The 69,953-nt window shown below is 41.5% G+C and overlaps 5 non-coding genes across 5 annotated transcripts; 1 reads left to right on the top strand and 4 right to left on the bottom strand.

Annotated features, from left to right (window-relative positions):
* Nucleotides 1-20,494: 20,494 nt before the first annotated feature.
* Nucleotides 20,495-20,602, bottom strand: LOC112083231. The gene has a single exon (XR_002897523.1). It is a non-coding gene; the product is annotated as a small nucleolar RNA R71 (small nucleolar RNA).
* A 14,105-nt stretch (nucleotides 20,603-34,707) lies between these two features.
* LOC112083206 lies at nucleotides 34,708-34,814 on the top strand. Its single transcript, XR_002897503.1, has one exon. It is a non-coding gene; the product is annotated as a small nucleolar RNA R71 (small nucleolar RNA).
* Nucleotides 34,815-39,699: 4,885 nt separating this feature from the next.
* On the bottom strand, nucleotides 39,700-39,806 carry LOC112083191. Its single transcript, XR_002897490.1, has one exon. It is a non-coding gene; the product is annotated as a small nucleolar RNA R71 (small nucleolar RNA).
* Nucleotides 39,807-52,572: 12,766 nt separating this feature from the next.
* On the bottom strand, nucleotides 52,573-52,679 carry LOC112083297. The gene has a single exon (XR_002897585.1). It is a non-coding gene; the product is annotated as a small nucleolar RNA R71 (small nucleolar RNA).
* A 10,509-nt stretch (nucleotides 52,680-63,188) lies between these two features.
* LOC112083263 lies at nucleotides 63,189-63,293 on the bottom strand. Its single transcript, XR_002897552.1, has one exon. It is a non-coding gene; the product is annotated as a small nucleolar RNA R71 (small nucleolar RNA).
* Between the last annotated feature and the right edge of the window lie 6,660 nt (nucleotides 63,294-69,953).

Genomic DNA, 69,953 nt, shown 5'->3' with positions numbered 1-69,953 from the left:
TTAGGAGATTGCATTAGGTCCAAGAGAGTTTTGCATGTTTTGGAGTGTTAAACAGGTGCTTTTGGAGTTTATTTGGAGTGGAGGATGTGATTCAGATGAAGAAATGGAGTTGAACTTATCAAAAATGGTGAAAAGGAGCAATTTTGGGTTTCTCGGCAAAATGATGTACTGATGGCCGAAGATTCTCGGCCAAAATCCTTCCCGGGGGTAGCTTTCTCGGCCAAAAACACGTACCGCGGTCAAGTCTCTCGGCCAAAAATCCCGGGTGCAGATACATTTCCGAAATCGCGTCACCGGAAGCTCTTGCCGGCCGATTCAGCTTACAGGGTCTTCAGAAAGGTTGGCGATAATTGAGTCAAGAACCCAGGACAGGTTGAATAAAGGCATTTGGAGCACTGAGCTGAAAGATACGGTCACCGGAAGACAGACCTCTCTCGCATCCATTCCGGAGCAATCCGATACTTCTGAATGATCGCCTGTCCGGGGAACCTTCCGTTCCGATTCAGTTGTCGGGGGCTTCATCAAAGTTTTCGAGGGTTAGATCACGGTTCCATATCAAGTGGAATCACTCAATTCGGACGCGTGAGCAGAAAGTTAAGCTCGGCGGAAGAAACTCCTGTCTCGCTGCCTTTTTGGACCAAACCGATGAACTCCGAAGAATGCGAAGGACGGTGCACTTCCAGGCCGACTCAGTTTCCGGGGCCTTCATGAGAATCTGAGAACGTCCACGAGTATTCAATTCGGAGCTATGAGAAGGAAGATACAATCTCCGGAATGGACACATGTCTAGACGCCTCTCTCTGATCGTGTAAATGTACTGCAAAGATGAGCCCTCCAGGAAGCCTTCCACTTCCCAAGCACCAAAGCTTCCTTCACCAAAGTTGGAAATATATGAGTCCTCTGTCCTCTTCAACCGGAATCACTCAATTCGGACAATTATCTTAGACGTTACACTCTCCGGAATGCGAAGTGGTCCAAGCTGCTCTGAATGCTGCGAGAAAGCCTTGCGACTTGGTTAACTCGCAGGCCTGAAGACGAATGCCTGGAAATTGATGCTGCGAGTTGAGAAGTGCGGGTAAGCTATCAATGGATGAGGTCTGAGGCTCCTGATCAAGAAAATTGCTAAGTCCACAATACTGCGACTTGGGCATGCTACCTGGGAGACGCTGGAACCAAGCCGCATGATCACTCGCAATCTACTCTGACTTGGGCGTGCTGGATGGGAGCAAGGAGACCAACCCGCACGGTTTGTACATTCCCCAGAAACCGCCTTGGTCCTGCGAGTTGAAGAAGAAGAAGATTAAGCCGCAGCAAGACTCGCAAAACACTCCTACTTGGGCGTGCAGCTAAGACAAAGCAATTTAAGTCTCACAAGACAAGTTCTTCATCTACTACGACTTGGGCATGCTACCTGGGAGACACTGGACCAACCCGCAGTAATTCCACTTTGCCCACTAAAGCCAGGTCAGGACCCGGTTTGTTCCGGGCTGACCCGGTTCATTAGCACTTAGTATATATAGCTTTTTGGAGAAAAACCCTAGACATGTTATCTTCTACTTAGTTTTCTCTCTAGTTTTCTTTCCTTTTTAGTGTAAAACGTTTTTGATTAAGAGATATCTGAAGGGATTTGATCATTCCTAGTCTGTTTCTTATCATCTCATCATCTCATTTCTGCTTCTAATAATGATTAACATCATCTCTTGCAAAAGATTAGATGTGTTCTTCATGATTAGTGAGTAGTCATCTTTTGATTTGTGATGTTTAGGGTCTAGATTAGGGTGCTTAGATGTTTGATTTGTGATGTTTAGGGTCTAGATTCTCATTTCATTTCCTTAGTTAGCTGCTCCTAATGCCAGATTTCCTTGGGAAAGTGAAATCTGGGTTCATAGGCATTTCATGCACGAAAAGTGTTTGATGAAATGCCTGAATGAAAGCTAACTAAGGGTTTATGCATTAATGACATGGGAACGTTTGTGAATTGCATAAATGACATATTATAACTGTTGCTTAATGCTCATTAGTTCATATTTCACAAATGGGAATTTTTTTTGAAAGTGGATTAGTGTAGAGATTAATGCCTTCATGAGAGGATTAGTCTAAATTAGAGTTCTAAGTTGAAATATTTGAGATCATGTGATTGCTTGCTATGTCTTTCTGTGTAAGATTCAGTCTTCTTGGTTGAGAGATTGTTTGGTCACTTATTAGGCTTGATGCATTATGCTTGTTGATTGCTTGATTATATCTAATGGTTGTTAGACTTGATTAAGTGATTAGCAAAGGGATTATTGTCATGGGAATGAATTAATCTGATTAAAAAGCCTAGACTAAAGAGTAGTAAGTGTTGCATTGTGTTCTTAGCATCATGAATTGATATCTAAAGCACCCTAATCAATGATCACATCTAGAGGTTTAGCTTTTATCATTTGCTTTGTCATCATTTTGTTTGCTTGCTTGTTTAGTAGTTCATTAATCATTGCTTGTTGTTTCTTATTTATGCTTTCTTGTTGCTGGTTTCACCAAACTCATCTTTTATCCAGCTTGACTTAAGAACTTATCACATAAACTAGTGCCTAACTACCACACATATGGATTGACACCCCTTATACTACTTTGACAAGGGGATTGATAACCCTTCTTAAGGCCTTAAAAACCTTAGTTATCAATAGCACGTTTTTAAACATTTCTCCTCTAATAGAACAAGAAGATAAGAAACTGACCTACACCTTCGATTTTTTGAAGTGTTCGAACAGGTTTACCTTTTCTGGCATGATTGAACAAGTCTTCTATCTCAGGGATTGATTCTTTGCTCTCACAGAAGTAGTGGCCTATCATGAAGTCCTTGCAAGCTTTGGCAAACGTGATTCCTTCAGGTAAATTTCGAACCACATCATTAAATTCGTCGAGCTTTTCTTTGCTGATTTTGTTGGTGTAGTGGCTGCACTCTTCCGGATTCTTGAGGTGAATCGCATAGACGGCTGCTTCTGGTGTTGTCATGTATCGAGCTCTCATAAAGTATCTATGGATATCCTCTTTATACTCCTTGCAGTACCTGAAAAAGACTTGCAAACGACCAAGTTTCCAGATTTCATCAAAGCTTAAATGAGCAGGGAATGACCTGACTACGTTGTTGAACTCCCTTAGCTTCTCTCTACTGATGTTGTTGGTGATCCATTGGATTTCTCCTGAGCCATCTTCTGATGAGTATCCTGCGTTTGGATCTTCTACAAACAATCCATACTCTTCATCTTCAGAGTATTGTTCTTCATACTCATCTTCACAAGACAAAGCCATGTTGCAAGGCCATGACTTGTCCTCTTCTTCAGATCCTTGGGTGCTTATGGAGCAAACCAGTTGTTGATGGAGTGGTTTAGTCATCCCAGGAGGTGTACCAGACGTACAGATGCTTGTATGAGCTGAACGGGAGTGTTTTGGGACGTTTTTACGGTTGGCCTTGACTACAGGTGACGTGACCGCGGGGAAGCGACCATGGGCCGTGGGCAGACCCATCACGACCGCGGGAGAACGCTTGTTGGCCGTGGTCGGAGCCAACGCGACCGCGGGAGTTTGCCTCCGAGCTGCTCTGCTGCTGTTGCTTCCTCCTTTGCTTCCTGAATGGTCTCCTGGGTCTTCTGGCTTGATGTACTTCCTCTCTGGGGTTGAGTCTTTAGTTTTGGTTGCTGGAATCTGCTCTCCAAGTCCTTGCATGATCTCTTCAACCTTTTCTTCAACTTCATCAAGAGCATAGACTACTTTGTCCATGGTTGAGTTAAGCTCTTCGGTTTTGTCGATGACTTTGTAATCCTTCTCTGAAACTTCGACTGTAAAGTCATAAGACTCATTCTTAGCTTCGTTTAGGGCTTTGTCCACGTCATTAAGTTTGAAATCCAGGTCCATGACTTTGTTTTTGGTGTCGCGAAGCTCATAGTTGTGCTTTGCTTGCTCTTCCTCCATGCTGCTGAACCTGTTAGCAATCATAGCTGCATCCTTGGTTGCACGTTCTTCTATTGAATTGACTTGAGAGGCTAGGTTATCGATTTTTCCATTGAAAAGTTTCGATATCCCATCAATCCTTTCGTTTAGAGCAGTTGTGGCGGTTGCTTGAGCTTCTATGAACTGTCCGATCACGCCTTCGAGCTGACTTAGTCTGTTGCTGAGCTGGACGTTCTCATCTTTCTGGAGAACTTGGTGCGGTAGGCGATACATAGAGTATCTACGGTTTGCCATTTGAGGTGGGTAGGGCTCCTTCTGGAACGTTCTGTAGTCTTCGGGTTGAATTTCTTCGTAGAGATCGCGTAGATGCTTCTCTCTGCGTCTGGTGGCTTGAGGAGTGCTATAGAAACCTTCCTCATTTTGTATATTTCGATTTATAGGATCCATATCTTCTGAAATGGAAAAAAAATAACCGAAAAATGGAAAGTTGCAGAAAAGGGGGTTCTAGAGTCGATTTACTAACCTTTCTCGGGGTTTTGCAGAAAAGAAAACGCGTGCCTTCCCCGGCAACGGCGTCAAAAACTTGATTGTGGTTGGTTGTGGGTGTCAAGTTTTACCCTAATTGAAATCAATAGCCGCAAGTGCACAACTGATCAATTGTAGTACTTAGGGATCGAATCCACAGGGAAGGAGGATCTTTTTCCTGCAAAAAGCCTTTGAAATAAGTATAACGTAAGGAAGTCTAGAACAAAAACGGTTTAGTGGAGGTTTGGTAGTGTGTTTAAAATGTAAAAACGAAATATTAAAAGAAAATACGGGAATTAAATTGCGTAATAACTAAACTTAACGAAAATGACTAAAAACGATAAAAAACGGATATTCTAATGCTTAAATGAAAATGAACTAAAAAGGAAAGACAATATTGAACTAAGGCTGAAAGAAAATCGGTGTAAATCAATAAGGAAGAAGGCGTTGGGGTTCAGGGAAGTTTTCTCAGGGGTACGAACGATTCAAAACATTGCTAGAGAGGAAATTTTGTAAGATCTTAGCTTAAACTTTTCGAACTGGAGTCACGGACGTATGAATACGCCACTGTCGTCATCATAGACAACTATCTCTCTCAACCCTGACCAGTAGGTTTCCACTCTGGCCCTGGAAGAGAAGAGATGCATTATGTTTAAGACTCGTCCTAATTCACAAATCGCCCATAGGTAGGTTTCCACTCCTATGTTTGTTTTGCTCTCCCAAACTAGATCTGATACCTGATCAACACTTTCGTGTCACCAAGCATCTGGATAAGATTGTAGTTCATGACGTTACCTTCATGCAGTAAAAACGAATTCAGAATAAAAAGTTCTAAGATTCGGCTCAAAAGCTCATGAAATCCTCATCGAACATATAAATCCCCATCGAAAATCCCTTAATCCCAACAATAAAACTACTCAGACATAATGAACGAAATCAAAAGCATAATATTAACTAATAGAATAGAAACCGAAATTGAAAAAGAAAGAACAAGGGTTCAAGAGAACAAATCTCTCTCTCCCTAAAAGATAAAGCAAAAACAATAAAAGTATGAAGTAAATAATTCGGTTGTGATGATCTCCTAGGGTTCCTAAGACATGTATTTATAGTGCTCAAAACCTCTCTGGACGTCACTTAGGGTTTCTCCAAATGTGGGCTTCAGAAATGTGCTTTTTGGGCTCGGAGGTTGATGGCCGCGGTCGGGACAAGTGTGACCGCGGGGGACGAGTGTTTTGCCGTGGCCGAGGGTGGAAGTGCTGGCCGGCTGGTTTACGGGACATCTTGCTCTTCGCGTATGTTTTGATTGAACCGTTGGATTTCCAAGCTGTAAAGTGCACTGGAAAGCTGATACTTCCATCTTTAAGGTCTCCAAATTTGAGCTGGATCAGACGGTGAGAAGGCCTTCAATCAGGGGTGAACTTCTGACGGTTTGACTCTGAGCTGAAAGCTGGTTTTCTATCCATTTTGTTAAGCTTTTCCCTAAGTTTCCTGAAAAGAGTCTTGGAACTACAAATACTAGAAAAACGTAATAAAAGTACTTAAAAGCAATTAAAAACATAGAAAAAGTATTTCAAAACGATCCATAAAAGTGGTCAAAATACGGTGTTATCAATCTCGTCTAGAATTGGAATGTCTCCTGCAGCTCTACGCCTGGTATTCATGCAATTCAGAGAAAAACAAAAGAAGGGAAAGATAGTTCAGAAAAACTTTAAGAAAGAACTAGAGATCAGGTGTCTAGAACAGAAGTTAAAACAAGAAAAATAGCAAAAGGCAGAGAAACAAATCCCCGGCAGCGGCGCCAAAAACTTGATGTCGTGTCAACTGCGTGACGGAACAAGTTTTACCCTTAACAAAACAAATGAAAGCCGCAAGTGCACAGCTAATCAGTTGTAGTATTTAGGGATCGAATCCACAGAGATTTGTGTGCCTGGTATTCTTCTACGGTTTTTAACTTTATGTCTAGTCTAAATTGGTTTTAAAGGTTGGTGGTCTTCCTCGAATTAAACTAAACGAAAAGAAAGCAAATAAATCTATCCTAAAAAGCAAGTAAGAAAATCGAATGAAATGCAATTAAAATAAGCAAATATCGAATGAAAGACTAATAAGGCAAGTAAAATATCGCATGAAAGTTAAATAAAGCAAGTAAATAACGAACTAAGGAAATTGAAATGCAGGTCTAAGAAAGCAATAAAATCGATGGAGTTGTAAACTATGGCTAAAAACGCTGAGCTTTTGGGAACTCTAAGGGATCATAATCGGTTTTAACATTAAGGTAGATAGATTAGGATTGACAGATAACGATATATGGGTTCTAGAGCTAGAGTACGGCGGTATGACTACGTCACTGTCGTGATCATAACCATCTGTTTCTCGGAACCCTGACCAGTAGGTTTCCACTCTGGCCCTGGAAGGGAGAGAATGCAAGAGCTGCACAAGACTCGTCAATACTCACGATCTCGCCGCAGGTAGGTTTCCACTCCTACGGAAAAATCACCTGTTTCATTCTAGGGCTGATACTTAATGAAAACTTTCGCAACACTAACTATCTAGATCAGATACTAGGTGATCAATCAAGCATACATGCAATAAGAACAAGAATAAACAGAGAACAGGTCGAAATCCCAGATCTATAAACCTAGATGTCTTAATCGATTATGGGAGCCCCTTTCGGGAACCCTAAGCCCAACTCGGGATCTACTCAGACATGGCTGAGTTCGACATCATCATTGGTTTTAATAAAAGTAATGAAAAACAGTAAAGAAATGAGATAAAGAAAGCTTCTCTATTGAAGAACTCGAACTTGAACAATCTTCTACAAAAATCTCATAGAAACGGCTAAAGGAAAAGGGTTTCTGTAAAGTATGAAGGGTGGTGTCTAAAAACGACCTAAATGACATTTATTTATAATCTCCAATACTCCATGGTCTCTAGGGTTCCGGAATTGACGCTGAGAATGACTTTGGGCTTCAGATAAGTGGGCTTCAACTTGGAGATTGATTGCCGCGGTCGGGAGTGTTGTGACCGCGGCAAATAGCTTGTTGGCCGCGGTCGGGAAGCTTCTGACCGTGGCAAATAGCTTGTTGGCGGCGGTCGCATGAGCTGCTGGCCGACTTCGAGTGGCTTCGGGGCTAATGAAATATCTTGAGATCCAACCGTTGGAATGTCTCCAAACCAAGTGCATTTGAAAGCTGGTTGATTCTTCTATAAGTTGTCCAATTTTGAGGGTGATCAGACGGTGACAAGGTCTTCTTCTCTCCATGAGAGTTCTGACAGTCTGCATTTATCCAAAAGAGTCTTTTTGTTCCCTTTTGTGCCTCTTTATCCCAAATTAACTGAAAAGTCTTTTAAAATCCGGAAACATAGAAACCCTTTGAAAACCTTTGAAAATGGAGTAAAAACACCTGTAAAAGATATTAAAATGATCCATAAAAATGGTCAAAATCCGGTGTTATCAATGTCCCACCACCTCCATACCAACCCAAGCTCCCATTTCCAGGGAGATTAAAGAAGCAGCTTGTAGACAAGGCCAGAGCTGCTCTCAATGAGACACCATTCACAATGCCTCTTATTTATGCATTTTTAATGATGCCAAAGATGGGTAAGTTTTTGAAAGATGCCATTCTGAACAAGACTAAAGAACTTCAAGGCATGGTGGTATTGAGTCATGAATCCAGTCCCATCATTCAGAAAAAATTCCATTCCAAAAAAGTTAACTGATCCAGGGAGTTTCACACTCCCTTGTGCCATAGGGCCTCTGCTATTTTCTGGATGCCTTTGTGATCTGGGAGTATCTGTCAGCTTGATGCCATTCTCCATAGCAAAGAAGCTTGGGGTTAGAGTCTTCAAACCTGCTGGGATCTTCCTTGTCCTTGCAGACAGATCAATTAGGTTACCTTTTGGGATGTGGGAAGATCTACCTGTCAAGATAGGTGGTTTTGAGGTTCAAATTGATTTTGTTGTGCTAGAGATGGATGAAGAACCAGTTGATCCTCTTATTCTGGGCAGGCCATTCTTAGCCATAGCAGGAGCTATTATTGATGTGAGCGTGGCATCATAGAGCTTCAACTTGGGTCTGAGAAGCTTAAGTTTGATGTTAATGAGGTGATAAAGAAGCCCACCATAGAAGGACAATGCTTCTATGTGGAGACAATGGATCAGCTGGCTGATGAGTTGCTTGAGAAACTGAATACTGATGACCCTCTTCAATTTGCTTTAACCCAATACCAAGGAGACTATGGGTTCTTAGCAGAAGAAAGTGAAGGGTACAAGCTGTATTTGAACAATGCAAGAGAACTTGGTCCTGAGACAAGGTTTTTGGAACTGGAACAAGGAGGCCCTGAGGTCTTGGATATCAGAAGCTCAGACACAAGCCAAGGAGCAGTCCAAGCAGTCATGGCCGTGAGTTCAAAGGTTAAGGAGCATGCTGGGCCGTTTGAGCAAGACAACTTCAGTACTAATTGGGATGAGTCTAAGGCACCTCAGCTGGAACTCAAACCTCTTCCCAAGGGGCTCAGGTATGCTTTCTTAGGTCTCAATGAGTCTTATCCTGTCATTATCAATGATATGCTGTTAGAGGACCAAGAACATAGGTTGTTAGTAGAGTTGAGGAAACATAGGGGAGCCATTAGCTACTCTCTAGATGACATTAAGGGTATCTTACCCTCCATATGCACTCATAGGATTCACTTAGAATAAGAGTCAATGTCATCTATAATGCCACTTCATGGTGCATGAAGGGATTGTACTTGGGCATAAGATCTCTGAGAAAGGCATAGAGGTTGACAGAGAAAAGTTGGAAGTGATGGTGAATCTGCAAGCTCCCACTTCAGTCAAAGGGATAAGGAGCTTCCTTTGGGCATGCAGGGTTTAACAGAAGATTCATCAAAGATTTCTCAAGAATAGCCAGACCTTTGACAAGGCTATTGTGTAAAGAAGTTGACTTTGTCTTTGATGTTGAGTGTGAAGAAGCCTTCAAGATGATCAAGGATGCATTAGTCAGTGCACCTATTGTCCAGGCTCCAGACTGGTCCCTTCCTTTTGAAGTTATGACTGATGCATCAGATTATGCAGTTGGAGTTGTGCTTGGCCAGAGGAATGACGGGAAGTTTCATGTCATCTACTATGCCAGCAGAACCCTTAATTCTTCCCAAGAGAAGTATGCTACCAGAGAGAAGGAAATGTTGGCAATAGTCTTTTCTTTTGATAAATTCAGAAGATTCCTGGTAGGATCAAAAGTCATTGTATATACTGATCATGCAGCCCTCAGGTATCTAATAACCAAGAAGGATACTAAGCCTAGACTATTGAGATGGGTCCTCTTACTTTAGGAGTTTGATATGAAAGTACAAGACAAGAAAGGTAAAGAGAATGGAGCTGCAGACCATCTCTCTAGATTAAGAGTGGACTCTGAAGTCCCTCTTAATGACAGTCCCCCTGAGGAATCAATGATGGGGCTCAACTCTTATTTGGAGTTTGAAGAAGCGGATAGCATCCAAAATAAGAGAATGCCCTGAGTTTGCCGATATTGTGAACTTTCTTGCTTGTGGGGTGGAACCACCTGAACTTGATGCTTACCACAGAAATAAGTTCTTCAGAGATGTCCAAAGATACCATTGGGGTGAACCCTACCTGTATGTCCTGAACAAATATCAGCTGTATAGAAGGTGTCTTGCGGAAGAGGAGATGCAACCTGTGTTGCAAGAGTGCCATGGATCAGCTTTTGGGGGTCAAATGGGTGCATTCAAGACTGTGGCCAAGGTTCTTCAGAGTGGGTTTTAGTGGCCCACAATGTTCAAGGATGCTCAGATGGTTGTTTCAGCATGTGATGCCTGCCAGAGGCATGGGAACATTTCAAAGAGGAGTGAGATGCCTCAAAATCTAATACTAGAGGTTGAAATCTTTGATTTTTGGGGAGTGGACTGATATGTTCATAATTTGCATCATTTAGGTTGTATATTTCATTCCAAATCATATCTTATTTCATACATTCTAGGTCTTTAGGGTTTGTTTTAGGACTTAGGAGTTGCACTAGGTCCCAATGAGTCTTTGCATGTTTGGGGTGTTTATCAGGTGTATTTGGAGCTATTTGGAGTTGAAAAGGTTAATCCAGGACGAGAAATGGCAATCAGGGCTTGAAAGATGGTGAAAATGGGTTTTGGAGGTTCTCGGCGATTCTCACGTACCGCAGGCAACTTTTATCGGAGATTTTCATATACTGCGAGTGAGCCCTCGGCCAAAACGCATACCGCTGCTAAGGTTTCTCGGCCAAAATTTCCGGGAAAAGACACATCTCAGAAATCGCGTTACCCGAAGGTCTTGCCGGTCGATTCAAGATATATTCATAAATTACATCTTTTAGTGTACATATTTTAGTCCAAATCATGTCTTATCTCATCCATTTTAGGTCTTTACGCATTGTTGTATGACTTAGGAGATTGCATTAGGTCCAAAAGAATTTTGCATGGTTTGGAGTGTTAAACAGGTGCTTTTGGAGCCTATTTGGAGTGGAGGATGTGATTCATATGAAGAAATGGAGTTGAAATGGTAAAAAATGGTGAAAAGGAGCAATTTTTGGTTTGTCAGCAAAATGATGTACTGATGGCCGAAGATTCTCGGCCAAAATCCTTCCCGCGGGTAGACCTCTCGGCCCAAAACACGTACCAGCGGTCAAGTCTCTCGGCCAAAAATCCCGGATACAGATACGTTTCCGAAAAATGCGTCACCGGAAGATCTTTCCGGCCAATTCAGCTTACAGATTCTTCAGCAAAGTTGGAGATAATTGAGTCAAGAACCTAGGACAGGTTGAATCAGGGCATTTGGAGCACTGAGCTGAAAGATACGGTCACCGGAAGAGAGACCTCTCTCGCATCCATTCCGGAGCAATCCGATACTCCTAAATGACCGGCGGTCTGAGGAACCTTCCGGTCCGATTCAGTTGTCGGGTGCTTCATAAAAATTGGAGAATATTGGATCAATTTTCCACACCAGGTGGAATCATAGGGGTTTGGAGGCGTGAGTAGAGAGTTAAGCTCACCGGAAGGCACGCCTGTCTCACTGCCGTTTTTGACCGACCCAATGAGCTCCGAAGAATGCGAAGGACGGTGCACTTCCAGACCGATTCAGTTTACAGGGCCTTCATCAAAATCCGAGATATTTGAGTCCTATTTCCAGAACGTCTGAGATCATTCAATTCGGAGCTATGAGAATGAAGATAACGTTTCCGGAATGGACGCATGTCTAGAAGCCTCTTTCTGATCGTGTCAATGCACTGCGAAGATGAACCCTCCAGAAAACCTTCCACTTCCCAAGCACCGAAGGTTCCTTCACCAAAGTTAAAGATGTCTGAGTCTTATATCCACTGAAACTGGAATCACACCATTAGGACCAGTACCCTAGAAGTTACGCTCCCCTGAATGTGAATTGGTCTGAGGAGCCCTGAACGCTGCGGTGGTCCGAGGAGTCTTGAAATTATGCTAAGAGAAAGATGGCACGGTGGAATGCCACGATCCACATCTGACCGTGGCACTTGATTGCAGTTCTTCGGGGTTTGACACGGTCTCCACACCACGGCTTTAGACTTGGCCATGGCAACCTCCGAAGCATTCTAACAGATGAATGGTCCAAGTCACGATGAACTGCCATGGTCCACATCTGACCGTGGCACTTGATGCAATCATTCGGCATTTGACACGGTCACCATATCAAGGTCTACACTTGACCATGGCAAGACAACACTTGGGATCTTTCAGAGCTTCGGGACTTGACACGGCCATGCATCACGACCAGAGGGAACCCATGGCACCAAGATTCATCCAAGAACAGAAGCTTGGGCACTTAACACTGTCATTTGCCACGGCTTGACCAAGAACTGGTAGACCGTGGCAAACCTCATCTTTACCCACCAAAGCCAGGTCAGTACCCGGTTTGTTCCAGGTTGACCCGGTCTATAACACTTAGTAGAAATACTTTTTTGGGGAAAAAACCCTGAAAAGAGCTTATCTTCTATCTTAGTTTCTCTCTTATTTTCTTTCATTTTTAGTGTAAAAACGTTTTTGATTAAGAGATATTGATAACTGAGGTTTTTAAGGCCTTAAGAAGGGTTATCAATCCCCTTGTCAAAGTAGTATAAGGGGTGTCAATCCATATGTGTGGTAGTTAGGCACTAGTTTATAAGACAAGTTCTTAAGTCAAGCTGAATAAAAGATGAGTTTGGTGAAACCAGCAACAAGAAAGCATAAAACAAGAAACAAATGAGCTATGATTAATGAACCAACCAAGCAAACAAAACAAGATGATGGTGATTAAGCAAATGATAAAAGCTAAACCTCTAGATGTGATCATTGATTCGGGTGCTTTAGATATCAATTCATGATGCTAAGAACATAATGCAACACTTACTACTCTTTAGTCTAGGCTTCTTAATCAGATTAATTCATTCCCATGACAATAATCCCTTTGCTAATCACTTAATCAAGTCTAACAACCATTAGATATAATCAAGCAATCAACAAGCATAATGCATCAAGCCTAATAAGTGACCAAACAATCTCTCAACCAAGAAGACTGAATCTTACACAGAAAGACATAGCAACCAATCACATGATCTCAAATATTTCAACTTAGAACTCTAATCTAGACTAATCTTCTCATGAAGGCATTAATCTCTACACTAATCCACTTTCAAACAAAATTCCCATTTGTGAAATATGAACTAATGAGGATTAAGAAACAGTTCTAATATGTCATTTATGCAATTAACAAACATTCCCATGGTATTAATGCATAAACCCTTAGTTAGCTTTCATTCAGGCATTTCATCAAACACTTTTGGTGCATGAAATGCCTATGAACCCAGATTTCACTTTCCCAAGGAAATCTGGCATTAGGAGCAGCTAATTAAGGAAATGAAATGAGAATCTAGACCCTAAACATCACAAATAATACATCTAAGCACCCTAATCTACACACCTAGAAGTTTAAAAGATGACTACTCACTAATCATGAAGAACACATCTAATCATTTGCAATAATCATGATTAGAAGCAGAAATGAGATGATGAGATGATAGGAAACAGACTTGGAATGATCAAATCCTTCAGATATCTCTTAATCAAAAACGTTTTTACACTAAAAAGGAAAGAAAACTAGAGAGAAGATAAGATGTCTAGGATTTTTCTCCAAAAAGCTATATATACTAAGTGCTAATGAACCGGGTCAGCCCGGAAAAAACTGGGTCCTGACCCGGCATTAGTGGGTAAAGTGGAAATCCTGCGGGTTGGTCCAGTGTCTCCAAGGTAGCATGCCCAAGTCGCAGTAGATGAAGAGCTTGTCTTGTGAGACTTAAATCGCTTTGTCTTAGCCGCACGCCCAAGTAGGAGTGTTTTGCGAGTCTCGCTGCGGCTTAATCTGCTTCTTCTTCCACTCGCAGGACCAAGGCGGTTTCTGGGGAATGTACAAACCGTGCGGGTTGGTCTCCATTACACTCAGGTCGCAGGCTCAAGTCGGAGTAGATTGCGAGTGATCATGCGGCTTGGTTCCATTGTCTCCCAGGTAGCATGCCCAAGTCGCAGTATTTTGGACTTAGCAATTTTCTTGCTCGGGAGCTTCGGTTCTTGGGAAGTGGAAGGCTTCCTGGAGGGCTCATCTTTGCAGTGCATTTACACGATCAGAGAGAGGAGTCTAGACATGTGTACATTCCGGAGACCGTATCTTCCTGCTCATAGTTCCGAATTGAATGATCTCGGACGTTCTGGAAAGAGGACTCAAATGTCTCTAATTCTCATGAAGGCCCCGGAAACTGAATCGGCCTGGAAGTGCACCGTCCTTCGCATTCTTCAGAGCTCATCGGCTTGGTCCAAAACAGCAGCGAGACAGGGATTTCTTCCGACAAGCTTAACTTTCTGCTCACGCGTCCGAATTCCATGATTCCACTTGCTATGGAACCAGGATCCAATCCTTTCCAACGTTGATGAAACACCCGACAGCTGAATCGGACCGGAAGGTTCCCCGGACAGGCGATTTTGGAAACGTGTCTGCATCCGGAGATTTTGGCCGAGAGATTCAATAGCCGGTACGCGTTTTGGCCGATAAAGTCTACCCGCGGTACGCGAAAATGGCCGATAACCTTCAAAGACCCAATTTCACAATTTTTCAAGCTTTGATCACCATTCCACTTCCTGGATTCATCTTTTCAGCTCCAAATGGCTCCATTTACACCTGATAAACACTCAAAACATGCAAAGACTCATTGGGACCTAATGCATCTCCTAAGTCCTAAAACAATGCCTAAAGACCTAAAATATATGCAAATGAGACATAATTTGGACTTAAATATGTACATTAAATGATGCAATTTATGAATATATCAACTCCCCCACACTTATCCTTTGCTTGTCCTCAAGCAAAAAGAACAAATGAGAGAGAGAGGTTGAATGCATTGGGAGTTCATATTTCCTTTGAAAGAGAAAAGTGACCACTAAGAGAATTCAAGATCATGCTCAATATGCAATGCAGGACCATACTCTGATGTATCAACTCAACAGTAATCTCCACAAGTTCTCTTATTCCTCAACTCTTTAACATTCATTAAGCTCTTTACCAAGTGGATCAAATGATGCAATGTTCAAACAAGAAAAGTTTGGCTAGGGTGAGGTAATGAGACTAAAATGATCTCATCAGCGCCTGAGTGGGATCAATGCAGCAAGGGGATCTCTCTATGAATGATCAAACTTTGGCAGAATGCTAAAGGTAAAAAGAAACCTATGCATACAAGGGCAAGGACTCATCCCACCCCACACTCTACTCAAAGCTTTCTCACTTGCTCAACCTCTCAAGAACCTCACTTTCCACACTCATTTTCCTCTCACTAGGGGACTCACTTTTCATTTTCACACTCAAGTCTTGGAGTTCAAACTTTACATAGCTCTTTTTCACTTTCTTTTGTAACTTCTAGCCTTTTTTCTTTCTTTTTAAAACATTTGAGCTCTTGGGCTTCTTTTCTTTTCTTTTCACTTAGCTTCCTTGTGTTTCAAAGATGAATCCAGGAACTGAAAATGGCCGATAACCTCCAAAGACCCAATTTCACTTAGCTTCCTTGTGTTTCCCTATTCGGAGTAATTTGCGAGTCTTCATGCGGGTTAGCTTCCTTGTGTTTCAGGTAGCAGCACCAGCCCGCCCAAGCCAGGGTAATTTGCGAGTTGGGCTGCGACCTGGCTCTCTTTGTTCCTAGGTAGCACGACCATCTCGCAGGATTTGTCACTTAAACACCTCGGCCTTACTTCCCATGCTGCGGCCTAGCCTCCATGCTTCCTAGGTAGCACGCCCAATTCGGAGTAATTTGCGAGTCTTCATGCGGGTTAGCTTCCTTGTGTTTCAGGTAGCAGCACCAGGTCGCAGGTTTTTGGACTTAAACACCTCAGCCACTTTTCTGGTTTTGTGCGGCTTGGTTTCTCTTTTCCCAGCCAGCACGCCCAAGCCGGGGTAAATTGCGAGTTGGGCTGTGACCTGGGCTCTTCTTGCACCAAGCCGCACATCTAGGTAGCACTCAGGCGCCCTCCAAGCTTTTCAAACCTTAGACACTTCTCTAAGCCCTTTCACATGATCCATTCCATTCATCACTGAGCAATGTCCTCGAAAAATCACCTAGAACCTGAGACCAACTCACAAAACCCATCAAAAGATCCTAAAACATAAAAAGAAATGAGAGAAAAGAATAAAAAGATTATATACAAGGATAAGCTTGGGGTGTATCCCAATAGCACTTTGTTTAAAGTCACTAAGTTTGACTTTGAAAAACCTGTTTTTAGTTGGGGTGAGGTTGAGCACTGATGCTCTTCAGCACTTCAATGGTCCTGAGCAAGAAAGCTGAGTTGGTTTGCTGCCTTTGGGAACCATTAGACCCTTGTCCTTGAGATCCCACCTTGAGACCTTTGTCCACCAGCTCTTGAATACCATCTGGGTCTTTATTAAAGATGGCCCTTGTGAGACATGCCCTCACTTCAGCAAACAGACCTGGCTTCCCATTGCAATCCAGCTTATACTTCAGAGAACCATCATCATCAACCCAAGGAGTGAGATCAAAGTCTTGAGAAGAAATATCAGGTTTAATACTCTTGTCTTCTGATACTGAGCCATCACTTTTGGTGTTAATCATCCTTAGATCACTAAGTGTAGGAGACCATGAGAGCAAGATGTCTTCTTCTCTGATCAAGGGCTGTTCAGTCCCATCCTTGTAAACAGGGTTGGTGTGAGGTTCTTTTTCCATTTCCACAGCTGAGAGAGATTGGGATCCACCTAAAATCCCAGCACTTCCTACATACTTCATCTCAAGTACCTTAGGGGGTTCTATCTCTTGAACAACTGATCCACAAAATTCAGCTAAAGGTGGTTGAACAGGGTAAAAGGCATCCTTATCCACCTTTGTAAGCACCACTCTTTGAGTATCAAAGTCAATCATTGCACCAGTGGTGTTGAGAAATGCAGTTCCAAGCAATAGGGGGAGCTCTTTGGTCTTCTTCATCTTCATGATGACAAAATCAGTGGGGATTACACATTCACCAACTTGAAGTGGATAGTCTTCTAAAAATCCATATGGTTTCTTGGAGTAGGAATCACCAAAGGTGATAGAAGAGGGGTAGGACGTTATAGACTTGACCTTTAGCTTCTCTATCATATCTTTAGACATTATACTCACACTTGAGCCTGAATCACACAAAGCATTCTCAACTCTAAATTTTCCAAGAGTGCAAGAGATGGTAAACTTCCCTGGGTTGCCTAGCTTTGGGAGGGAGGTGGGCTTCATCTGAGTTGATTTAGAGCTGGAGGCAGAATCTGTTAGCTTTGCTTGACCAGTTGGCAGCTCCTTTGTTTCAATAGACACTGAATCATTCCCTTGCTGAACAGAAAGAACTGAACCGGCTGCCCCCACACTTTTGTTCTCAATGTCCTCATTGAGTTCATGTAAGAAGCCCATGAAATCATCTATAACGGTGTCCTCATCCACTTGAGTGTGTGCATTCTCAGTACAAACTTGACCATAAAGGAGGTTTTCAATCTCTTGCACAGCAGCTGAATGGTCATCATTGGAGTAGGTGGCATTGCAATAATCTTTTGAGTTTTGAAGAGCTTTACCAGGAAGAGAGACTTGTGGTTCATAAGTGCAGATGCCCTTGTTCTTTTTAATAGACTTTAGTTCAGCGCCCAATGTCTCCAGGTCAGATACCATCTTTTGTTGTCCTATTAAGAGCTGTTGGAGAGCAACATTGAAATCAGGACATTGTTGAACAGGTGGTGGGGCAAAACCAGGAGGTGGTGGCCTTTGTTGTAGGCTGACTTGATTTGTGAAGCTATTCCCTTGATTCTGAACCTCTTGTTGCTGAAAACCCTGTTGAACTTGGGAGTTACCTTGGTACTGATTCTGTTGAACAAAGCTTTGAGGAGGGTATATTTGGGCTTGGGGGTTGGCCACATTGTTGCTCCTATAGGACAAGTTCTGGTGTTTATTGAAGTTGTTGTAACCATTGAACTTGTGAAGCATTTGTGAAGCATCTCTTTTCCTTACTCACATAGTTTATAGGCTTTTGAGTGGCAGCTAGGGCTTTTTCAAGCTTGATATTCAGCACTTTGATCTTCTCTTCCAGCTCTTGGTGTCTACCAGAATCTTCTCCTCTATAGCTTCTACCATAATCTTCCCCATAAGTGTCTTGGCTCATGGCTAAGTTCTCAACAAGTTCCATAGCTGCATTGATTTCTTTTGCCAAGAAATTTCCATTTGATGCTGTGTCCAACTGAATCCTGATCTTAGGAACAGCTTGATAACACCGTATTTTGACCACTTTTATGGATCATAATTATGTCATATGCAGGTGTTTTAACTCTGTTTTCAATGTTTTTAAAGTGTTTTCAATGTTTCAGAGTTTCAAAAGACTTTATAGGAAACTAGGGCAAAAGATATGCAATTTGGAACAAATGAGCAATTTTGGATAAATGCAGACCGTCAGAAGTATGACAAGCGATGAAGACCTTCTCACCGTCTGATCACCCCCCCCAAAATTTGAGACAACATAGAGGATCCAACCAGATTTCTAATGCACTTGGTTCGGAGACAATCCAACGGTTAGATCTTCATATACTCCCGATGCAAGAATGACAGAAAATGCAGTTCCGGAAGAGAGCAGGTGCCGAGACCGCGGCCAACACCCATTTTCCCGCGGGTAGAGCCACCGCGACCGCGGACTTTGGTCGTTCACTTTCCCGAAGACTTAATTAAAGCCCAGATCAATTCCTTTCGTTATTTTTGAAGCCTTAAGTGTCCAGAACCACCTCAGAAGCTATAAATACCCCCTTTAGGTCATTCTAAAGGTCAGAGACCGAAACTAATAGACAAAGAGGAGAGAGAGAGATTTTCGTGCAACCCCCAGGAGGAGCCGCCGCCGCTTGAAGAAGGAGGAGCCGCCACTAGAGTGCAATCATCATGCCTCCGTCCGCTTCTCCGTTCTTCGTTTCTCTTCCTTCTTTTCTTTAATTTCCTGCAACTTTCAATACTCTGTGATGATTGTTTACAATATGTTTGAGTAGTTACCCAGTTGGGTTTAAAGGGATTTTTCAAAGGAAATTTCATGTGTCTTTGCTTATGAATCGATAGATTTAGGATTTATAATCCTCTAGATGTTCTTCGTTTGCCTTTGATCTTACTGCATGATTCTTTGCTGGCCACTTAGAAACTGATCTGATATGATATGTTGCGAAATCTTTCATTGATTTTCTGAACTAGGGTGAAACGAGCAATTCTTCTATAGGAGTGGAAACCTACCTGTAGTTGAGTTGTGAATATTGATGAGTCTTGTTCTTCTATTGCATCTTCTCCCTTCCAGAATCAGAGTGGAAACCTACTGATTAGGGTTGCGAGAGATAGTTGTTTAGTGCTGCGAAAGTAGGCTATTCATACTTCCGTGCCTCGAGTTCTAGAACATATGTAGTTGATTACCTTTATCACTTATTTAAAATCGACATAGCTTAGTCCATGAACCCCTGCGAAACCCCTTGAGCCCCAACGTTTGTCTTTCATTGCTTACAACCTTTGCTTCTTATTTGATTTTTACTGCTTTCAATTTGTCTTTGATTTATTCGCTTATTACCTGCTTTCATTAGCCTTTGTTTAATCGATTTTTAGTTGCTTTACTTGCTTTCATTTTTGTCAATTGCTTTTTAGTTTTTAATTGCTTTCTAGTTTAGATTTAGTGACAACAAAAACCCAAAACCAAAACCCAAACCTTTTAGTTCTAATCTGATTTAAGCGTTACAGTGAATTCGTACTGAAACAACTAAGTCTCTGTGGATCGATACCCTAAGTACTACAGCGCACATCTGTGCACTTGCAGACATTTAGGGGTTATAAATTTAAAACCTGAAGCTTAGTAAAACGTAAACAACCGACCAACCCCGTTTACAAACCCGCATCAAGTTTTTGGCGCCGTTGCCGGGGACTTTAATTTGTTTCGTTGCGAATCCCAGCTTATATCCATTAGAACACTTGTTTATTTTTACATTTTCTTTTGAATTTTTCAGGTTTCTCTGCAATGAGAGATCGGGAACATGTTCCCGGGACTCTTGGTGATCCACCAAATCGTGTGGATGGTGATCCAAGCGATGATGACCTGACTGATGATGAGTTTGAAGAACCGATTTATGATGACAATGAGCTAATCGGATCGGTCAAACACAAAGATGATGATGAACTGATTGGAAGTTTCGATTCACTTGAGAAGTTCATGGGAGATCGAAGAGCTATTCAACCAGCCTTACCTGAGGATGGCAAAACCGAAATTAAGGTACCCCATATCCATTTAGTTCAACAAAATCAATTCTCTGGTTATTCATTCGAAAACCCGATAGACCATATCGAGACGTTCGAAGAATTATGTGCAACCATTACAGCAAATGGGGATTACCACAAGTGTAGTCTTTTCCCATTCTCTCTTAAAGATAATGCAGCGTGTAGAACTGCTTTCCTAAATCGTTTTTACACGATAAATCTTTCAAATCTCTTAAGAAAGAAGATAAGAACTTTTAAACAAAAAGAAGATGAAGATCTTTTAGATACTTGGGAAAGATTTAGGGAATACCAAAGAGATTGTCCACACCATGGATATGCTGAGGAATACTTGCTAAGTATCTTCTATCGCGGTATAACTCCAGAGTTGCGACACTCTTTTGATATAGCAAGTAATGGAGATTTCACAACTAGATCTGTAGAAGATGCTCACGTCTTCATTAAAAATTTAGGAAACAGCATCCGAAATCAAGTAACCTTTGGTAATTCTGCACTTCCTGAGAAGAAAGAAGAAATTTCGGAAGTTATAAAGTGTCTCCGTCACATAATGAGTCATCTTGGATTGTAACAACCAAATAGGGTACACAATACGTGTAACTTTGATGGTTGGGACAACCCAATGGATTCTTATGGTCAAGGGATGGTTAACACTGCAGAAGTCTATCAAATTCAAGATTTTCCATTCGTTTCTGCTCACCGCGGGTCCATTCATCCCGACCGCGGCCAAGCAACCTTTCATTGCGGTCGTGGCTGCTCTGACCGCGGCCAAGACATGATTCACCGCGGTCGTGAGCCACCTGACCGCGGGAAATTGTCTTCTGAGCTTAACTGGAAACCACCTTCCGAACCAATCTTGGGTATTCAATCTAATCCTGTTTCATATCCTAGTTTTCCCTCTTCTGAAGCTGAAAACCTAAACAAGAGATTAGTGATTTTGGATCTGAACTAAAAGAGATGCAGAAAGATTTCGATACCCTCCTTAGCATAGTGGTCAAAACCAATTCTAAAAACTTAGATAAACCTGAGGAGGAACCAAGTGAAAATTCTTTCGAAAGCTCAAGTGAAGCAGATCCCTCCGATCATGTGAAAGCTATCACACTTAGGAGTGGATTAGCTTACAAAGAGCCTGAATTTCCTAAAGATCCCGAAGATGAGGAAAAGGGTAAGGAAAAGGAGAAAGCAAGAGAAAGAATCACGAATGAAGATGTTGAAAAAGAAGTGGTAGGAGAGAAGGATGGAGAAGAAGTAAGAGAAGATTCATCCCGGGAAATCCTTAGAGAAGACCCAATTCCACCTCCACCAACTCGTGTCTATAAACCTAAACCTCCATATCCTAGAGCCTTAAAAGCCCCTAAGAAAGAGAAAGAATAAGCTAAGCTTAAAGAGCTAATCGATCAGTTAAATGTGAGATTACCTTTTGTAAAAGCTTGTGCTATGATTCCCGCTTTAAGAAAATACATGAAGGGTATTCTAACAAATTCTTTAATTCTTGAAGAAGGTGTTATGATGATAACCCATGAATGTAGTTCTATCCTGCAAAACCGAATCCTTGAAAAGAAATACGATCCTGGAAGCTTCGTACTTTCATGCACCATCAATGATGTAGCTTTTGAGCGTGCTCTCTGTGATTTAGGTTCTAGTATAAACATGATGCCTCTTTCAGTAGCAAAACATTTAGGACATCACACTTTCAAGCCCACTAAAATTTCCTTAGTATTAGCTGATAGTTCCGTTAGACAACCTGTAGGTATCTTAGTAGATGTTCCCATCGAAATCGAAAAATGTTCCATACCCACCGATTTCGTAGTTCTAGAGCTAGAAAAAGAACCTAAGGATCCACTTATCCTTGGAAGACCATTCCTATCTATAGCCGGAGCCATAATCAATGTTCTTGAAGGAAAAATTGACCTTCATCTAGCCGGCCTAGTTATGCAGTTTGACATGAACAAAAGTTTCGATAAACCGACTTTGGATGGCAAAATTTGTTGGGTTGATGAGTTAGACGGAATTATTGAGGAAGTCTACGAAGATTTGCTTCTAGACGACCCTTTAAGTGTCACGCTTTCACCCGCAAAAGATGAACGCAATTTCCTTGAAGAAATTTCGAGTGAGTGCGCACGTATGCTTGATAAATCCGAAACTTATAGAAAACCTCTACACTATCTAGATCTTAAGGACCAAACAAACATTCCTACACCTCCTAAAGACACTGCCACAGCAATTAATGATCCTTGGAGCGAGTTTAAAGCCCTTAAAGTTGAGCTTAAACCTCTTCCCGTTAGACTTAAGTACGCTTTCTTTGGACCAAATTCTACTTATCCTGTCAAAATAAACTCTGGTTTGACGGAAGAAGAAACCACAATGCTGTTGACTGAGCTGAGAAAGCATAGAAAAGCCTTAGGATATTCACTTGATGACATACCTGGAATCTCTCCAGATCTTTGTATGCACAAGATAAATCTAGAGGATAATGCTAAAAACTCAATCGAAAGTCAAAGGAGACTGAACCCTAATCTCATGGATGTTGTCAAGAAAGAGATTATGAAGCTTTTATTAGCTGGAATAATCTTTTCTATCTCAGATAGCACTTGGGTTAGCCCAGTTCATGTTGTTCCAAAGAAAGGAGGAGTCACTGTCATTAAAAATGATAAAGATGAAATGATCGCTACAAGAACAGTAACTGGATATCATATGTGTATTGATTACCGGAAACTGAATGCAGCAACTAGGAAAGATCATTTTCCACTTCCATTCATAGATCAAATGCTAGAAAGATTAGCTAATCACCCTTACTAGTGCATCCTTGATGGATACTCTGGATTTTTCCAAATTCCTATTCGCCCGGAGGATCAAGAAAAAACGACATTCACTTGTCCATATGGCACGTTCGCTTACTGATGTATGCCTTTTGGATTGTGTAATGCACCTGCTACCTTCCAGCGGTACATGATGTCGATCTTCACAGACTTTATTGAAGATTTCATGGAAGTATTCATGGACGATTTCTCTGTCTATGGATCTTCTTTTGAAAAATGCTTAGGCAACCTTGGTAAAGTTCTGCAAAGATGTGAAGATAAGAATTTAGTATTAAATTGGGAAAAATGTCACTTCATGGTACAAGACGGAATCGTGCTTGGGCACAGAATTTTGAGAAAAGGAATTGAAGTTGACAAAGCTAAAATCGAAGTCATGACCAGCCTACAACCTCCCACAAACGTAAAAAGAATTCGTAGTTTATTAGGACACGCAGGATTCTATAGGCGATTCATAAAAGATTTTCTCAAATAGCTAGACCTCTTACGCGTTTGTTTTGCAAGGAAACAAACTTCGAGTTTGATGATGAGTGCTTAGCCGCGTTTCATAAGATCAAAGAAGCTCTTGTCTCTGCGCCAGTCGTGCAAGCACCTGATTGGGAACTCCCATTTGAAATCATGTGCGATGCAAGTGACTATGCAGTCGGAGCAGTGCTTGGCCAACGAAAAGATAAGAAACTGCACGTAATCTACTACGCAAGCAGAACTCTAGACGAAGCTCAATGCAATTATGCTACAACAGAAAAACAACTTCTAGCTGTTGTGTTTGCATTTGAGAAATTCCGTTCTTATCTCGTAGGATCTAAGGTCATAGTTCATACTGATCATGCTGCAATCAAGTATTTAATGTCCAAGAAAGACGCTAAACCTCGGTTGATAAGATGGATCCTCCTACTGCAAGAATTCGATATCGAAATTCGAGATCGGAAAGGAGCAGATAATGGAGTTGCAGATCATCTTTCACGAATTCGAGTTGAAGAAAGATTGCCTTTAAATGACAGTTTGCCTGAAGAAAACATCTATGCCATAGATACAACCCCCACCAAACTAATATCGCACCACCACGTCCACTCATGCGGAGAGCAGATGCTTTCAACACCCCATGGTTTAGACACATAGCAGATTACCTAGCAGCTGATGTAGAACCGCCACAATTCTTCGGGTATAGGAAGAAAAAGTTTCTGAAAGACATAAGACATTATTTTTGGGATGAACCCTATCTCTATAAGAGATGTGCTGATGGGTTATTCCGAAGATGCGTGGTTAAAGAAACCGAAGACGAAAGAGAAGTGATGTTTTTGATTGATCCATCATCGGCCAATGATGAGATCGAGGATTGTCACGACCCCGGTTAAGTCTAATTGAGCAACAATGTCAAGCTAATGACTTGAAACAAGCGTTTAGTGGGAGGCAACCCACTTGGTATTTTATCTATTTCCCTTTGACCTTTACTTTCTATTATCATTGCTTTGTTTCTGTTTCATTTAAATTCAGGTTTTCAATAAGGAAGAACAAACACAAAAGACGAGCAGCACTCTCCAACACGATAAGTTCACTGAAACATTTCAACTTTTCTATTTTCTTTACCATTCTTTCGAAGATTTATCACACTGCGGACAGTGTGAAATAAGTCTGGGGGAGGATGTTCATCCGTTACTAATGAAATTTGATTTGTTTTGAGTTTGTTTTGGACACATAAATTTTTCATAAAAAATTTTCAAAAATCGTTTTAAAAAAAAAAAAGGGTTTTCAAACCAGGAACACAATAAACAATACTATGATGAATTAAACTAGTGTGCTTCTACGCTATTTCTTCGTTTTTTGCTCTTTTTGTGATTAGGCCTAGACTAGGCGGTAGCTAAGTACTCGCATTACAAAATCCCACCACAAAATTTCTATTCATGGAGATTCTTTCTGACAGGATATACTAGCTCATTCTATTTGACCATAATATTGACATTTAATTTTCTCATCATTGATTTTAGGCAGGCATCGACATACACATCTAGGACGTCTTTTACCCTCACTTTTACCACTCTTTGTCGTCCTAGATGACCAGTTTATCTTTATCTGATACCATACCCTAAACCCAAAACCCTTTTTCTCAATCCTCGTGCATTCGCTCTTTAGTTTATATCAGCAGATATGTGCAAAAACGTCGGAGAGAAGAGGAGCAACGCAGTTTTCAGTCACTCACAAAGGAGACTGAATGGAATTGGGAAGGAAGAGTATCAGACACCTCAAGAAGCTTTACAAGACAAATATTAACTGGCAATTTCGTGCTCTCTAAAACTCTATGTCTAAAGGTGTTCCCTCTCTTCCCAAAAAAAAAAAAAAAAAAAAAAAAAACGAATGAATGAAAAGAGAGGGAAACAAAAAGCCTAATGAGTCCTATATTGTTGAAATTTGTGGAGCAAGAAGAATCTACTAAGCGTTTATAGAGCTATATTTTTGAAAGATTTACAAAAATCTAAGTCTAGGGGAGTTAGGAGAGAACCTGAGGAAGAAGGCCAGTAATCTATGGCAAGAAGAAAGCGACTGAAAACTGTGGATACCATCAGCTTCACTCTCTCTTGCGGTTTTGCATAATATCTTGCATTCTCCAGATCTTCAGGTAACCCGTAAACACTTTAAGCCTTACCCCTAGAATAACCCTTTTTACACCTAGCCTAGATTGCCTTGCCTAGACTTTCTTTGATGAGAACTGATAACACCGTATTTTGACCATTTTTATGGATCATTTTGAAATGCTTTTTCTATGTTTTAATTGCTTTTAAGTACTTTTATTACGTTTTTCTAGTATTAGTAGTTCCAAGACTCTTTTCAGGTAACTTAGGGAAAAGCTTAACAAAATGGATAGAAAACCAGATTTCAGCTCAGAGTCAAACCGTCAGAAGTTCACCCCTGATTGAAGGCCTTCTCACCGTCTGATCCAGCTCAAATTTAGAGACCTTAAAGATGGAAGTATCAGCTTTCCAGTGCACTTTACAGCTTGGCAATCCAACGGTTCAATCAAATGATACACGAAGAGCAAGATGTCCCGTAAACCAGCCGGCAAGCACTTTCACCCGCGGCCAAACATCAATTTCCCGCAGTCAGGAGCATCCCGACCGCGACAAACCACTCGTTCCCCGCGGTCACACTTGTCCCGACCGCGGCCATCAACCTCCGAGCCCAAAAAGCCCATTTCTGAAGCCCACATTTGGAAAAACCCTAAGTGACGTCCAAAGAGGTCTTGAGTACTATAAATACATGTCTTAGGAACCCTAAACGATATCATAGAGAACAACCTCATATCATCTTTCATTACTTTTATTGTTTTTTCTTTAGTTTTTAGGGAGAGAGAGATTTGTTCTCTTGAACCCTTGCTCTTTCTTTTTCAATTTCGGTTTCTATTCGACTTCTTAATACTATGCTTTTGACTTCGTTTATTATGTCTGAGTAGTTTTATTGTTGGGATTAAGGGATTTTCGATTGGGATTTATTTGTTCGATGAGGATTCCGGTAGCGTCATGAACTACAATCTGATCCAGATGCTTGGTGACACAAAAGTGTTTAACAGGTATCAGATCTAGTTTGGGAGAGCAAAACAAACATAGGAGTGGAAACCTACGTATGGACGAGTCTTAAACCTACTGGTCAGGGTTGAGAGAGATAGTTGTCTATGATCAAGATAGTGGCGTATTCATACGTCCGTGACTCCAGTTCGAAAAGTTTAAGCTAAGATCTTACCAAATTTCCTCTCTAGCAATGTTTTGAATCGTTCGTACCCCTGAGAAAACTTCCCTGAACCCCAACGCCTTCTTCCTAATTGATTTACACCGATTTTCTTTCAGCCTTAGTTCAATATTGTCTTTCCTTTTTAATTCATTTTCATTTAAGCATTTGAATATCCATTTTTATCATTTTTAGTCATTTTCATTAAGTTTAGTTATTACGGCATTTAATTCCCATATTCTCTTTTAATATTTCGTTTTTACATTTTAATCACATTACTAAACCCCCACTAAACCGTTTTTGTTCTAGACTTCCTTACTTTAATCTTATTTCAAAGGCTTTTTGCAGGAAAAGATCCTCCTTCCCTGTGGATTCGATCCCTAAGTACTACAATCGATCAGCTGTGCACTTGCGGCTATTGATTTCAATTAGGGTAAAACTTGACAACCCTCGACACCCACACCACAACCAACACCAATTTTTTTGCGCCGTTGCCGGGGAAGGCACGCGTTTTCTTTTCTGCAAAACCCCGAGAAAGGTTAGTAAATCGACTCTAGAACCCCCGTTTCTGCAAGTTTCCATTTTTCGGTTATTTTGTTTCCATTTCAGAAGATATGGATCCTATAAATCGAAATATACAAAATGAGGAAGGTTTCTATAACACTCCTCAAGCCACCAGACGCAGAGAGAAGCTTCTACGCGATCTCTATGAAAAAACTCAAAGCAAAGACAACAGAACGTTCCAGAAGGAGCCCTACGCACCTCAAATGGCCAACCCTGAACAACCTGCTTGTCGTTTGCCTCACAAGAATGAAAACGTCCAACTCATCCACCGATTGGAACTACTTCAATTGGCGGTCTCGCACTTACTTGACGTTCAAGCAAGATCTAGATCCACAGTCGACGAGAAAATTGACGACTTGTCAATGCGCTTTAACAGAAAGCTTGAAGATCTTTCAGCTCAAGTCAAGACCATCGAAAGCCAACTAAACGAGGGTGCTGAAACCGTCCAAGAGAGGATAGAAGCAATCGAAGAACGAGTTGGAGCACACGAAGTTCGCATTCGCAAAGCCGGTTGGAACATCCGCACCTTAGAGATCAAACTTGATGAAGCAGAAGAGACTATTAACTACCATAACAACCAAACCTATTCTTGCGTGGAAGAGATTTGGGATGGAGTACACAAGGTTCAAGAGAAAGCAGAGGCAATGAACTCAACCGTGAACAAAGTAGTCTATGCCCTCGATGAAATCGAAGAGAAGGTCGAAAAGCTTATGCAAGGACGTGAAACGAATGGTTCGACGCTTCTCATCGAATCTTAGCCTAAAAGAGGAGGAGACAGAGTTACAAGGTGCAGAAATCAGTTCAGATAGCAAAGGAGAAGACGAAACGGAGGAAACAAGCTTCCAGCCGCGGTCGTGAGCCTCCTGACCGCGGCGAAACCCTCCCCACCCGCGGAACTGAAGCTTCTACCCGCGGCCAACACTCCTTCAGATGCCTTTCAGCCCTTTTCCGCTCCTACAGGTCAATGCTTATTTGATACATCTGCTGGGATGGTCAAAGCCCCTCTTCATGAGCAAACGGTGTATGCTATCAGCTCCAAAACATCTCAAGAAGAAAATGAGGTACTCCCTTGCAACATAGTTTTAGCATATGATGATGAATATGAAGGGCACTACCTCGAAGACGAAGACTATCGTCTGTTCATAGAAGGAGGGAATCCAGACAAAATGGTGGAATTAGGAGCACCAATCTCCAGAGAAAGGCTAATTGAATTCAAAAAGTTTGTGAAATCGATCCCTCTTTACACAGGTTTCGATGATTTATGGCATCTTGGTTGTTTGCAAGTTTTCTTTAGGTACAGCAAGGAGACAAAGGAGGATATCAGAACCTATTTTGGGAGGGCCAGACGTCTGACTTTCCCCAGAACATCCCCTGATGCTGCTGTTTATTCAATCCACCTCCAAAGACCGGAAGAGTGCAGCTACTACACCAACAAAATCAGCAAAGAAAAGCTCGACGAATTCAATGATGTAGTTCGAAATTTTCCTGAAGGAATCAGGTTTGCCAGAGCTTGCAAGGACTTCATGATAGGCCATTACTTCTGTGAGAGCAAAGAATCAATCCCTGAGATAGAGGACTTGTTCAATCATGCCAGAAAAGGTAAACCTGTTCGAACACTTCATAAAATCGAAGGTATAGGTCAGTTTCTTATCTCTTGTTCTATTAGAGGAGAAATGTTTAAAAACGTGCTATGTAATTCTGGAGCTTGTCTTAACATGATGTCCAAGGCAATTGCTTTGAGACTTGGTATTAGACACCTGCGCAGGACTAGAGCAAAGATTAGCCTAGCTGATGATTCAAATGCAACACCTCAAGGAATAGCTCATGAAATTCCTTTGAGAATAGGAGATTGCATAGTGCCTCTCGACTTCTACATTGTCGAAACGAGAGATGCAACATATCCAGTGATTCTGGGATGGTATTTTCTAGCAACTTCCGGAGCTATAATGGACTGGCCAAACCGGAGGATTTCATTTGCTAATATCGACAAAAATGTCTTCACAGTAACTGTTCCATACAACAAGCAGGAAAACGTTATGCAACAGAGAATTTGAAGAAGAGCTTTGGAGTGACGAAGAACCTGCTAAGCAAAGCAAGGAGATGTCAAAAAAGACTTGTCTCAGGACAAGGTCTTCTTCATCAGACTAAGCAACGTCCAATACCAAAAGTCGAGCAAAACGACTAAAAACAAAAGCGCTTAATGGGAGGCAAACCATTTAGGTATTGTTTTCTTTAGGATTTTTATTTCTTTTTCTTTTGATCTTTTTCATTTTCTTTGTTTCAGGTGTTTCTTATAAAACAAAAAAGCTAAAAAAAAATCAAAAAACCCGAAAAAAACCAAAAAGAAGGATGGTACCTGACTGCTCAGCACAGCAGGAACCAAGGAGAAGCAGGAAGAGGCCGCGATATAAGCCACCGCGGTCGCAGGTGTCCGGACCACGGGACACCTACCGTCGGCCGCGGTCGCGTGATCTTGACCGCGGCCAAGTGCTTGTTTGCCGCGGTAGTATGGCCCCTGACCGCGGCACTTGGTCGTTGAGATCAAAACCCGACCCAAACCAACCCTTTCACCTCATTTCACCTCACCAATCACACTCCACCTCATTCATCACCTTCCACCACCTTCATCACCACCTAATCACCTTCCCAAACCCCTTCGAATGAATCCGGTTCATCTCCACCAGCATCCCAGATCAAGGTAAGTTCTCTTTGTTCTTACCAATTCGATTATCTATGCATTTTTCTCATCCAATCTCGACTTGTTTCACACTGAGGACAGTGTGATTTAAGTCTGGGGGAGGATTTCATCCCTTTCAAACCACTTTTCTTTCATGAGTCTTGCATTATCTACCACTTTTTGCATTTTCCTTAAAGTTTTTCAAAATCGGTTTTCAAAACAAAATACGTTTTAAAGGGAATGGTGAACATGAATCAATGATAGTTGACTGTGTGCTTTTAGACCGTTCCTAGTGACATGCTCATTCATGATTTAGGACTAGACTAGTCGGTAGCTAAGCACATTTGAAACGAAGTACCCCAGAGGAATTTGAATGATTTCGATTTAGATGAAGGGATACACTAGCTCTGTTTTATTTGGACTTAATTTGGACTTAATTTTCTCATTGAAGCATTAGACCAGGGAAACGAATCATACATTCAGGACTCCTTTATCCTTTTACCAGTCTCTGTTGATCCTGAATGGCTAGTTCATCTTTAGCTAGTTCTCCACCTTAACCAATCCTCTTTCAAACCACATGCACTCTTGTTTTCTATTGTCTTATATGCAGATAAGTGCAAAAACATAGGAGAGAAAGAGGAACGTCGCAGTTTTCAGTCACCAAGGACAGAGACCTGCAATTTGCCGGAAAAGTTCCCGGAAGGATCCAACACAAGAGGAAGCTCAGTTTGCCTTAGAAAAATCTCAAATTTTGGTACAATCTCGTCCTCTAGTCTCTCTCTCTTTAAAAGGCATTTCCTTTCAAAAAAAAAAAAAAAATCTGAAAATAAGAAAAGAAAGGAAATAAAAGCCTTAGAGAGTCTAGAGAGGTCGAATTTTAAGTCCCAAGGCAACTGGAGTTTGATTTTATGGAGTTTTGAAGATTGTTTTCTGATTCCCGAAAAGAATCTAAGTCTGGGGGAATAGCTGTTTACAACAAAGGAGGAAGGATTATGCAACAACAGTTCGCAAGAAGAACTGACTGAAAACTGCGGTCATCAACAGGTCCTTATCTCTCTTGCGGTTTTGCATATTACCTTGCATCCTCCAGATCTTCAGGTAACCCGAAACACTTTAACTCCACCACTTAAATATCCCATTAATGCCAAACGCAGTCTACCCTGGATGATGTCTTTGATGAGAACTCACTATTGAACTTAATGAATGTAGAGAGCTAGTTGACTGGAATCAAGATTTAGATTGTTTAAGTTTTGCATGACGGAAAAAGTGGACTAGTATCTCTTATGCTTTGGTGAGAATTTTCTAGACTAAGTTGTGGATTGATGTACTATCTTTGGTCCTAGTTTAGGAGCTCATGTCTATGAGATTTGTGCATTTCCTATTTTTGTTTTCACTTAACCAGTTTAGGCTTTTGCTTTGTTTGAGGACAAACAAAGGTTTATGTCTGGGGGAGTTAACAACACCGTATTTTGACCACTTTTATGGATCATTTTGAAATGCTTTTCTATGTTTTTAATTGCTTTTAAGTACTTTTATTACGTTTTTCTAGTATTTGTAGTTCCAAGACTCTTTTCAGGTAACTTAGGGAAAAGCTTAACAAAATGGATAGAAAACCAGATTTCAGCTCAGAGTCAAACCGTCAGAAGTTCACCCCTGATTGAAGGCCTTCTCACCGTCTGATCCAGCTCAAATTTGGAGACCTTAAAGATGGAAGTATCAGCTTTCCAGTGCACTTTACAGCTTGGCAATCCAACGGTTCAATCAAAACATACGCGAAGAGCAAGATGTCCCGTAAACCAGCTGGCCAGCACTTCCACCCTCGGCCAACAACCAATTTCCCGCGGTCAGGAGCATCCCGACCGCGGCAAAACACTCGTCCCCCGCGGTCACACTTGTCCCGACCGCGGCCATCAACCTCCAAGCCCAAAAAGCCCATTTCTGAAGCCCACATTTGGAGAAACCCTAAGTGACGTCCAGAGAGGTCTTGAGCACTATAAATACATGTTTTAGGAACCATAAACGATATCACAGAGAACAACCTCATATCATCTTTCATTACTTTTATTGTTTTTGCTTTAGTTTTTAGGGAGAGAGAGATTTGTTCTCTTGAACCCTTGCTCTTTCTTTTTCAATTTCGGTTTCTATTCTACTTCTTAATACTATGCTTTTGATTTCGTTTATTATGTCTGAGTAGTTTTATTGTTGGGATTAAGGGATTTTCGATGGGGATTTATATGTACGATGAGGATTCCATGAGCTTTTGAGCCGAATCTTAGAACGTTTTCTTCTGAATTCGTTTTTACTACATGAGAGTAGCGTCATGAACTACAATCTGATCCAGATGCTTGGTGACACGAAAGTGTTCATCAGGTATCAGATCTAGTTTGGGAGAGCAAAACAAACGTAGGAGTGGAAACCTACCTATGGGCGATTTGTGAATTACGACGAGTCTTAAACATAATGCATCTCTTCTCTTCCAGGGCCAGAGTGGAAACCTACTGGTCAGGGTTGAGAGAGATAGTTGTCTATGATCACGACAGTGGCGTATTCATAAGTCCGTGACACCAGTTCGAAAAGTTTAAGCTAAGATCTTACCAAATTTCCTCTCTAGCAATGTTTTGAATCGTTCGTACCCCTGAGAAAACTTCCCTGAATCCCAACGTCTTCTTCCTTATTGATTTACACCGATTTTCTTTCAGCCTTAGTCCAATATTGTCTTTCCTTTTTAGTTCATTTTCATTTAAGCATTAGAATATCCGTTTTTATCATTTTTAGTCATTTTCATTAAGTTTAGTTATTACGTCATTGAATTCCCGTATTCTCTTTTAATATTTCTTTTTTACATTTTAAACACACTACCAAACCCCCACTAAACCGTTTTTGTAACACCGTATTCCCGTATTCCCATATTGATTTCAATTAGGGTAAAACTTGACAACTCTCACGACAACCACAGAGTCTGGGGGAGTTGATAACACCGTATTTTGACCACTTTTATGGATCATAATTATGTCTTATGCAGGTGTTTTAACTCTGTTTTAATTTTTTTAAAGTGTTTTCAATGTTTTAGAGTTTCAAAAGACTTTAAAGGAAACTTGGGCAAAAGATATGCAATTTGGAACAAATCAGCAATTTTGGATAAATGCAGACTGCCAGAAGTATGACAAGCGATGAAGACCTTCTCACCGTCTGATCACCCCCAAATTTGAGACAAGATAGAGGATCCAACCAGATTTCTAAAGCACTTGGTTTGGAGACAATCCAACGGTTAGATCTTCAGATACTCCCGATGCAAGAATGACAGAAAATGCAGTTCCGGAAGAGAGTAGGTGCCGGGACCGCGGCCAACACCCATTTTCCCGCGGGTAGAGCCACCGCGACCGCGGACTTTGGTCGTTCACTTTCCCGACAACTTAATTAAAGCCCAGATCAATTCCTTTCGTTATTTTGAAGCCCTAAGTGTCCAGAACCACCTCAGAAGCTATAAATACCCCCTTTAGGTCATTCTAAAGGGCAGAGACCAAAACTAATAGAAAAAGAGGAGAGAGTGAGATTTTCGTGCAACCCTAAGGAGGAGCCGCCGCCGCTTGAGAAGGAGAAGCCGCCGCTGGAGTGCAATCATCGCGCCTCCGTCCGCTTCTCCGTTCTTCGTTTCTCTTCCTTCTTTTCTTTAATTTCCTGCAACTTTCAATACTCTGTGATGATTGTTTACAATATGTTTGAGTAGTTACCCAGTTGGGTTTAAAGAGATTTTTCAAAGGGAATTTCATGTGTCTTTGCTTATGAATCGATAGATTTAGGATTTATAATCTTCTAGATGTTCTTCGTTTGCCTTTGATCTTACTGCGTGATTCTTTGCTGGCCACTTAGAAGCCGATCTGATATGATATGTTGCGAAAGCTTTCATTGATTGTCTGAACTAGGGTGAAACGAGCAATTCTTCTATAGGAGTGGAAACCTACCTGTAGTTAAGTTGTGAATATTGATGAGTCCTGTTCTGCTATTGCATCTTCTCCCTTCCAGAATCAGAGTGGAAACATACTGATTAGGGTTGCGAGATATAGTTGTTTAGTGCTGCGAAAGTAGGCTATTCATACCTCCTTCCCTCGAGTTCTAGAACATACGTAGTTGATTACCTTTATCACTTGTTTAAAATCGACATAGCTTAGTCCATGAACCCCTGAAAAAACCCCTTGAGCCCCAACGTTTGTCTTTCATTGCTTACAACCTTTGCTTCTTATTCGATTTTTACTGCTTTTAATTTGTCTTTGATTTATTCGCTTATTACCTGCTTTCATTAGCTTTTGTTTAATTGATTTTTAGTTGCTTTACTTGCTTTCGTTTTTGTCAATTGCTTTTTAGTTTTTAATTGCTTTCTAGTTTAGATTTAGTGACAACCAAAACCCAAAACCAAAACCCAAACCTTTTAGTTCTAATCTGATTTAAGCGTTGCAGTGAATTCGTACTGAAACAACTAAGTCTCTGTGGATCGATACCCTAAGTACTACAGCGCACATCTGTGCACTTGCAGACATTTAGGGGTTATAAATTAAAACCTGAAGCTTAGTAAAACGAAAACAACCGACCAACCCCGTTTACAAACCCGCATCACAGCTCCTCTATACAAAGTTCTAAGGAGAGAGGCTTCTGAAAAGCCATGATATTGGCACTGATTTGTGTAGCTTCTAAACCTTTCCAAAGCTTCTCCAAAGGTCTCATTAGAATGTTGAGTGAAGCTGGAAATCTGGTTCCTTAGCTTTGCAGTCCTTGAGCTTGAGAAGAATTTGGATAGAAAGGCAATCTTGCATTGCTCCCATGTGTGGATGGATCCTCTTGGGAGGTTCTTTTCCCAATGATGTGCCTTATCTCCAAGGCTGAATGGGAACAATCTCAGTTTGAAGCTGTCTTCAGATACCCTATTGATCTTAGTGAGATCACAAACTCTGTCAAACTGATCCAGATGCTCCAAGGGATCCTCCATAGGTAAGCCATGGAACTTCTGATTCTGAACCATATTGATCAAAGAGGCCATCACCTCAAAGTTGTTGTTTTGGACAGGAGGTGGCCAGATTCCTGCTCCATGCTGGTGTGCATAAGCTCGGTCATTCTCACCAACAAAGACTGGTGGAGGCTGATGACGTATGGGTGGGTTTGGGTGGGGTTGTGGCTGGTTAACTTGAGGTAGGTCTTGGTTCTGGTTACCATGAGCTTGTCCCTGATGGACCTGAGCCTGTTGAGCCTGAAATCCAATCCCAATACCAGCTCCTTGACCGTGATCAGCTTCTTAAGCCTGATGCTCATTCCCAACTTTCTGATTCATTCCTAACCTCTCCAAGTGAACAACTCTTTCTCTTTGTCTTCTTGCTTGGCTTCTTGTGATCATAAACCTGAAAACAAAGACAGAGCTTGAAAGGTGATCAGTAAAACAAAAGAAACTTGATCTCAAAAACTATATCAGAAACTAATGCTAACAATCCCCACACAATATGGGAACAGCGCCAATTGATAACTGAGGTTTTTAAGGCCTTAAGAAGGGTTAGCAATCCCCTTGTCAAAGTAGTATAAGGGGTGTCAATCCATATGTGTGGTAGTTAGGCACAAGTTTATAAGACAAGTTCTTAAGTCAAGCTGAATAAAAGATGAGTTTGGTGAAACCAGCAACAAGAAAGCATAAAACAAGAAACAAACGAGCTATGATTAATGAACTAAGCAAGCAAACAAAACAAGATGATGGTGATTAAGCAAATGATAAAAGCTAAACCTCTAGATGTGATCATTGATTAGGGTGCTTTAGATATCAATTCATGATGCTAAGAACGTAATGCAACACTTACTACTCTTTAGTCTAGGCTTCTTAATCAGATAAATTCATTCCCATGACAATAATCCCTTTGCTAATCACTTAATCAAGTCTAACAACCAATAGATATAATCAAGCAATCAATAAGCATAATGCATCAAGCCTAATAAGTGACCAAACAATCTCTCCACCAAGAAGACTGAATCTTACACAGAAAGACATAGCAAGCAATCACTTGATCTCAAATATTTCAACTTAGAACTCTAATCTAGACTAATCCTCTCATGAAGGCATTAATCTCTACACTAATCCACTTTCAAACCAAATTCCCATTTGTGAAATATGAACTAATGAGCATTAAGAAACAGTTCTAATATGTCATTGATGCAATTAACAAACATTCCCATGGCATTAATGCATAAACGCTTAGTTAGCTTTCATTCACGCATTTCATCAAACACTTTTGGTGCATGAAATGCCTATGAACCCAGATTTCACTTTCCCAAGGAAATCTGGCATTAGGAGCAGCTAACTAAGGAAATGAAATGAGAATCTAGACCCTAAACATCACAAATCAAACATCTAAGCACCCTAATCTACACACCTAGAAGTTTAAAAGATGACTACTCACTAATCATGAAGAACACATCTAATCTTTTGCAAGAGATGATGTTTATCATGATTAGAAGCAGAAATGAGATGATGAGATGATAGAAAACAGACTTGGAATGATCGAATCCTTCAGATATCTCTTAATCAAAAACGTTTTTACACTAAAAAGGAAAGAAAACTAGAGAGAAACTAAGAGAGAAGATAAGATGTCTAGGGTTTTTCTCCAAAAAGCTATATATACTAAGTGCTAATGAACCGGGTCAGCCCGGAACAAACCGGGTCCTGACCCGGCTTTAGTGGGTAAAGTGGAAATCCTGCGGGTTGGTCCAGTGTCTCCCAGGTAGCATGCCCAAGTCGCAGTAGATGAAGAACTTGTCTTGTGAGACTTATATCGCTTTGTCTTAGCCCCACGCCCAAGTAGGAGTATTTTGCGAGTCTTGCTGCGGCTTAATCTTCTTCTTCTTCAACTCGCAGGACCAAGGCGGTTTCTGGAGAATGTACAAACCGTGCGGGTTGGTCTCCATTACACTCAGGTCGCAGGCTCAAGTCGGAATAGATTGCGAGTGATCATGCGGCTTGGTTCCAGTGTCTCCCAGGTAGCATGCCCAAGTCGCAGTATTGTGGACTTAGCAATTTTCTTGCTCGGGAGCCTCAGACCTAATCCATTGATAGCTTACCCGCACTTCTCAACTTGCAGCATCATTTTCCAGGCATTCGTCTTCAGGCCTGCGAGTTAACCAAGTCGCAAGGCTTTCTCGCAGCATTCAGAGCAGCTTGGACCACTCCGCATTCTGGAGAGTGTAACTTCTAAGATACTTGTCCGAATTGAGTTATTCCGGTTGAAGAGGACATAGGACTCATATATCTCCAACTTTAGTGCTTGGGAAGTGGAAGGCTTCCTGGAGGGCTCATCTTTGCAGTGCATTTACACGATCAGAGAGAGGCGTCTAGACATGTGTCCATTCCGGACACTGTATCTTCCTACTCATAGCTCCGAATTGAATGAGCTTGGACATTCTGGAAAGAGGACTCAAATGTCTCTTATTCTGATGAAGGCCCCGGAAACTGAATATGCCTGGAAGTGCACCGTCCTTCGCATTCTTCAGAGCTCATCGGCTTGGTCCAAAATAGCAGCGAGACAGGGGTTTCTTCTGACGAGCTTAACTTTCAGCTCACGCGTGTGAATTCCATGATTCTACTTGCTTTGGAACCGTGATCCAATCCTTTACAACTTTGATGAAGCACCCGACAACTGAATCGGACCGTAAGGTTCCCCGGACAGGCGATTATGGAAACGTGTCTGCACCCGTATAAATGGCTCAAACCTGTTGTACCGTCGTGATTTGTTCACGTCAACAACTCCAAACTTGTTTAGACGTACCCCTCTTCCAACAGTTGGATCAAACCAATCACATTTGAAGAGAACAGTTTTCAGCCTTAACAATCCAGGATACTCTACTTCAATTATTTCTTGCAGAACTCCATAAAAATCGATTGGCCGAGAGATTCAATAGCCGGTACGCGTTTTGGCCGATAAAGTCTACCCGTGGTACGTGAAAATGGCCGATAACCTCCAAAGACCCAATTTCACCATTTTTCAAGCTTTGATCACCATTCCACTTCCTGGATTCATCTTTTCAGCTCCAAATGGCTCCAATTACACCTGATAAACACTCAAAACATGCAAAGACTCATTGTGACCTAATGCATCTCCTAAGTTCTAAAACAATGCCTAAAGACCTAAAATGTATGCAAATGAGACATAATTTGGAATTAAATATGTACATTAAATGATGCAATTTATGAATATATCAGATATCTTGCTGATTTAATTATCTTAAGGCTGTTTCTTGTCATTTCATCATCTCATTTCTGCTTCTAATCATGATTAACATCATCTCTTGAAAAATTAGTATTGAGAATAATACCTTCATGAGAGGATTAATCTAGCTTTAAACGCTAAGTTGATTGAATTAAAGATCATGTGATTGCTTGCTATGTCTTTCTGTATAAGATTCAGTCTTCTTGGTTGAGAGATTGTTTGGTCACTAATTAGGCTTGATGAATTATGCTTGTTGATTGCTTGGTTATCTCTAATGGTTGTTAGACTTGATTAAGTGATATGCAAAGAGATTTCTGTCATGAGAGTGGATTAATCTGATTAAGAAGCCTAGACTAAAGAGTAGCAAGTGTTGCATTGTTGTTTAGCATCATTAGTTGCATTGAAAGCACCCTAATGAATGATCACATCTAGAGGTTTATCTTTTATTATTTGCTTAATCACCACCATCTTGTTTAGCTTGCTTGCTTGTTTCTTGTTTTATGCTTTCTTGTTACTTTGTTCACACCAAAACTCATCTTTGATCACTTGACTTAAGAGCTTATCACATAAACTAGTGCCTAGCAAACACACATTTGGATTGATACCTTTTGTACTACAAGTGACATTAGGGATTGATAACCCTCATTTAGAGCCTTGAAAACTCTAAGTTATCAATTGGCGCCGTTGCCATATTGTGTGGGGGATTGTTAACATTAGTTTCTGATATAGTTTTTGAGATCAAGTTTCTCTTGTTTTACTGATAACCTTTCAAGTTCTGTCTTTGTTTTCAGGTTTATGAACACAAGAAGCCAAGCAAGAAGACAAAGAGAAATAGCTGTTCACTTGGAAAGGTTAGGAATGGATCAGCAAGTTGGGAATGAGCATCAAGCTGATCACAGTCAAAGAGCTGGTAATGGGATTGGAATTCAGGTTCACCAAGCTCCGGTCTATCAGGGACAAGCTCAGGGTAACCAGAACCAAGACCGACCTCGGGTTAATCCAGCACAGCCCCACCCAAACCAACCCAGACGTCATCTGCCTCCACCAGTCTTTGTTGGTGAAAATGACCGAGCTTATGCACACCAGTATGGAGCAGGAATCAGGCCACCTCCTGTCCAAAACAACAACTTTGAGGTGAAGGCCTCTTTGATTATTATGGTTCAGAATCAGAAGTTCCATGGCTTACCTATGGAGGATCCCTTGAAGCATCTGGATCAGTTTGACAGAGTTTGTGATCTCACTAAGATCAATGGGGTATCTGAAGACAGCTTCAAACTGAGATTGTTCCCATTCAGCCTTGGAGATAAGGCACATCATTGGGAAAAGAACCTCCCAAGAGGATCCATCCACACATGGGAGCAATGCAAGATTGCCTTTCTATCCAAATTCTTCTCAAGCTCAAGGACTGCAAAGCTAAGGAACCAGATTTCCAGCTTCACTCAACATTCTAATGAGACCTTTGGAGAAGCTTTGGACAGGTTTAGAAGCTACACAAATAAGTGCCCACATCATGGCTTTTCAGAAGCCTCTCTCCTTAGCACTTTGTATAGAGGATCTGTTCCTAAGATCAGAATTCAGTTGGACACAGCATCAAATGGAAATTTTTTGGCAAAAGAAATCAATGCAGCTATGGAACTTAGCCATGAGCCAAGACACTTATGGGGAAGATTATGATAGAAGCTATAGAGGAGAAGATTCTGGTAGACACCAAGAGCTGGAAGAGAAGATCAAAGTGCTGAATATCTAGCTTGACAAAGCCCTAGCTGCCACTCAAAAGCCTATAAACTATGTGAGTGAGGAAAAGAGATGCTTCACAAATACAAATGAAGAGGGTCTCACTCAAGAGGAGTTGCACTTCATTGGGAATCAAAACAAGTTCAATGGTTACAACAATTTCAATAAAAAATGTGGAGCAACAATGTGGCCAACCCCCAAGACCAAATATACCCTCCTCAAAGCTTTGTTCAACAGAATCAGTACCAAGGTAACTCCCAAGGTCAACAGGATTTTCAGCAACCAGCGGTTCAGAATCAAGGGAATAGCTTCACAAATCAAGTCAGCCTACAACAAAGGCCACCACCTCCTGGTTTTGCCCCACCACCTGTTCAACAAAGTCCTGATTTCAATGTTATTCTCCAACAGCTCTTAATAGGACAACAAAAGATGGTATCCGACCTGGAGACACTAGGAGCTGAAATAATGGCTATTAAAAAGAACAAGGGCATCTGCACTTCTGAACCACAAGTCTCTCCTCTTGGTAAAGCTCTTCAAAACTCAAAAGATTACTGCAATGCCATCTACTGCAATGATGACCATTCAGCAGCTGTGTAAGAAATAGAAGACCTTCTCTATGGTCAAGTCTCTAGTGAACCTGCACAAACTCATGTGGATGAGAATGCCATTATAGAGGATTTCATGGGATTCTTACATGAACTCAATGAGGACATTGAGAATGAAAGGGTGGGGGCAGCCGGTTCAGTTTTTTTTGTTCAGCAAGGGAATGCTTCAAGGCCTATTGCAACAACAGAGCTGCCACCTGGTCAAGCAAAGCCAACAGATAGTGCCTCCACCTCTGAATCAACTCAGATGAAGCCCACCTCCCTCCCAAAGCTAAGCAACCCAGGGAAGTTCACCATCTCTTGCACTCTTGGCAACTTTAAAGTGGAGAATGCTTTGTGTGACTCAGGGTCAAGTGTTAGCATAATGTCTAAGGACATGATGGAGAAGCTAAAGGTCAAGTCTATAACGTCCTACCCTTCTTCTATCACCTTTGGAGATTCCCACTCCAAGAAACCATATGGGTTTTTGGAAAACTATCCACTACAGGTTGGTGAATGCATAATTCCCACTGATTTTGTCATCATGAAGATGAAGAAGACCAAAGAAATCCCCCTATTGCTTGGAACTTCATTTCTGAACACCATTAGTGCAATGATTGACTTTGATACTCAAATAGTGGTGCTTTCAAAAGTGGATAAGGATGTCTTTTACCCTGTTACACCTCCTTTAGCTGAGTTCTGTGGATCAGTTATCCAAGGGATAGAACTGCCTAAGGTACTTGATGTGAAATATGTGGGCAGTGCTAGAATTCTGGGTGGATCCCAATCTCTCTCAGCTGTGGAAATGGAAAAAGAACCTCACACCAACTCTGTTTACAAGGATGGGACTGAACAACCATTGATCAGGGAAGAAGACATCTTGCTCTCATGGTCTCCTACACTTGATGATCTAAAGATGATGAACACAAAGAGTGATGGCTCAGCATCAAAAGATAAGAGCATAGAACCTGATCTTTCTTCTCAAGACTTTGATCTCACTCCTTGGGTTGATGATGATGGATCTCTGAAATATAAGCTGGATTACAATGGGAAGCCAGGTCTGTTTGCTGAAGTGAGGGCATGTCTCACAAAGGCGATCTTTGATAAAGACCCAAATGGTATTCAAGGGCTGGTGGACAAAGGTCTCAAGATGGGATCTCGTGGACAAGGGTCTAATGGTTCCAAAAGGCAGCAACACAACTCAGCTTTCTTGCTCAGGACCATTGAAGTTCTGAAAAGGATCAGTACTCAACCTCACCCTAACTAAGAACAGGTTTTGCAAAGTCAAACTTAGTGACTTTAAACAAAGTGCTCTTGGGAGACACCCCAAGCTTATCCTTTGTAAATATTCTTTTTAATGCTTTCTTTTGCTGTTTTTAGGATGTTTTGATGTGTCTTGTGGAGTGTCTTCAGGTTACAGATGACCTGGTGTTCTTTGGCCTCAAGGAATGGTGGACAAGATGCAAGGAAATGCAAAATTTGGCTAAGTTCACAGTTTGCCACGACCATGAATCACTGCTTGAACAAGGCGTGGCATGAGGCTTTTTCTTGGATGCCAACCTTCGGTGATTGCCATGGGGAGATTGCCACCATTCGGCTTTTGCCACGAGAATTGAACCGTGGCAATTTGAATTTTGAATAGACCACCATTCGGCTTTTGCCACGAGATGAATGCCACGGGTAGATTCAAGGCGTGGCAACATGTTTTAAGGCAACAGAACCTTCGGCTTTTGCCATGGTCTCTTTGCCACGGTCACATCCAAGCCGTGGCAATGTGCTAGAGGAAGAACAAAAGAATGCCACAGGCTGTCCAGAGGAGCTTCCAGACCGTGGCAACATGGGGAGGCAAGAGGAACAATGCACAAAAACGAGCTCCAGCCTCACTACAAGCATGTTCAGATCAGTGCAAGGAGCAGCATCAAAACTAGGACACCTCCAGTGATGTTTATCCTCCTGAGATTCACAATTCCACTACTCCCTTCCATCAAAAACAAATCTGGTAACACTCCAAACTCCTTATACATATGCATCTAGTTCTTTATTTCTCATTTTGCATCTTTCTTGCTTTTGCCTTTCACTCCTCTCTTATGCTTTTATAACACAATGGACTGTGTTATTTAAGTGTGGGGGAGGGGTTTGGTGTTTACTAATCATGTTTTCTCTTGTTGTTATTTTGATTTGCATCTTGAGTCTTCATCTAAAGGCATATAAAAACTAAAAAAATCAAAAAAATCAAAACTTTTTACAAAAAATGCTCATGTAGTTGCATTCACATTTTTAGGATCGAGTCTAGTTGCATCATATAGGTTGCATCTTGCAGGGAGTAATGATAGGTTTTCTAGAGAGTACATCACTTTGAGAACTTGAACTGAATATGCTTGTGAATCTTTTTCTGTGCTTGCAAAGTCTGAAACGATCTGAATCTGAGAAGCAAGTTCGAATTGAACTCAACTCTAATTAAGTGAGAACCTTGAACTTGACTTGAGAATATGTTGGGATGCATTGTTTGAATAAGCTTGTGGATACCGACATACATACTTGAGCTAGAACCTTTTTTACCGCCCTTTTTCCTTAGCTCAAGTAGCTGAATCCGCATCATGGATCAGTTCCCTCACCTTGAACCCATCCTTCTTTCAAGCCAATGTTTGTGTGTGAATTGAAAGGCCACCTTGAATCAAACTTAGCAAAAAGTGTTTGGTTTAGAGCGACAAGGGCAGGTCTCATTGAGTGCTGTGTTCCAACATCAAGGAACTGAGAGTGTTGGCGAGGAATAAGTGTGGGGGAAAAGACTTGTTGGTGAGTGGAAAAAGGTGAGATGAGTGGAAAAGAGAAAGTGGAAATAGCTAGGGGAATGAAAGAAAAAGAAATAAGTCTTGGAGTTTTTAGTTAAAGAAAGTGAGCTCTGGTGTCTTGAAAAGAAAGAGTCTAGCCTCTACGTAAAAGGAAAAGAAAAGAAGCCAAAGAGCCCAAATGTTTTGAAAAGAAAGAAAAAGAGGCTAGAGGTTGCAAAAGAAAAAGAGCTGTGTAAAGTTTGAACTCCAAGACTTGAGAGTGAAAATGAAAAGTAAGTCCCCTAGTGAGAGGAAAATAAGTGTGAAAAGTGAGGTTCTTGAGAGAGTGAGCAAGTGAGAAATCTTTGAGTAGAGTGTGGGGTGTGATGAGTCTTTGCCCTTGTATGCATAGGTTGCTTTTTACCTTTAGCATTCTGCCAAAGTTTGATCATTCATAGAGAGATCCCTTTGCTGCATTAAACCCGCTTGAACACTGATGAGATCATTTTAATCTCATAGCCTCTCCCTAGCAAAGACAGCTTGTTTAAACATTGCATCATTAGATTCACCTGATAAAAGCTTAATGAATGTGAAAGAGTTGAGAGAGAGAAGAACTTGTGGAGATTCCTTGTTGAGTTTATATATGTATCTGAGTATGGCTTTGCATTGCATAATTGAGCATGAAATTGAATTCTCATTGTGATCACTTCTCTCAAAAAGGAAATATGAACTCCCAATGGATTCAACCTCTCTCTCTCTCTCATTTGTTCTTTTTGCTTGAGGACAAGGAAAGGATAAGTGTGGGGGAGTTGATATATTCATAAATTACATCTTTTAGTGTACATATTTTTGTCCAAATCATGTCTTATCTCATCCATTTTAGGTCTTTAGGCATTGTTTTAGGACTTAGGAGATTGCATTAGGTCCAAAAGAGTTTTGCATGGTTTGGAGTGTTAAACAGGTGCTTTTGGAGCCTATTTGGAGTGGAGGATGTGATTCACATGAAGAAATGGAGTTGAAATGATCAAAAATTGTGAAAAGGAGCAATTTTGGGTTTCTCAGCAAAATGTTGTACTGATGGCCGAAGATTCTCGGCCAAAATCCTTCCCGCGGGCAGACCTCTCGGCCCAAAACACGTACCAGCGGTCAAGTCTCTTGGCCAAAAATCCCAGGTGCAGATACATTTCCGAAATCGTGTCACCGGAAGATCTTGCCGGCCGATTCAGCTTAAAGGGTCTTCAGCAAAGTTGGAGATAATTGAGGCAAGAACCCAGAACAGGTTGAATCAGGGAATTTGGATCACTGAGCTGAAAAATACTGTCACCGGAAAACAGACCTCTCTCGCATCCATTCCGGAGCAATCCGATACTTCTGAATGACCGCCTGTCCGGGGAACCTTCCGGTCTGATTCAGTTGTCGGGTGCTTCATACAATTTGGAGAAGATTGGATCATGTTTCCTGACCAGGTGGAATCATAGGATTTGGAGGCGTGAGTAGAGAGTTAAGAACACCGGAAGGCACGCCTGTCTCACTGCCGTTTTGGACCGACCTGATGAGCTTCGAAGAATGTGAAGGACGGTGCACTTCCAGACCGATTCAGTTTACAGAGCCTTCATCAGAATCCGAGATATTTGGGTCCTCTTTCCAGAACGTCTGAGATCATTCAATTCGGAGCTATGAACCCTCCAGGAAACCTTCCACTTCCCAAGCACCGAAGGTTCCTTCCCCAAAGTTAAAGATGTCTGAGTCTTCTATCCACTGAAACTGGAATCACACCATTCGGACCAGTACCCTAGAAGTTACGCTCCCCTGAATGTGAAGTGGTCCGAGGAACCCTGAACGCTGCGGTGGTCCGAGGAGTCTTGAAATTATGCTAAGGGAAAGATGGCACGCTGGAATGCCACGGTCCACATCTGACCGTAGCACGTGATTGCAGTTCTTCGGGGTTTGACACGGTCTCCACACCACGGCTTTAGACTTGGCCGTGGCATCCTCTGAAGCATTCTAACAGATGAATGGTCTAAGTCACTATGAACTGCCACGGTCCACATCTGACCGTGGCACTTGATGCAATCCTTCGGCATTTGAAACGGTCTCCACACCACGGTCTACACTTGACCGTGGCAAGACAACACTTGGGATCCTTCAGAGCTTCGGGACTTGACACGGCCATGCATCACGACCAGAGGGAACCCATGGCACCAAGATTCATCCAAGAACAGAAGCTTGGGCACTTTACACGGTCACTTGCCACGGCTTGACCAAGAACTGCTAGACCGTGGCAAACCTCATCTTTACCCACCAAAGCCGGGTCAGTACCCGGTTTGTTCCAGGTTGACCCGGTCCATAACACTTAGTATAAATACTTTTTTGGGAAAAAAACCCTGAAAAGAGCTTATCTTCTATCTTAGTTTCTCTCTAATTTTCTTTTCCTTTTTAGTGTAAAAACGTTTTTGATTAAGAGATATCTTGCTGATTTAATCATCTTAAGGATGTTTCTTGTCATTTCATCATCTCATTTCTGCTTCTAATCATGATTAACATCATCTCTTGCAAAAGATTAGATGTGTTCTTCATGATTAGTGAGTAGTCATCTTTTAAGCTTCTAGGTGTGTAGATTAGGGTGCTTAGATGTAGATTAATGATTGTTTAAGCTTAGTTTCTCTTCTCCTTTCCTTAGTTAGCTGATCCTAATGCTAGATCCTTGCACATCACTTGGGTATAGAATCTGGGTTTTTCATGCACCAAAAGTGTTTGATGAAATGCCTGAATGAAAGCTAACTAAGGGTTTATGCATTAATGCCAAGGGAATGTTTGTTAATTGCGTAAATGACATATTAGAGTTGATTCTTAATGCTTACTAGTTCATATTTCACAAATGGGAATTTGGTTTGAAAATGGATTAGTATAGAACCGACCCGATGAGCCCCGAAGAATGCGAAGGACGATGCATTTTCAGACCGATTCGGTTTACAGGGCCTTCATCAGGATCCCAGATATTTGAGTCCTCTTTCCAGAACGTCTGAGATCATTCGATTCGGAGATATGAGCAAGAAGATAACGTTTCTGGAATGGACGCATGTCTAGAAGCCTCTCTCTGATCGTGTCAATGCACTGTGAAGATGAACCCTCCAGAAAACCTTCCACTTCCCAAGCGGCAAAGGTTCCTTCACCAAAGTTGACGATATCTGGGTCTTCTGTCCACAGAAACTAGAATCACACCATTCGGACCAGTATCCTGGAAGTTACTCTTCCCTGAATGTGAAAGTGTCTGACGAGCCCTGAATGCTGCGAGATAGTCTTGCGACTTAGTTAACTCGCAACACCTGAAGATGAATACCTGGAGGTTGAGCTGCCAGTTGAGATGTGCGAGTAAGGTATCACTGGATGAGGTCTGATGCTTCCGAGCAAGAAAAATGCTAAGTCCACAACCTTGCGACTTAGGCATGCGAGTTGGCCGCACTTGGAACTAAACCGCACGAAAACTCGCAATCTACACCGACTTGAGCCTGCCATAAAGGAGTAATGGAGACCAAGCCGCACACATCCCTAAAGGCCCCTGCTACATGGTCGTTCGAGTTAAGTAGTAATGGAGACCAAGCCGCAGACGGATTCGCAAATCACACCGAGAAGGTAATGCGGCTGAGTTTACAAGAGTTTTACCCCGTCCAAGCTTCTTCCTCTGGTTGTGCGACTTGGGCATGCGGCTTGGGACGAAGGGATGACCAAGTCGCACACACACCTTCCCCAGGTTTTGTCTTGGTCATGCGAGTTGGAGGGAAGAGGATTGAACCGCACAAAGACTCGCAAAACACATCTAGATGGACATGCGGCTGAGACTAAGGGGCTTAAGGCTCACAAAATTGTTTCTTCGCCTGTGCGACTTGGGCATATGACCTGGGAGACTCCTGAAAAAATCGCACACTCGTCACTTTATCCACTAAAGCCGGGTCAGGACCCGGTTTGTTCCGGGCTGACCCGGTTCGTTTTTAAAGACTATATATAGTTTTTAGGGTTTTTTCCCAAAGGACTTAAGCTTTATTCCTTGTTTTTTTGCCTCTTCGGTGAAAAGACTCCTTTTAAGAAGAGTAATATCGATTTTTAAGGGTTTAATCAAGAGAGTTTGAGAGATCTTTGTGTTTAAAGCTGCAAATCCATCATCATCCATCTTCTCCATCTCCATTTCTCATCATTAATCATGCCAATCTTCTCAACTTGCAAAGGTTTAAGAGAGATTAGTATGATTAGTGAGTAGTCACCTTAATGAGGTTCTAGATGTGTAGGTTAGGGTGCTAAAGTGTTAGATTAGGAGTGCTTAGGGCTAGATTCATTAATTCATCTCTCTAAACAGCTCTTCTCTAGGCTAGATCCTTGCACATCACTTGAGATCTAGATTCTTAGAATTTCATGCACCAAAAGTGTTTGATGAAATTCCTGAAAGAGCTGTATTAGAGGTTTAAGCTTTTGCTGCATGATGATGTATTTTTATTTGCTTGAATGATCTTCTAGAACTGTTTATTAATGCTCACTGATTCATATTTCACAAATGATGATTTGGTTTGAAAATGGATTAGTGTAGGGATTAATACCTTCATGAGAGGATTAATCTAGATTAGAGTTCTTAATCATTTGAATCATGTCTCGTTATTGTCATTAGTATTCCTAGTTTAGCACGAAAGCACCCTAGCCAACTATCATGTCAAGAATCTCATGCCTCCATCATTCATATTCACATCACTTGTCATTGCTTAGTTCTTGTTTGATCACTTCTTTCGTCATTAATCTTGTTTTAAGTTTTTAGTTGTCATTAATCAATCAAAACCTCACCTGTTTACTTGAATTGAGAAACTGATCACATAGCTTAATGTCTATCACCACATTTTTGGATTGACAACCTCTTTTATGCTACTTTGACAAGGGGATTGATAGCCCTGAGACCTAAAAAGTCTTGTCTATCATGGACTTTATGGGGCCTTTCATCTCATCTTATGGGAATCAGTACATACTAGTAGCTGTGGACTATGTGTCCAAGTGGGCTGAGGTTATTGCTTCCTCTACCAATGATTCCAAGGTAGTAGTGAGGTTGCTCAAGAACATAATTTTCCCAAGATTTGGAGTACCCAAGGTTGTTATTTCTGATGGAGGGTCTCATTTTGTGAACAAAACCTTGGAGGGATTGATGAAGATGCATGGAGTGAAACATAAGGTAGCTACTCCTTATCATCCTCAAACTAGTGGCTAGGTTGAAGTGTCTAATAGACAAATTAAGGCCATTCTTGAGAGGACTGTTAGCTCAAGCAGAAAAGATTGGAGCAAAGGCTGGAAGATGTATTGTGGGCTTATAGAACAGCCTTTAAGACTCCAATTGGGACATCTCCTTTCAGTCTGCTATATGGGAAGAGCTGCCACCTTCCTGTTGAGCAGGAGTACAAGGCTTTACTGGCTGTGAAGTTGCTGAACTTTGATATCAAAACAGCTCAAGAGAAAAGGATCATTCAACTCTATGAACTTGAAAAGATCAGGCTGGGGGCTTTTGAGAGCTCAAAGATCTATAAAGAAAAGACCAAAGCTCTACATGATCAAAAGATTCTGAAAAGGGAGTTCAAGGAAGGTGATTTGGTGTAGCTGTTCAACTCTAGGCTTAAGTTGTTTCCTGGAAAACTTAAGTCTAGATGGTCTGGTCCCTTTAAGGAGGAAGCTACATCAGTTCCCCTCCTTGATCCACCACCAACCAGTTAAACAGGTTTTCAAAGTCAAACTTAGAGACTTTAAACAAAGTGCTCTTGGGAGACATGATATATTCATAAATTGCATCATTTAATGTATATATTCTAGTCCAAATTATGTCTCATTTGCATACATTTTCGGTCTTTAGGCATTGTTTTAGGACTTAGGAGATTGCATTAGGTCCAAGAGACTTTTGCATGGTTTGGAGTGTTAAACAGGTGCTTTTGGAGCTTATTTGGAGTGGAGGATGTGATTCAGATGAAGAAATGGAGTTGAAATGATCATAAATGGTGAAAAGGAGCAATTTTGGGTTTCTAGGCAAAATGATGTACTGATGGCCGAAGATTCTCGGCCAAAATCCTTCCCGCGGGTAGCTTTCTCGACCAAAAACACGTACCGCGGTCAAGTCTCTCGGCCAAAAATCCCGGGTGCAGATACATTTCCGAAATCGCGTCACCGAAAGCTCTTGCCGGCTGATTCAGCTTAAAGGGTCTTCAGCAAAGTTGGAGAATTGAGACAAGAACCTAAGACATGTTGAATCAGGGAATTTGGAGCACTGAGCTGAAAGATACGGTGACCGGAAGACAGACCTCTCTCGCATCCATTCCGGAGCAATCCGATACTCCTGAGTGATCGCCTGTCCGGGGAACCTTTCGGTCCGATTCAGTTATCGAGGGCTTCATCCAAGTTGTAGTAGATTAGATCACGGTTCCAGAACAAGTGGAATCATGAAATTCGGACGCGTGAGCAGAAATTTAAGCTCGTCGGAAGAAACTCCTGTCTCGCTGCCGTTTTGGACCAAGCCGATGAGCTCCGAAGAATGCGAAGGACGGTGCTTTTCCAGACCGATTCGGTTTCCGGAGCCTTCATGAGAATCAGAGATATTTGAGTCCTCTTTCCAGAACGTCCAAGATCATTCAATTCAGAGCTATGATCAGGAAGATACGGTTTCCAGAATGGACACATGTCTAGACGCCTCTCTCTGATCATGTAAATGCACTGCGAAGAGGAGCCCTCCAGGAAGCCTTCTACTTCCCAAGCACCGAAGCTTCCTTCTCCAAAGTTGAAGGTATATGAGCCTTCTGTCCTTTGAAACCGGAAGTACACAATTCGGACAAGTATCTTAGAAGTTACACTCTCCGGAATAGGAAGTGGTCCAGACAGCCCAGAATGATGCGAGCTAAGTGAAACATGACACGGTTTGAATGCCACGGTCTGGGACTTGACCATGCCAACTTTTACACACCTTCGGTGATTGACACGATCTTCATGCAACGGTCTACACTTGACCGTGGCAAACAAACACTTGGCTGGGAGGAACTTTACAAGCATTCGGGTTGACACGGTTTGAATCCCACGGTCTAGGACTTGACCATGGCAACTTTTACACACCTTCGACTTTTGACACGACCACTTGCCACGGGGCTTGACCAAGAGCTACTAGACCGTGGCAATCCAAGAAGTTCATCACCCAAACCCAGAAAAGAAGAGACACAGCCACTAGACATGGTGTAAATCAAGCCATGGCAACCTTGATCATGAAGAATCTGTCCAAGAACTTTGACACTATCAGTTTGCCACGGTCAGTTTGCCACGGTCTGTCCAAGCATCATCTGACCGTGGCAAACCACACCACTATCCATCAAAGCCGGGTCAGGACCCAGTTTGTCCTGGGCTGACCCGGTCCGCAAGAGACACTATATATGCTTTTTAGGGTTTTTTCCAAGACTAAAGCTTGTTTTTCTCTTGTTTCTCTTTCCTTTTTAGTGTAAAAACGAGTTTATTAAGAGATATCTCAAGGATTTAATCAATCTAAGTCTGTTTCTTATTATCTCATCATCTCATTTCTGCTTCTAATCATGATTAACATCATCTCTTGCAAAAGATTAGATGTGTTCTTCATGATTAGTGAGTAGTCATCTTTTAAACTTCTAGGTGTGTACATTAGGGTGCTTAGATGTTTGATTTGTGATGTTTAGGGTCTAGATTCTCATTTCATTTCCTTAGTTAGCTGCTCTTAATGCTAGATCTCTCATTATAAGCTTGATCTAGAACTTAGGCATTTCTCCACCCACAAGGTGTTTGATGAAATGCCTGAATGAGCTAACTTAAGGGTTTATGCCTTTTTCATCATGGGAATGATTTGTTAAATGCATGAATGACATATTAGAACTGTTTCTTAATGCTCATTGATTCATATTTCACAAATGATGATTTGGTTTGAAAGTGGATTAGTGTAGAGATTAATGCCTTCATGAGAGGATTAGTCTAGATTAGAGTTCTAAGTTGAAATGTTTGAGATCATGTGATTGCTTGTTATGTCTTTCTGTATAAGATTCAGTCTTCTTGGTTGAGAGATTGTTTGGTCACTTATTAGGCTTGATGCATTATGCTTGCTGATTGCTTGATTATATCTAATGGTTGTTAGACTTAATTAAGTGATTTGCAAAGGGATTATTGTCATGGGAATGAATTAATCTGAATTGGAAGTCTAGACTAAAGATTTGCAAGTGTTGCATTGTTTGCTTAGCATCATGAATTCACATTTAAAGCACCCTGATCAATGATCACATCTAGAGGTTTAGCTTTCTCTTTATTTGAATTTGAGTGTTTGTTTAGTTTCTCTTGCTTGTTTAATTCTTAATTACTGTTTGTTCTTGCTTGTTTTGTTATATGCTTTAAGATAATCTTGGTTACCAACTCATCTGCTTATTAGACTTGGATTAAGATAGCTCCTCATAGTTCTAGTGTCTAGAATCTCTCCATTTGGATTGATACCTCAAGTGCTACAATGACATGAGTAGTTGAGGAATTGATCAAGAATTGAAAAATTCCTACTATCAATTTGGCGCCGTTGCCAATTGGAGAGTTCATTCTAGCATTAGGACTTTGGATCTTCTTGAGATCAAGTCATTTTCTTTTGTTTTACTGATTACCTTTCAAGTGCTGTCTTTGTTTTCAGGTGTATGAACACCAGAAGTCAAGCAAGGAGACAAAGAGAAAGAGCTGAGCACATTGAGAGGTTGGGTATGGATCAAGGGCAACAGGCTCATGGTGGTAATGGAAACCACCAGAATCAGGAAGAGCCACCACCTCCACGTCCAAGACAAGTTGTGGGAGCTGGTGATGAGGCCAATACTCAGGGTCAGAGACATGGGATCCAAGCTCCTACACCTGAAAACGATTTTGAGATCAAATCTGGCCTGATCAACATGGTGCAATCAAACAGGTTCCATGGCGTGGCATTAGAAGACCCATTAGATCACATTGACAACTTTGATAGAGTTTGTGATCTAACTAAGATGAATGGAGTGAGTGAGGACAGTTTCAAGTTGAGGCTATTTCCTTTTTCTCTAGGAGACAAAGCTCATCAATGGGAAAAGTCTCTACCTCAAGGATCAGTCACAACTTGGGAGCAATGCAAAAGAGCATTTCTAACCAAGTTCTTCTCTTCATCAAGCACAGCAAGGTTAAGAAATGAAATCTCAAGTTTTATTCAGAAGAACCATGAATCATTTTGTGAGGCTTGGGAAAGATTTAGAGGGTATACCATGCAATGCCCTCACCATGGATTCTCAGATTGTCAGCTGCTAAGTACCTTCTACAGAGGTACTTTACCAAAGGTCAGACTTCTCTTGGACACAGCTTCAAATGGTAATTTCATGACCAAGGAAGTCAATGATGCCATGACCCTAGTGGAGAATGTAGCTCAGAGTGATGAGCTTTATGGATCAGACTTTGAAAGGAATTCAAGAGGAGCTGTGAGTGCTGAAGAAGAAAGAACAAGGAAAGACATCAAGTCTTTCAATGAGAAGCTAGACACACTTCTCTTAGCTTCTCATCAGTCAGCCAACCTTGTTAGAGATGTGAATCATGTGTTTCAAGACACATTTCAAAGGGAAGACATCACAGCTGAGGAGAACTTTGTAGGTGGCCAACAAGGTTACCAAAAGGGCTTTACCTACTACAAGAATCCCCCAAACCAGAACTTCTATCCTCAAAACACTCAACAACAAGGTTTTGTCCTTCCCCAACAACAAAGTCTCCAACAGAACTCAGAGAATAAGGATCAAGAAGTGCAGAACCTGCTCCAGCAAATCCTCAAAGGTCAAGCAAGTGGCGCCATAGATTTCAACAAGAAAATGGCAGAGATTAACAACAAGGTGGATTGCACTTATTCTGATCTTCTAACTCAACTTTCAACCTTGGCTTCCAAAGTCAAGACTCTAGAGAACAACAAGGGCCACTGCAGTTCTCAAGCTCAAAGATCTTTACCAGGGACATCAATTGCACATCAAACAGAATACTGCAATGCCATCCTCTCAAATGATGAGAATCATGCTGCTGTCCAAGAAATTGAGGATCTTCTCCATGGCAATGTCTCAAGTGCAAAGTGCCTAACACAAGATGATGAGGACGCCATCATAGAGGAGTTTGACTTCCTGTTCTGTGATCTCAATGAGGACTTTGAGAAAGAAGATGGGGAGGCAGCTTGTTTTGATATGAAAAAGAATGATTCTGAGATTGCTGAAGGAAAGGATCAGAGAATGGTTCAAGGAAGGAAATCTGATGGAGTCTCTAGCACTGGCTCAAAAAGGGTGAAACCCAAATCTATTCCCAAGCTAGGCAACCCAGGAAAGTTCTCCATCTCATGCTCTCTTGGAAATTTGAAAGTGGACAATGCTTTGTGTGATTCTGGATCAAGCATCAGTGTAATGTCTTTACACTTGGTGGAGAGACTAGGGATCAAGAGTCTTAAGCATCACCCCATGTCAATAACCTTTGGAGATTCATCCTCAAAGAAACCATATGGAATCCTTGAAGACTACCCATTGAAAATTGGTGAATGCACAGTTCCAACAGATTTTGTAGTTATGAAGATGAAGAAGACAAAAGAGCTACCTCTTTTGCTTGGAACTCCATTTCTGAACACCATAGGAGCAAGGATGGACTTTGATACTCAAAGAGTGGTGCTTGCTAAGGTAGATGATGAAATATCTTATCCTCTTAAGCCTCCTCTTGCTGGGTTTTGTGGAGTTATATCTGATGATTCTGATGAGTTGAAACACTATGGGATGATGTATGTGGGGAGTATTGGAACTATAGAAGAAGCTCAACCCCTTGCATCTGTTGAGAAGAAGAAAGAATCCTTAGTAAGACCTGATCTTGAGTTTGAAGGAAATTTCTTTAGTGATGATGAAGCTTGCTTGGAATCTTTTTCTCCTACACCAAGTGAGAAGGAGGTCAGCAGCAACAAAAGCAATGGTTCAGGGTCTCAAGACAAGAACCCAACAAGCACCAAATCATTCACTCTTGGGTCCTCTTCTCAAGTCTTAACTCTCACTCCATGGAAGTTTGTTGGTGGAGCTGTGGAATACAAGGTTAAAAGCATTGGAGGATCAAAACCTTTTGCAAAAGTCAGGGCAATCCTCACACAAGAGTTCAAAGACAAAGGATCTGATGGTGTCCAAAAGCTGATGAACAAGGACCTCATGCTTGAATTCATGGACAAGACAAGGAGCATCAAAGCCCCTCCTCTCCCTCAATAAAAGAGTGTGAGAAGTCAAACTTAGTGACTTAAAAAAAAGTGCTCTTGGGAGACACCCCAAGCTTATCCTTTGTAAATATTCTTTTTAATGCTTTATTTTGCTATTTTTAGGATGTTTTGATGTGTCTTGTGAAGTGTGTTCAGTTTACAGATGACCTAGTGTTCTTTGGCCTCAAGGAATGGTGGACAAGATGCAAGGAAATGCAAAATTTGGCTAAGTTCACAGTTTGCCACGACCATGAATCACTGCTTGAACAAGGCATGGCAACATGTTTTAATCCAGCAGAACCTTCGGCTTTTGCCATGGTCTCTCTGCCACGGTCACATCCAAGCCGTGGCAATGTGTTAGAGGAAGAACAAAAGAATGCCACGGGCTGTCCAGAGGAGCTTCCAGACCGTGGCAACAGGGGGTGGCAAGAGGAACAATGCACAAAAACGAGCTCCAGCCCACACTACAAGCACGTTCAGATCAGTGCAAGGAGCAGCATCAAAACTAGGACACCTCCAGTGATGTTTAGCCTCCTGAGATTCACAATTCCACTACTCTCTTCCATCAAAAACAAATATGGTAACACTCCAAACTCCTTGTACATATGCATCTAGTTCTTTATTTCTCATTTTGCATCTTTCTTGCTTTTGCCTTTCACTCCTCTCTTATGCTTTTATAACACAAGGGACTGTGTTATTTAAGTGTGGGGGAGGGGTTTTGTGTTTACTAATCATGTTTATTCTTCTCTTATTTTCCTTTTCACTTTGAGTCTCATTTTGCATTCATCTAAGTGCATATAAAAAACCAAAAAAAAATGGAAAAATCTGAAAACATTTCACAAAAAAATGTTCATTCTAGTTGCATTCACATTTTTAAGATTGAGTCTAGTTGCATCATATAGGTTTCATTGTGCATGGGAGTAATGATAGGTTCTTTCCTTGAGAGTACATCACTTTGAGAATTTGGATTAAATATGCTTGTGAAATGACTTATGTGCTTGCAAGGCTTGAAATAGTTTGAATCTGAGAAGAAAGTTTGAATTGAACTCAACTCTAATAAGTGAAAACCTTGAACTTGACTTGAAATTATCTTGTGATGCATTGTTTGAATAAGCTTGTGGATACCTATATACATATTTGAGCTAGAATCCTGTTTTTACCACCCTCTTCCTTAGCTCAAATAGCTGAGTCCACATCTGGATCAGTTTTCCTCACCTTGAACCCATCCTTCCTTCAAGCCAAATGTTTGTGTGTGATTGAAAGGCCACCTTGGATCAAACTTAGCAGAAAGTGTTAGGTTTAGAGCGACAAGGGCAAGTCTCATTGAGTGTTAAGTTCCATCATCAAGGAGCTGAGAGATTTGGCAAGAACTAAGTGTGGGGGGATACTTGTTGGTGAGTGGAAAAAGGAGAGATGAGTGGAAAAAGGAGAGTGGTGAGAACTAGGGGATAGAAAAAAAAAGAAAAGAAATCAGTCTTGGAGTTTTGAGTCAAAGAAAGGGAGCTCTAGTGTTTTGAAAAGAAAGAGTCTAGCCTCTAAGTGAAAGGAAAAGAAAAGAAGCCAAAGAGCTCAAATTTTTTAAAAAGAAAGAAAAAGAGGCTAGAAGTTACAAAAGAAAGTGAAAAAGAGCTATGTAAAGTTTGAACTCCAAGACTTGAGTGTGAAAATGAAAAGTGAGTCCCCTAGTGAGAGGAAAATGAGTGTGGAAAGTGAGGTTCTTGAGAGGTTGAGCAAGTGAGAAAGCTTTGAGTAGAGTGTAGGGTGGGATGAGTCCTTGCCCTTGTATGCATAGGTTGCTTTTTACCTTTAGCATTCTGTCAAAGTTTGATCATTCATAGAGAGATCCCCTTGCTGCATTGAACCCACTTAGGCGCTGATGAGACCATTTTAGTCTCATTACCTCACCCTAGCCAAACTTTGCTTGTTTGAACACTGCATCATTTGATCCACTTGGTAAAGAGCTTAATGAATGTCAAAGAGTTGAGGAATAAGAGAACTTGTGGAGATTACTGTTGAGTTGATACATCAGAGTATGGTCTTGCATTGCATATTGAGCATGAACTTGAATTCTCTTAGTGGTCACTTTTCTCTTTCAAAGGAAAAATGAGCTCCCAATGCATTCAACCTTTTCCTTTCATTTGTTCCTTTTTTTTGCTTGCGGACAAGCAAAGGATAATTGTGGGGCAGTTGATATATTCATAAATTGCATCATTTAATGTACATATTCTAGTCCAAATTATGTCTCATTTGCATACATTTTAGGACTTTAGGCATTGTTTTAGGACTTAGGAGATTGCATTAGGTCCAAAAGAGTTTTGCATGGTTTGGAGTGTTAAACAGGTGCTTTTGGAGCTTATTTGGAGTGGAGGATGTGATTCAGATGAAGAAATGGAGTTGAAATGATCAAAAATGGTGAAAAGGAGAAATTTTGGGTTTCTAGGCAAAATGATGTACTGATGGCCGAAGATTCGCGGCCAAAATCTTTCCCGCGGGTAGCTTTCTCGGCCAAAAACACGTACCGCGGTCAAGTCTCTCGGCCAAAAATCCCGGGTGCAGATACATTTCAGAAATCGCGTCACCGAAAGCTCTTGCCGGCCGATTCAGCTTACAGGGTCTTCAGAAAAGTTGGAGATAATTGAGTCAAAAACCCAGGACAGGTTGAATCAGGACATTTGGAGCACTGAGGTGAAAGATACGGTCACCGAAAGACAGACCTCTCTCGCATCCATTCCGGAGCAATCCGATACTCCTGAGTGATCGCCTGTCCAGGGAACCTTCCTGTCCGATTCAGTCGTCGGGGGCTTCATCAAAGTTTTAGTAGATTAGATCACGGTTCCAGAACAAGTGAAATCATGGAATTCAGACGCGTGAGCATAACGTTAAGCTCGTCGGAAGAAACTCCTGTCTCGCTGCCGTTTTGGACCAAGCCGATGAGCTCCGAAGAATGCGAAGGACGGTGCACTTCCAGACCGACTCGGTTTCCGAGGCCTTTATGGGAATCAGAGATATTTGAGTCATCTTTCCAGAACGTCCAAGATACTTCAATTTGGAGCTATGATCAGGAAGATACGGTCTCCGGAATGGACACATGTCTAGACGCCTCTCTCTGATCGTGTAAATGCACTGCGAAGATGAGCCCTCCAGGAAGCCTTCTACTTCCCAAGCACCGAAGCTTCCTTCACCAAAGTTGAAGGTATATGAGTCCTCTGTCTTTTGAAACCGGAAGCACACAATTCGGACAAGTATCTTAGAAGTTACACTCTCCGGAATGCGAAGTGGTCCAGATAGCCCTGAATGATGCGAGCTAAGTGAAACATGACACGGTTTGAATGCCACGGTCTGGGACTTGACCGTGGCAACTTTTACACACCTTCGGCGATTGACACGATCTTCATGCCACGGTCTACACTTGACCGTGGCAAACAAACACTTGGCTGGGAGGAACTTTACAAGCATTCGGGTTTTGACACGGTTTGAATCCCACGGTCTAGGACTTGACCATGGCAACTTTTACACACCTTCGGCTTTTGACACGACCACTTGCCACGGGGCTTGACCAGGAGCTACTAGACCGTGGCAATCCAAGAATTTCATCACCCAAACCCAGAAAAGAAGAGACACGGCCACTAGACATGGTGTAAATCAAGCCATGGCAACCTTGATCATGACGAATCTGTCCAAGAACTTTGACACTATCAGTTTGCCACGGTCAGTTTGCCACGGTCTGTCCAAGCATCATCTGACCGTGGCAAACCACACCACTATCCATCAAAGCCGGGTCAGGACCCAGTTTGTCCTGGGCTGACCCGGTCTGCAAGACACACTATATATGCTTTTTAGGGTTTTTTCCAAGACTAAAGCTTGTTTTTATCTTGTTTCTCTTTCCTTTTTAGTGTAAAAACGAGTTTATTAAGAGATATCTCAAGGATTTAATCAATCTAAGTCTGTTTCTTATCATCTCATCATCTCATTTCTGCTTCTAATCATGATTAACATCATCTCTTGCAAAAGATTAGATGTGTTCTTCATGATTAGTGAGTAGTCATCTTTTAAACTGCTAGGTGTGTACATTAGGGTGCTTAGTTGTTTGATTTGTGATGTTTAGGGTCTAGATTCTCATTTCATTTCCTTAGTTAGCTGCTCTTAATGCTAGATCTCTCATTATAAGCTTGATCTAGAACTTAGGCATTTCTCCACCCACAAGGTGTTTGATGAAATGCCTGAATGAGCTAACTTAAGGGTTTATGCCTTTTTCATCATGGGAATGATTTTTTAAATGCATGAATGACATATTAGAACTGTTTCTTAATGCTCACTGATTCATATTTCACAAATGATGATTTGGTTTGAAAGTGAATTAGTGTAGAGATTAATGCCTTCATGAGAGGATTAGTCTAGATTAGAGTTCTAAGTTGAAATGTTTAAGATCATGTGATTGCTTGTTATGTCTTTCTGTATAAGATTCAGTCTTCTTGGTTGAGAGATTGTTTGGTCACTTATTAGGCTTGATGCATTATGCTTGCTGATTGCTTGATTATATCTAATGGTTGTTAGACTTGATTAAGTGATTTGCAAAGGGATTATTGTCATGGGAATGAATTAATCTGAATTGGAAGTCTAGACTAAAGATTTGCAAGTGTTGCATTGTTTGCTTAGCATCATGAATTCACATTTAAAGCACCCTGATCAATGATCACATCTAGAGGTTTAGCTTTCTCTTTATTTGAATTTGAGTGTTTGTTTAGTTTCTCTTGCTTGTTTAATTCTTAATTACTGTTTCTTCTTGCTTGTTTTGTTATATGCTTTAAGATAATCTTGGTTACCAACTCATCTGCTTATTAGACTTGGATTAAGATAGCTCCTCATAGTTCTAGTGTCTAGAACCTCTCCATTTGGATTGATACTTCAAGTGCTACAATGACATGAGTAGTTGAGGAATTGATCAAGAATTGAAAAATTCCTACTATCAAGACACCCCAAGCTTATCATTGTTAAATATGCTTTTGATCTTTTCTTTTCTTTCTTTATATGTTTTAGAACTTTTTGATGGGTTTTGTGAGTTGATCTCAGGTTCCAGGTGACTTTTAGAGCCTGTGGCTCAGGGACAAAGTGGAATGGAGCATGTGAGAAGGTTGAGAGAAGAGTTTAAGGCATAAGAACTTGAAGGACGCCTGTGTGCTACTTGGGCGTGCGGCTCAGTCAGGCCATGGACAAACTCGCATAAGAACTCGCAATTTAGTCCTACTTCGGTCTGCGGGTTATTCACCTGGCACCACGAGAAAAAGCTAAGTGTCAAAACATGCAAGTTGAGTCTGCTAGTTGGAGGCGCATGAGACCAAGCCGCACTCATGTTCAAAAATCACACCGAGACGGGCCTGCAAGCTGATGCAAAACCACCCAGGTCGCACACTAGGAGAAGGAACCTGTGGCGCCTAAGTGTCAGAACGTGCGGCTTAGTCCTGCAGGTTAGATGCAAGAAGGCCAGGCCGCATGAACATTCGCAATACACACCGAGACAGTCATGCGGCTCAAATCAAGCAGAGCCCTGACCGCAACACCAAACGAAGGACCCACGAAGTCTAAGTGCCAAGAACTGCGATATGAGCATGCGGCTTAAATCAAGGAAAGCCCAGGCCGCACTGATAATCGCAAATTACACCAGGATAGGCATGCGGGCTAGCTTGATATCATCCCAGGTCGCACAGCAGGAATAAAGGCCGAGGTGTCTAAGTGTGAGAACGTGCGACCTGGTCATGCGAGTTGGACACGAAGGATCCCAGGCCGCACGTTAACTCCCAATTCACACCGATTGGGTCATGCAGGACAGCTGAGGGTTGACCCAGGTCGCAGCATGAGAGAACAGACTAAACCGTGCAGAAGAGGTTTTAGTGCGACCTGGGCATGCAAGATAGTCAACACCAGGTATCAGGTCGCGCAAGATCTCGCGTTTTAAGCCGAGACAGGCTTGCGGGTCATCAAGAGGTCATGCCAGGTTGCAGTACAGCCGGGAAAGCCAAAGCACTCAGGAGGGTTTTGTGTTCAAAGGCTGAACCTAGTCCCACACTCTCTCTTCCTCACTGATAACACCGGATTTTGACCATTTTTATGGATCACTTTAATGTCTTTTACAGGTGTTTTTACTCCATTTTCAAAGGTTTTCAAATGATTTCTATGTTTTCGGATTTTAAAAGACTTTTCAGGTAATTTGGGATAAAGAGGCACAAATTGGAACAAAAAGACTCTTTTGGATAAATGCAGACTGTCAGAACTCTCATGGAGAGACGAAGACCTTGTCACCGTCTGATCACCCTTAAAATTGGACAACTTATAGAGGAATCAACCAGCTATCAAATGCACTTGGTTTGGAGACATTCCAACGGTTGGATCTCAAAATATTCCATTAGCCCCGGAACCACTCGAAGACGGCCAGCAAGTCACGCGACCGCGGCCAACAGCCCATTCCCCGCGGTCACAAGCCTCCCAACCGCGGCCAACCACCTATTTCCCGCGCTCACGTCACTCCCGACCGCGGCCGGCTTACTCTGAACTAAAGCCCAAAATTCTGAAGCCCAAAGTCATTCTCAGCCTCAATTCCGGAACCCTAGAGACCATGGAGTATTGAAGACTATAAATACTTGTCATTTAGGTTGTTTTTAGACACCACCCTTCATACATTACAGAAACCCTTTTTCCTTTAGCCGCTGCTATGCGATTTTTGTAGAAGATTGTTCAAGTCCGAGTTCTTCAATATAGAAGCTTTCTTCATCTCTTTTCTTTACTGTTTTTGATTACTTTTATTAAAACCAATGATGATGTCGACCTCAGCCATGTCTGAGTAGATCCCGAGTTGGGCTGAGGGTTCCCGAAAGGGGATCCTATAATTGATTAAGACATCTGGGTTTATAGATCTGGGATTTCAACTTTGTTCTCTGTTTATTCTTGTTCTTATTGCATTTATGCTTGATTGATCACCTAGTATCTGATCTAGATAGTTAGTGTTGCGAAAGTTTTCATTAAGTATCAGCCCTAGAATGAAACATGCGATTTTTTCGTACAAGTGGAAACCTGCCTGCGGCTAGATCGTGAGTATTGACTAGTCTTGTGCAGCTCTTGCGTTCTCTCCCTTCCAGGGCCAGAGTGGAAACCTACAGGTCAGGGTTGCGAGAAACAGTTGGTTATGATCACGAAAGTGACGTATTCATACCGCCGTACTCTAGCTCTATAACCCTATATATCGATATCCATCAATCCCAATCTATCTACCCTAGTGTCAAAACCGATTATGATCCCTGTAGAGTTCCCAAAAGCTCAGCATTTTTAGCTATAGTTTACAAACCAATCGATTTTTACTTGCTTATTTAGATCTGCATTTCAATTGCTTTAGTTCGATATTTTGCTTGCTTTCCATTCGATTTTTCTACTTGTTTTCTAGGATAGATTTATTTGCTTTCTTTAAGTTTTAGTTTAAACCGTGAAAAACAACCAACTTGAAAACCAATCTAGTCTAGACATAAAGTTAGAAACCGTAGAAGAATACCAGGCACACAAATCTCTGTGGATTCGATCCCTAAATACTACAACTGATTAGCTGTGCACTTGCGGCTTTCATTTGTTTTTGTTAAGGGTAAAACTTGTTCCCTCACGCAGTTGACACGCATCTAGTTTTTGGCGCCGTTGCCGGGGATTTGTTTCGCTGCCTTTTGTTATTTTTCTTGTCTTAACTTCTGTTCTAGACACCTGATCTCTAGTTCTTTCTTAAAGTTTTGCTGAATTATCTTTCCCTTCCTTTGTTTTTCTCTGAATTGCATGAATACCAGGTGCATACCTGTAGAAAACATTCCAATTCTAGACGAGATAGACAGACACGAAAGAGAACTTCGAAGACTTAGACGAACGCAAGGAATGGCCAACGACGACCAGCCTGGAGATCCTATTACCGAGCTTTAAATATTGACCAAGACGGGTCCGAACCTGGAGAATATGAAGAGAATGATCACAGAGGAGGTGATCAAGCTCGACAAGATGGAGAGGAGGATGAGGTTCCTCCAAGAAACCACCAGAACCGCGAGAGAAAAGAACGTGAAGACTTTGATGCACCTATCAATGCAGCCGATGGTGACCACCAAGGGATGCAGCAGAATGGACGTGTTAACCGTCCTGTTCCCCAAGCAAATCAACACGGAAGACAAGCCAGGAACCATCACATAGCTGATTTTGATGCACCTACTCAAAATTTTCAGAACTGATCTCAATTCAAGTTCCATTTCCGAACCGGAATGAGTTTGAAGTCAAGCCTCAAATCATCTCATTGGTGAAACAAAACCAATTCCATGGAGTTCCTTCTGAATACCTAATGGACCATATCGAGCTCTTTGAAGAAATCTGCAGCATGATGAGAACAAACCAAGTTCCAGCAGACTATTTAAAGTGTAAGTTGTTCCCTTTTTCATTAGCAGATAAATATTTGCCTGCAGGATCGATTACTAATTGGGATGAGTGTAAAACTGCTTTCCTGAATCACTTCTATACTAAGTCAAGGTCGAACTTGTTGAGAACAAAGATCTCAAGCTTTCAACAAGGACCGAATGAATCTTTGTATGAAGCCTGGGAACGTTTTAAGGAGTATGAACGTGATTGTTTTCACCATGGATTTCCTGGATCAAGCTTGCTGAGCACATTATACCGAGTTTTGCAACCAAAATACAAACTTTCACTTGATACAGCTAGCAATGGAGATTTTGGACAAAATACCATAGCACAAGGAAGAGCCCTCATCGAAAATTTGGCTGAAGCCAATACCAATGATTGTCCTGAATACGATCGCTCGACGAAGCAAACCGGAACAGACAATAAGGAGATAACCGAGTTGAAGAACATGATGAGCCAGCTTCTGAAAAGCAACAATCGCCCAATCCATGCTTGTGAGACCAACAATGGCGCAGAAGATGAAGGACCTAGCTAGTGATATCGATCACATTAATCAAGCCTTTTAAGAAGAAGAGGAGAACTATGTAGGAGCACTAGTACCATATCAAAATCGCTTCAACAATGGCTTCAACAACAACTTCCGGAATGAAAATTACAACAATCTCTTTTACCGCAATCCAAATGTGGAGAATCCTCAAGATCAGTACTACCCACCAAAGCAAAAATCTTTCCAAAACAAGTTCCAAGGTGGAAACTTCGGAGGGACAGGAGCTTATCAACCGTGACAGCCATATAACTACCAAGGTACGGGTTTTAACAATCAATTTGTACAACAGCAAGGAGTCACGACGAACCAGCTAGCTTCATAAATCGGTAGACTTGAACAGTCCATCCAACAATTCGTTATGACGAACGAAAAAGCATCTAAAGACGTGAACATGAAAGTTGACTGCATGTACAATGACCTGAACGGGAAGTTTGAAGCTTTATCTTCGCACGTCAAAAAGCAAGACGTACAAGTTGCCCAAACAGCGAGACTCTATGAAGAGACAAAGTGGAGATATTTTAAGAAGAGTTGAAGATAACCCTAAGAGGTTTTGCAACGCCATAACCACATTGCCCGAAGAAGAGGCCAGAACCGATGGAGAGAAAGAAGAAACCCCAATCTTTGTACCACTTTACAAGGATGTCGATGCCAAGCAGCCACCATTTAAGGTACCTCAACGATCACCGTTTCAAAGGCTTACAAAAGGCGACGATCCAGGATGTTTTGTTTTCCAATGTTTCATTTCAGGGATCAAATTCACAGACTGCCTATGCGATTCCGAAGCCAATGTCAACATCATGTCGAAGACATTTGCCGAAAAAATTGGGCATAAAAATCTTAAGGACATTGACTTAAGGTTATCTTTGGAGATTCATCTCAGAAAGATACTGAGGGGGCAATTCATGATATACAAGTTCTAGTGAGAGACAAGATTGTTCCAGCTGATTTCCAAGTCTTGGAGATGGATAAAGACAAGGAGAGGCCACTCATTTTTGGGAGACCATTCCTAGCTACCGTAGGAGTAGTAATCGATCACACAAACCGGCATGCTGTATTCCTCAATGTGGATCGCAGAAGGTTTTATCCGACTATCCTAGATGATTTTCCAAGCAAAGGAAACCGGCCAAAAGAGAAAGAAAAAGAGAAGCCAGATGCAACAGAAACTAGTGAGGACCAAATCCAGGAGCTGATCGAAAACACAAAAAGGGTTTTAAACAATGTTAAAGCACGAAAGAAGAGTAAAGGAAAGAAGACGGCTCCTCAAGGAGAAGAAGTAAAACCTCTAGCGACCGGAAGTGATAAGGCCACATCAAGTAAAGTGCCATTCAAATCAGCCTAATTCTTCATGCCTACGTCGAGCTAAACGATTTAAAACAAAAGCGCTTAATGGGAGGCATCCCATTTAGGTACTCTTTCTTTTAATTTTCTTTTCCTTTTTGCAATTTATGTTTCAGATATTTTATAAAACAAAAACACAAAAAAAAATCAGAAAATTAGAAAAACCAAGAAGAAAAGGGTAGGTTTTTAGCTGCTCGGCCTGGCAAAGACCAGAAAGTTGGACAAAGGCCGCAGGAGAAAGAGCCGCGGTCGCGACCAACCGACCCGCGGCCAAGGGAGCATCGACCGCGGAACTGGGAATGTGACCGCGGCCGAGCGCTCAATCGCCACGGTCGCGCGTTTCCTGACCGCGGCCGTTGGTCGTTGAGATGGGAATGTGGATTTCCGCCGCTTTTCAAAAGTTCCCAGAGTTTCCCGGTGATTTCTGGAGTATTCCCGGTAAAGCCCGTTAAGATTTTCTGTAAGTTTTAAACCTTCCTTGCGTGCAAGACAAGAAAGGTAAGTTCCCGTAAACTTAAAAATTCCCAGAAATTTTCCATTTTTACTTGTCATATAGGTCGTTTTTAGACACCACCCTTCAACATTACAGAAACCCTTTTTCCTTTAGCCGCTTTTATGCGATTTTTGTAGAAGATTGTTCAAGTCCGAGTTCTTCAATAGAGAAGATTTCTTCATCTCTTTTCTTTACTGTTTTTGATTACTTTTATTAAAACCAATGATGATGTCGACCTCAGCCATGTCTGAGTAGATCCCGAGTTGGGCTGAGGGTTCCCGAAATGGCTCTCATAATCGATTTGGGATTTCAACTTTGTTCTCTGTTTATTCTTGTTCTTATTGCATGTATGTTTGATTGATAACCTAGTATCTGATCTAGATAGTTAGTGTTGCGAACGTTTTCATTAAGTATCAGCCCTAGAATGAAACATGTGATTTTTCCGTACGAGTGAAAAACCTACCTGGGCGAGATCGTGAGTATTGACGAGTCTTGTGCAGCTCTTGCGTTCTCTCCCTTCACGGGTCAGAGTGGAAACCTACTGGTCAGGGTTGCGAGAAACAGTTGGTTATGATCACGACAGTGACATAGTCATACCTCGTACTCTAACTCTAGAACCCTATATATCGATATCCGTCAATCCCAATATATCTACCCTATTGTCAAAACCGATTATGATCCCTGTAGAGTTCCCAAAAGCTCAGCGTTTTTAGCTATAGTTTACAAACCAATCGATTTTTACTTGCTTATTTAGATCTGCATTTCAATTGCTTTAGTTCGATATTTTGCTTGCTTTACTTGCTTTCCATTCGATTTTTATACTTGTTTTCTAGGATAGCTTTATTTGTTTTCTTTAAGTTTTAGTTTAATCCGTGAAAAACAACCAATCTCTAAAACCAATCTAGTCTAGACATATAGTTAGAAACCGTATGTCTAAATACTACAACTGATTAGCTGTGCACTTGCGTCTTTCATTTGTTTTTGTTAAGGGTGAACTTGTTCCCTCACGCTGTTGACACGCATCACTCACCAAAACCACGAGTTTGCTTTCTAAACCCATTTCTCTCCATTGTTTTCATCATAACTCTCTCATTTCTCCATCAAATTCGTTGGTTCAAAGTGCTCTGAGCTCGTTTTTGAGTTGTTAACCTCATCCTGATAGCATTTTGAACTCGTTTGCATCATAATCCCGAGGTATTCACTCTGTTAAAATTCATTTTATCCATGTTATCAAATGGTGATTTTTGAACCTCAAAGTGTGGAAACGATTTTAATAGGTTGTTTTAGACCTTGGGATAATTTTTAAAAATGCTAGGGTGCTAGATTATCATGGAAACCAGAGCTCTTGGTGATTCACTGTTCTTGAATTTTGAAAATTGTTGCCAAGTAATTCATGGGAAAATCGATTTTTCTTGAAAAAGTGATGAATCTGTTTCTTGCTGAGTTTCTGCTTTGCACTTTTGTTTTGCATTGCTATGAATTCATTGGACTGATGCTTGGCTTGAGAAACTTGTTCATGTGCTTTAGAAATCGATTTTTGCAACAATTTTTTTCAAAATTTTTGAGAACTTTGTGAAACTTGATCTTGTGCTCATCTTGTTTTTGAGAAATTTATATGCAGATGACTGAGAGAACCAACTCTTGTCGCCAAGAAGAAGGGCACTGCATCCAAGGACATGATAACTAAGAGTTTTCAAGGCTCTTTGTAGAGGTTATCAATCCCCTGTCTTGTAGTACAAGGGGTTTATCAATCCAAGCATGTGGTGATAGACACTAAACTATGTGATCATGTTCTTAATTCAAGCAAACAAGTGTAGTTTTTGATTAACTAATGACAACTACAAACTTAAACAAGATTAAAGACTAATGACAATGACTAAACAAGAACTAAACAATGACAAGTGATATGAATGTGATATGATGGAGGCATGAGATTCTAGACATGATAGTTGGTTAGGGTGCTTTGGTGCTAAACTAGGAATGCTAATGACAATGATGAGACATGATTCAAATGATTAAGAACTCTAATCTACGTTAATCCTCTCATGAAGGTATTAACCTCTATACTAATCCATTTTCAAACCAAATCATCATTTGTGAAATATGAATCAGTATGCATTAATAAACAGCTCTAAATGATCATTCAAGCAAATAACAATACATCATCATGCAGCAAATGCTTAAACCTCTAATACAGCTCTTTCAGGAATTTCATCAAACACTTATGGTGCATGAAATTCCCAGAATCCAGATCTCAAGTGATATGCAGGGATCTAGCATAGAGAACAGCTGTTTAGAGAGATGAATTAATGAATCTAGCCCTAACACTCCTAATCTAACACTTTAGCACCCTAACCTACACATATAGAACCTCATTAAGGTGACTACTCACTAATCATACTAATCTCTCTTAAACCTTTGCAAGTTGAGAAGATTGGCATGATTATTGATGAGAAATTGAGATGGAGAAGATGGATAATGATGGATTTGCAGCTTTAAATACAAAGATCTCTCAAACTCTTGTGCTTAAACCCATAAAAATCGATATTACTCTTCTTAAAAGGAGTCTTTCACAAAAGAGGCAAGAAAACAAAGAATACAGCTTGAGTCCTTGGGAATGAAACCCTAAATCTTATATATAGTTCTCTAAAAACAAACCGGGTCAGCCGGAACAAACCGGGTCCTGACCCGGCTTTAGTGGATAAGGATGATGTTTGTCACGGTCTAGCAGGTCTTGGTCAAGCCGTGGCATGTGACTGTGTCAATTCCCGAAGCTTCAGTTCTTGGATGGATCTTGGTGCCACGGGTTCCCTCTGGTCGTGATGCATGGCCATGTCAAACGCCGAAGGATTTCATCAAGTTGCCACGGCCAAGTCTGAAGTCGTGATGCATGGCCATGTCAAACGCCGAGGGATTTCATCAAGTTGCCACGGCCAAGTCTGAAGTCGTGATGCATGGCTGTGTGTGTCGGGTCGTGTGTGTGCCGTGGCATTCCATCGTGCAAACCTTCCCTCAGCATAATTTCCATGCTCTTGACGCTTGCAGGATATGTGTGTCTCTATTCTTCCGGAACTCACGCCTCGCAACTCCAAATGGAATGATCTCAACTGTTCTGGAAAGACGACGCAATTATCTCAAGTCTTGATAAAGGCCTTGTAGACTGAATCGGTCTGGAAACGCATCGTCCTACGTAATCTTGGAGCTCGTCGGGTCGGTCTAAAATGGCAGCGAAACAGGCGTGCCTTCAGACGAGCTTAACTCTCTGCTCACATCTCCAAACAGGACGATCTCAAATGTTCCGGAAACTAGACTTAATCCTCTCGATTCTTGATGATCACACCGGAGGTTAAATCTCATTGCAAGTCCTTCATCCCACGCGATCAAAGTGAGGGTTTTGTCTGCACCAAACCATCTGTCCGAGTTGCTGCACACAGGCCAGGGTTCCTCCATGATCCCAGCTCCAAGTTGCTCCAAAAAGTCTCCAAATGACCTTAGAACACTCCAAAAATGCAGGAAACTCTAGGACCTAATGCAAATCCTAGACAAAGCTAGAACCAAGGACAAACTCTAACAAAACTAGCTAAATGTATGCATGAGACTCAATCATTGGACAAAAAATGCAATCCTAAATATGACAAATTATGATTATATCACTAAACTAAAAAACACTTTTGGTGCATGAAATTCCCAGAATCTAGATCTCAAGTGATATGCAAGGATCTAGCATAGAGAACAGCTGTTTAGAGAGATGAATCAATGAATCTAGCCCTAAGCACTCCTAATCTAACACTTTAGCACCCTAACCTACACATCTAGAACCTCATTAAGGTGACTACTCACTAATCATACTAATCGCTCTTAAACCTTTGCAAGTTGAGAAGATTGGCATGACTAATGATGAGAAATGGAGATGGGGATCATAGATTAAGAAGAAAGCAGCTTTTAAAACTCAAAGATCTCTTAAACTCTCTTGATTAAAAGCCCAAAAATCGATATTTATCTTCTTGGTGGAGTCTTTTTCACAAAAGAGGCAAGAGACAAAGGGAATAAAGCTTAGTTCCTCCAAACAAAAACCCTAAAAAGTATTTATACTTCCCTAAAAACAAACCGGGTCAGCCCGGAACAAACCGGGTCCTGACCCGGTTATAATGGATAAAGTGAGAATTACTGCGGGTTGGTCCAGTGTCTCCCAGGTAGCACACCTAAGTCGCAGTAGATGAAGACTTGTCTTGTGAGTCCTGAATCGCCTTATCTTAGGCGCACACCCAAGTAGGAGTGTTTTGCGAGTGTTGCTGCGGCTTGATCTCCTTCCTCTTCAACTCGCAGGACCAAGGCGGTTTCTGGGGAATGTACAAACTGTGCGGGTTGGTCTCCATTGCACATAGGTCGCAGGCTCAAGTCGGAGTAATTTGCGAGTGATTGTGCGGCTTAGTTCCAGGCACGGCTAACTCGCATGCCTAAGTCGCACGATTGTGGACTTAGCATTTCTATTGCTCGTGAGCCTCAG

Source organism: Eutrema salsugineum, unplaced genomic scaffold (assembly GCF_000478725.1).
Source record: "Eutrema salsugineum unplaced genomic scaffold, Eutsalg1_0 scaffold_7, whole genome shotgun sequence".
NCBI lineage: Eukaryota > Viridiplantae > Streptophyta > Magnoliopsida > Brassicales > Brassicaceae > Eutrema > Eutrema salsugineum.
This window is presented reverse-complemented; position numbering and strand designations above follow the sequence as displayed.